The sequence below is a fragment of the Gopherus flavomarginatus genome, chromosome 5 (genome assembly GCF_025201925.1).
Source record: "Gopherus flavomarginatus isolate rGopFla2 chromosome 5, rGopFla2.mat.asm, whole genome shotgun sequence".
Taxonomy (NCBI): Eukaryota; Metazoa; Chordata; order Testudines; family Testudinidae; genus Gopherus; species Gopherus flavomarginatus.
Window position 1 is genome coordinate 1,564,603 of NC_066621.1, and position 67,147 is coordinate 1,631,749.

Consider the following 67,147-nt stretch of genomic DNA (forward strand, 5'->3'; position numbering starts at 1 on the left):
GTGGGGGGGGCAGGACGCCTGGGTTCTCTCCCCGGCTCGGAGAGAAGTGGGGTCTAGTGGGTTAGAGCGGTGGGGCAGGACGCCTGGGTTCTCCCCGCGGGCTCGGGGGCGGGCGGATGGCTGCCGCTCCCAGCCGCCTGGCCGGCATCCCAGGCAGGGCTCGGATTTCAAGGACTGCGGGAGATGTGAGGCGGCGTGGGCCCTCCCCGTGGGGGTGGAGGGGGGGAGCTGGGACGTCCCGGGGGGGCGGGGAGGCTCCGTGTCCCAGGAGCGGGGCTGGAGACGGGTAATGGAGCAGGCAGAGCCCAGCGGGGAGCTGTGCGCCCCTTGTCCGGGGCATCGGACCCTGCCAGCCCCCTAGCCCGGCACTCGCCACCCTCCCCCCGGCGGGGCAGGGCAGGTGGGGCAGGGGACTCCGGATCAGAGCCGGCTTCGGGGCAGATCGCAGCGCGGGAACCAGAACCGGATCGTGGGACCCAGGACGGGATCCGACCCCCCGGGGGCTGAACCGGAGCAGACCCACCCCAGGATCCACTGGGTCCCGGCACACCAGGAGCGGGATCCCAGGAGGGGATCCACTGGGATCCACTCATGAAAGGATCCAGCTGGGACCGAAGCCCACGTTCCCTTCAGAACCCACCCGGGGCTTGATCCGTCCAGTCACTGGATCCACTGGGACCGAAGCCTGGCCAGGACTTGGGATCCACTGGGATCCTGGATCTCCCAGGACAACGGGACCCTGGGGGAAGTAGATCCCACCCCTGTCGCAGCTACAGGATCTACCCTGGGAATCTGCTTCCTCCTCCTCCTCCCTGCACTGACCTGGGAGAGGCTCCCCAGGGGTCACCGGATCAGCTGGGATCCCAGGAGCACTGGATCCGCCCTGGCGGCCCCTTTGGATAAGGGGGCAAATCCCTGCACTGGCTCCCCCTTCTGGCGGGGCCGCCTGGAGTCGAGATGTTCTGGATTCGTGGATTCCTTCTTATGTTCCTGCAGAGCTCGGCTGGGCTCCAGGGAGAAGGTGAGTCCTTGCCTCTGACCCCAGGACTCCTGGGTTCTCTCCCAGGCTCTGTGAGGGGAGTGGGGGCTGGTGGTTAGAGGGGGGGAGGCTGGGAGGCAGGACTCTTGGGTTCTCTCCCCGGCTCTGGGAGGGGAGTGGGATCGGGTGAGTGAGAGCAGGGGGAGCTGGGAGGCAGGACTCCTGGGTTCTGTCCCTGGAGATCTCTGTGCTTCAATGTCCCATGCAGAGGCTGACCTGGGGGCGTATATGAAGGGCAGGGGGGTAGCATTACACCCTGGAGGGGGGCATTGGGAGGTGGGGTCCATAACCCCCAAAGTCCCCACTCCCCAGAGTTCCCCTCCTGTGTGGGTGCCCCAGGAGGAGGAGGGCAGGGCCAGGCAGAGGGCTGTCAGCTGTGGAAGGAGGATCACCGGCCTGCCCACCTCCCACCAGCCAGAGAGCTGCCAATTTTCCCTCCTCCCCCCACGGTGGCCAGGCCCCCCAGAGGGGACAGGCCTTGGCCCCCTGAGCCAGCCAGTCCCTGCCTTGGGACCCGACGGGACCAGACAATACAGGCTCTGGAGAGGGTTTAGCCGAGGGCCAAGAAACAGGCTAAGCAGGGCTGGGTGGGGTTCCAGCTTGGCAGACAGATGGGGTAATACACAGTGCGGTGGGGCTGGGAAGGGGGTGCCGTGCTGCAGGGAGCAGGGGAACGGTGCTCCCCCCAGCTCTCTGTGTGAGTGGCAGCTCCGGCCTGCCCAGTATCCCCAGGGAGTGGGGGGCTGCCAGCTCCTGGCAGGGTAGGGGGAGTCCCCACAAATCTATTTGTCAGGCAGCCCCAGGCAATGGAAACTCAGCTCTCATCCACCCGGGGAGAGGGCAGCCAGGATCCAGGAGATGCCAATGACTAGAAACTGTGCCCAGTTTGGGGAATCTCTGCTTGGCACAGACCAGAGCTGGCTGCTCTAAACCATTAGCTGGGGAGAGAACCCAGGAATCCTGCCTCCCAGACCGCCCTCCACTATAACCACTAGACTCCACTCCCTGCCCAGAGAGGAGAGAAGCCAGGAGTCCTGGCTCCCAGCCCCCTGCTCTAACCACTAGACCCCATTCCCATCCCAGAGCCAGGGAAGGAACCCAGGAGTCCTGGCTCCCCCTTCCTCTTTTTCCTTCCCACCCAGGGTGAACCCCATTTCTTACCACTACCCTGCTCCCTGCTGGCAGTTAAGGCAGCAGACAGCTGCATGGACCAGCTGCCAGGCGCCAGGAAACCTATCGCCTCCTGTGGCAGGCTTCACGCCTGCCCCACAAAGCCCCTTGTGAGGGATCAGAGCCCCCCACGGCACCGCTTCCCCAACCACCTGTCCATCATAACACCGGCTATTTTCATGCATGACAACAGGTGGGGCCGGTCCCCAGAGTCCCACGTCTGCTGTGGAGGCACTGAAACAGGGAGGTGTGTGGGGGGGGTCTGGTTACAGAGTGGCGGGGGGGGGGGATGATCCTGCCCCGCAGGGGAGGAGGAATGGGCTAGATGGGGCATCTCCATCTTTGCTGGGGAATAGATTGTTGATAGAACACAGGAGTCCTGGCTCCCAGACCTCCACCTCCCTCTGCTCACACTCACTAGACCCTACTCCTCTCCCAGAGCTGAGGACAGAATTCCCAGCTCTGGGAGGGCGGGGGGTGGGGTCTAGTGGGTAGAGTGAGTGGAGAGGCTGGGAGTCAGGACTCCTGGGTTCTCTCCCCAGCTCTGGGGGGGGAGTGGTGTCAAGTGGTTAGAGCAGGGGGGCTGGGAGCCAGAACTTCTGGGTTCTCTCCCTGGCTCTGGGAGGGGAGTGGGGTCTAGTGGTTAGAGCAATGGGGTCTAGTGGTTAGAGCAAGGGGGCTGGAAGCCAGGACTCCTGGGTTCTCTCCGGGCTCTGGGAAGGGAGTGGGGTCTTCTTTACCCTGTGCTCTTAGGGCTGTCCTGGCCCCCACATCCTGTTTCCTGTGCTGTTGACGTGGTGTGTGGCAGGGCTGCCCGCCCCCACGCCCTCCCATACCAGCATCTCTCGGAAGGGAGGCACTCCAGCTGTTCCAGCAGCAGCTGTCGCAGCCCTTCCAGATGTGGCAGGCCATGAACTGGGCCCGGATCTCTCCCTCTCCTGCCACAGTTCTGCTGTCAGGAATCTGGAACAGGCAGACACCTGCCCTGCTCTGGCCACTAGACCCCACTCCCCTCCTAGAGCCAGAGATGGAACCCAGGAGTCCTGGTTCCCCCGACACTCTAACCCACTAGACCCAACTCACTTGGCAGAGCTGGGCAGAGAACCCAGGAGTCCTGACTCCCAGCCCCCCCCTGCTCTGACCCACCAGCCCCCACTTCCCTCCCAGAGCTGGGCAGAGAACCCAGGAGTCCTGACTCCCAGCCCCCCCTGCTCTGACCCACCAGCCCCCACTTCCCTCCCAGAGCTGGGCAGAGAACCCAGGAGTCCTGACTCCCAGCCCCCCCTGCTCTGACCCACCAGCCCCCACTCCCCTCCCAGAGCTGGGCAGAGAACCCAGGAGTCCTGGCTCCCAGCCCCCCTGCTCTAACCATTACCTTGTAATCACCTGCTGTTCATATGCTGATCTACCTGTTTGCTATCAGGACAGGATCATCCAGACTGTCTGTTCTCCCAGCAGAGATGGAGCCACCCCATCGGGGCCTATCTCACCCGGGGCTGGAGCCTCCCTGACAAACCACTCTGTAATCCGGTCCCGTCACACCTAACTCCTCCACCGCCCCGCAGCTAGAGGCGTCTTCTGATTCATCTCAGGGCAAGCTGGAGCTCTGAGCCCTGGCTCTCTGCTGGGCAGCGTTGTTACACCCAGTCGTTAATTATAACTTCCCCAGGAAGGCCCCCCGCAACTGCTTGCGCCTTTGAAGGGCTCCGGCGCTGATGCCAGGCCCTGGGCTGGGTTTTCCAGAAGCACCGTCCGGAGACGGGAGCATGTCTCCAGCTTGCCCGTCCCTCCACTCCCCAGACCTTTGAAGTGTCCTCTGAATCTATGGGATGAATCTCTTCACCGATGGTCCGTCCTTCCCTCCAACTTCTAACATCTTTCATCCCTCCAGCATCTCAGCATCTTCATCCCCTGCTCCATTCTTCCATCTTCCCCATCATCCATTCTCCATCTCATCTGATCTCCCAGATAACCCAGGCAGGAGACATTCGCCCAGTGACCCCGTATTGAACCGAATAACGTGTGTGTTGACTAAAATATCTTCCACCAGGAAGACCTCCAGTCTTGACGTGAAGCCACCAAGCAATGGAGAACCCACCATTTCCCTGGAGAGTTTGTCTCAATGGATAATCACCTGCACAGTTAAAAATCGGGTGGTTCATTTCTAGTCTGGCTTAATTTGTCTGGCTTCAACGTCCAGCCATTGGTTCTTTCTCTGCCCTCCTCCACTTGATCTGAAGAGCTTTTTAATAGTCTGGATTTTCTCCCAGTTATGGTGCTTTGTCCATCATGCTCAAGTCACCTCTTGATCTCGTCAAGATGCTCAACAGACCAAGCTTGTTAAGTCTCTCGCTGTCAGGCATTTTCTCCAGCTGTTGGATCATTTTCCTGGCTTGTCCCTGCTCCCTTTCCAGTCTTCCAACCTTCTCTATAAAATGTGCACCCCGGAAGAGGGTGCAATGTTCTGGTACCGGCCTCACCACTGCTGTAAAGTCACCTCCCTGCTTCCACTCACTACTGCCCAAGGTCGCATGGCACCTGCTTGCCATCGGTGTCTTCTCAGATGCTTCATCTTTCCCTGTGCCCTTCAACTTCTCTGGTGCTCTCAGCCAATGGGATCTTCTCCCGCGGCCCACCCTCCTTTGCTGGATCCCATTTGGGTGTAGGACAGTCTTGCAATTTTTGGTGGCTCCTCAAAGCTTGTTCCGAGAATGGCCATCCATTCATCCTGGGGTCGGGAAGGAGACACGGCTGGTTGACTCCATCCATTGCTCAGCCCCTGGCTTTCTCCTCCAGTTGGAGTTGTCTGGGGAAGGAGACAGTGCTTGGTCCTTCATTCCTCGAGGCTCCACGACCAAAATATTTCTCCAACATCTTCCCCACTACATCAACTCACCTACTCCAACATCCCAGTGTGGAGCAAAAAGCCAGAAGGCTTCCAGTTAAAGAACCCAGGAGTCCTGCAGTCCTCTGCTGGTGTAAACCAAAATAGCTTGGTTGGCTAACAAATGGCAGGACTCCTGGGTTCTCTCCCAAGCTCTGGGAGTGGAGTGGGGGCTGGTGGGCTAGAACAGGGGCTGGGAGCCAGGACTCCTGAGTTCTCTCCCAAGCTCTGGGAGTGGAGTGGGGGCTGGTGGGCTAGAACAGGGGCTGGGAGCCAGGACTCCTGGGTTCTCTCCCAAGCTCTGGGAGTGGAGTGGGGGCTGGTGGGCTAGAACAGGGGCTGGGAGCCAGGACTCCTGGTTCTCTCTGGGGTCTGGTGGGCTAGAGTGAGGGGGCTGGGAGTCAGGACTCCTGGGTTCGCTAACCCTTCTCTTTTTCCTCCCCCAGCGCCCTCCGAGTGCTTCACGGTGAACGGCGCTGATTACCGAGGGACCCAGAACCACACGTCCCCCGACGGCCGGGGCCAGCCCTGCCTCTACTGGAACCAGACCCAGAAGCATGCTTACAACACGGCCAAGTACCCCAATGGGGAGTGGGGCCTGGGCAGTCACAACGCCTGCCGGAACCCGGACGGGGACGTCCAGCCCTGGTGCTACGTCCTTGAGACCGAGGAGGGGATCTACTGGAAATACTGCGACATCCCCAGCTGCCACAGTGAGGGCCGGGGGTTGCCAGGCCCTGCTGTGGCGGGGAGGGAATGGCAGGGGTGCCAGGCGGCGGGGGGAGGGAGGGCTCGTTACACCCTAACCCCGTCTCTCCTCCCCTCAGTGCCTGGGTACATCGGCTGCTTCCTGGACTCAGGCAACCCCCCGGCACTGAGCGGCAGCAGTGGCACCTCCAGCAAACTGACCATCCAAGTCTGCATCCGATACTGCCGGAAGCGAGGGTACAAGGTAACCCCCCCTTGACCCTCCCCGAGCCCGCCACTCCCCTGCCCTGGGGCTGGGTGGTAGCCAGCGCCCCCTAGGGGGCGGCGGCTGGGTAGGTGGATTTAACCCTTCGTTCTCTGCAGTTCGCTGGCGTGGAGGCCGGATGCGCCTGCTTCTGTGGCAGCGAGGGGGACCTGCGGTGGGCCCAGCCCGTGGGGGCCGTGGAGTGTGACCAGGTCTGCTTCGGCAAGGCCAGCGAGCTGTGCGGGGGGGACGGCCGCATCGGGGTCTATGACGGTGAGCGGGGTCTGGGGAGGAGGGAGAAGGGGGGGAATCTAGGGAAGACAGGAATGTGGCTTCGCTGCAGGGAGCGGGTCAGGGCTCAGCAGGGGGCGCTCTCCCTTGGCGGCTAGGGCTGGCCCCAATGCGGCGCTAGGGGGCGCTGTGCTGCAGGGAGCGGGGCTCAGCAGGGGGCGGTCTCCCATGGCAACCTGGGCTGGTCCCAATGCCCCAATGCAGTGCTAGGGGGCGCTGTGCTGCAGGGAGCAGGGCTCAGCAGGGGGCGCTCTCCCCTGGCAGCCAGGGAGAACCGCAATGCCCTAATCCGGTGCTAGGGGGCGCTGTGCTGCAGATCACCATCTTCCCAGATCATTAACCTTTTCTGCACCTCAGCCCAGTTGGCCTTCCCTCCGTGGCTCACGCCTGCTCTCCCCCCTCCAGTGTCTGTGGGGGCCTGCCAGGGGAACTTCAGTGCACCCTCCGGGGTCATCTACTCCCCGGATTTCCCGGACGACTACGGCCCCGACAGCAATTGTTCCTGGGTCCTGCGCCCCCTGGGCTCCAGTGCCGTGGAGCTCCACTTCCAGATCTTCGAGATCCGGGACCCCAACGACCGGCTGGAGCTGCGGGATGGGCACAGTCGCCGCCTCCTGGCGCAGTTTGACGGGCATCACCGCCCCGGCCCCACCCTCCTCCTCCCCACCGATGTCCTTGTCCTCAGCTTCCGCTCCGACCAGCTCCTGCATGCCCAGGGGTTCGCCATGGCCTACCGGGGTGAGCTATGCAGCTGAATCTGGGGGGCGGGGGCTGTTCCTACCGGGACCCCTCTCCCGGCGCTGAGATACGGCCCCTCTGGGGTGGGGCGGCTGGGTAACGCCCACAGAGGGTTCGTAAGATGTACCCACCTCAGGCTCAGGGTGAGGGGGCGGTCTGCCTTTGAACTCGGATCCTCAGCCCAGGTGCTGCTAATGACGCCCTAGGGGCTGGAGCCGGGGTCTGTAATTAGGTGCTTGAACACCTGCATGGGAAGGGGGGCTGGGGGGGGATGTCACTCCTTGGCAGCAGGTATGCGGTGGGAGCTGGGAAAATTCCCTCCAGGGAATCCCCTCCTGTCTAATCCCCCCGCAGAGCGCCAGGGCGGGGGGCTTCCCGGGGGGCGCTCTCCCCTGGCCATCAGGGCTGGCCCCGGTGCCTCAGTGCGGCGCTAGGGGGCACAGTGTGGCAGGGTGTGGGGCAGGGGGGCTCCGTAGGATGTGATGTCCCCTCACAGGGACTGCTGGCCCCCGAGGTGGCGCTAGGGGCTCATGGCTGACTCTTTCTGTCCAGGGGTGAGGGGTCCCATGTTGGATACCTCGGAGGGGGACTCCCAGACGTTGCCCAGTGACCTGCTGCATCCAACCTTCACGGACCAATTCAACTCCAGCTGGACCCGCAGCACCGACGACGTAGCCATCGGGGCAGGAGGTGGGGAATGGGACACGGGGCCTCTTCCCTCCAGGGGGGTCTGGCTCTGATCCCGCCCCAGGGCTGGAGACTGGTTGGGTCTCGGGACAGGGAATGGGACATGGGGCCTCTCCCTTCCACTGACCCCAATTCCAGCCCTGCTGCACTTACATACTCTGCCAGGGGTCTCCCCCACCAGCTAGCATTCAACTGCCCGTACTCACAAATACTGTGCTTTGTCAGCCATTTTTGTAGGTCCTACATAATCTCTACATGTTCCTTCACTCCCAGGTTGGATGATGTACACAGCTTCAGGGGCCGTCCTCCTCATGCTCCTCATCATCTCATACCACCTGCGGAAGAGGTGAGATCCTGGGACGGGCATGGTGGGTTAGAGCAGGAGGGGCTGGGAGCCAGGACTCCTGGGTTCTATCCCTAGTGCTGGGAGGGGAGTGGGGTCTAGTGGTTAGAGCGGGGGGGGGCTGGGAGCCCGGACTCCTGGGTTCTCTCCCCAGCTCTGGGAGGAGAGTGGGGGCTGGTGCTTGATGCACTACTCTCTTGTGGCTGCCGCCAGCACTGCAGCACCCTGTCCCACCTGCTCCGGGTTTCTCTCCTCAGGACCTGCCTGTTTGTGCAGAAGAAGAGTGGGGGGACGCCCGGCTCCTTCTCCTCTGCCGCGGGCCCCCGGTGCCGATGCCAGTGCCTGGGGGGGGAGGCCTGGGCTGTGGCCTATCGGCACACAGGGGTGCTCATCTGCACAGGCCACAGCTCCCGGAACCCCCCTCCACTCCCCGGCTCTGACGATGAGGCTGCGTCCGACTGCACCTGCCTGTGTCACAGCTATGAGAACCTGGCGCCCACCAGCCAGTCCTCCCTCAAGTCGCTCCTGTCTCCCAGCTGAGCTGGGGGGGGTGGGCGGACCCCTGCAGGACTCCCTCCAGGGGCAGGGGGCAACCCCAGAATGACTGCTTTGGAGGAGAGCTGGGGGGACCCCAGAAATGTGCGTTCATGCCCCAGTGTCTGCTGCCCCCTGCAGACCCCAGAACTGGGGGTTCATGCCCCTCCCACTGTCTCTGAGCCCCACAGAGAGACCCCAGAAATGGGGCTCACATTCCCCAGCATCTCATGCTGCCCTGGAGCTTCACTGCCCTTTGAATGGACCCCGCCCCCCAAAATGGGGTGTCTGAAACAACCGCTGCAGCTTCGCCAAACCACCAGAGACGGCATCTGAGTTGGGCTGGGTGGCCCTGTCTAATGCTCTGCCCCGGGCCTCTCAGATGTACCCCAAAATTGGGTTTGTGCCTCCCCAGGGCCTAACGCTACGGCCACCCCTTGACGATGATGGTGGTTTGACCCACTGCAAGAAGCGACTCCAACCCAGCCCTAGGGCAGGAGACTGGCGGGCTCAGGGGGGCGCGGGATGGGACAAGGGGCCTTGCCCTCCAACAGCTGGAGAAGTGCAGCTCCATGCCACGGGGCACAGATGGACACATGTGGGGAGTAGGGGGGAGGGATCTGTGGATGGGGTGTAGCTTCCCTGCAGGGGGTGCTGTGTCCCATGTGGGGTGCACGAATACTCCCTGAGGGACCCGCAGCGACATGCCCTGAACCAGGAAGAAAGATGATATGAGAATGATCCAGATTAAATTATTTTACATATGGGAATGTCTCTTCATTAGCATCGCAGGGAGGGGGCTGGGAGCCAGGATGCCTGGGTTCTCTCCTGGCTCTAGGAGAAGAGTGGGGTCTAGGGTGACCAGATGTCCTGATTTTATAGGGACAGTCCTGATTTTTGGGTCTTTTTCTTATATAGACTTCTATTACCTCCCCACCCCCGTCCCAATTTTTCACATTTGCTGTCTGGTCACCCTAGTGGGGTTGGGTGGGTGAGGGCCTGGGAGCCAGGATGCCTGGGTTCTCTCCTGGCTCTAGGAGGGGAGTGGGGTTGGTTGGTTGGGCTACAGTGGGGGGGCTGGGAGCCAGAACTCCTGAGTCCCGACCCTGATGGCACATTGAGGGACGTTTAGATTGGGCACAATTCAGTGTGGGCTGAGTGGGGTCCAGGCCTTATGCTAATGAATTGCTTTGCATGAATATTTTATGCTGATGAGGTGACCAGAGGCAGTTGGTTGGATAATCTGCTCTTTCACTGGGAGGTGCATTTATTATGCTGTTGAATCAGCTGTTAGATAAAAACATAAGAACGGCCATAGTGGGTCAGCCCAAAGGTCCATCGAGCCCAGTATCCTGTCTGCCAACCACGGCCAGTGCCAGGTGCCCCAGAGGGAATGAACAGAACAGGGAATCATCCAGTGACCCATCCCTTGTCGCCCATTCCCAGCTTCTGGCAAACAGAGGCTATGGACACCAGCCCTGCCCAGCCTGGCTAATAGCCATTGATGGACCTGCCCTCCATGAATGTATCTATTTTTTTTAACCTTGTTATGGTCTTGGCCTTCACAACATCCCCTGGCAAGGAGTTCCCCAGGTTCACTGTGCGTTGTGTGAAGAAATATTCCCTTTGGTTTATTTTAAACCTGCTGCCTGTTAATTTCATCGGGTGGCCCCCTAGCTCTTCTGTTATGAGAAGTCGTAAACAACACTTCCTTATCAACTTTCTCCACACTAGTCATGATTTTATAGACCTCTATCATAACCCCCCTTAGTCGCCTCTTTTCCAAGCTGAAAACTCCCAGTCTTATTAATCTCCCCTCATACGGAAGCCGTTCCAGACCCCAATCATTTTTGTTGCCCTTTCCTGAATGTTTTCCAAGTCTAATGTATCTTTTTTGAGATGGGGCGGCCACATCTGCACACAGTACTCAAGATGTGGGCGTACCGTGGATTTATATAGAGGCAATATGACATTTTCTTTCTTATTCTCTATCCCTTTCTTAATGATTCCCAAAATGCTGTTGGCTTTTTTGACAGCCACTGCACGTTGAGTAGATGTTTCCAGAGAACTATCCACAGTGACTCTGAGATCTTTCTTGAGTGGGAACAGCTCATTTAGACCCATGATTTTAGATGCATAGTTGGGATCATGCTTGCGAATGTGCATTGCTTTGCGCTGATCAATGCTGAATTGCATCTGCCATTGTGTTGCCTGGTCACCCGGTTTAATGAGATCCCTTTGAATCTCTTTGCAGTCGGCCTGGGACTTAACTATCGGCAGCAGTTTTCTATCAGCTGCAAAATCCCCACTCCGCACTGTTGACCCCTTTTCCCAGCTCATTTATGAATATGTTGAATGGGGCTGGGCCCAGTACAGACCCCTGGGGAACCCACGACCTTCCACTCTTCAGCCTGAAAACGGATCATTTATTCCTACCCTCTGTTCCCTGCCTTTTAACCAGTTCCCAGCCCACGAGGGCACCTTCCCTCTGACCCCGGGATGGCTCCTGTGCTTAAGAGCCTCTGGGGGGGACCCTGTCAGGGGCTTTCCGAAGCTCTCAGGACAGGCTATCGGTATATTTGCATACGGTATGCTAATAAGGGCCGTGGCCTGGTGCTGAAACGCAAAGGCCACCAAGCACCCGGGCAGCAGGTTTTCTCTCATGGGCGGCAGGCGGCAGAGATCGCTGAGGAGGCTAATTAGGCGAGTCTATTTGCGGCAAGGTTCCGGGCTGTCTCTTGGGGCGTGGCCTATACGTATTATGCAAATAAGCGAACTCCTGAGCCACCCAATAGGCAGCAAATGATATGATGAAGGACGTTCGGTTGAAGCTGTAGGCGTGGGCTGTATAGATTATGCAAATAATCAAACTATTGGTTTTTGGGGCCGGCATCCACTGAGGGGGCGGGGCATGTATTATGCTAATATAGGGGAATTCCGTCGCGTCCCTGCGGAATTTAGTGGGCGTGACCCGCATATATTATGCAAATAATGGAATTCCGGCGATCCCGCCGCTACAACCTGGCTGGCAGTGTCAAGAGACACAGGGCGTCGCTGTTGTCCAATAGGCAGAGGCCGGCAGCCTTTATGCTAATGAGGAAGGACTCCATTTGGCCGGAAAGGCTGTTGGGCGGAGGATGTGGGCGCGGCCTGCATGTTACGCAAATAAGGGAACTCGGGGCCTTGACGGACTGCGCGCGCGGCCACATCCCTGCTACCCAGGAAGGCGGGGCCTGTTTTATGGAAATGAGGGGGCGTGCATAAAATATGGAAATAAAGAAACTCCCGGGAGTCCTTGCAGCCCGCGCGTGGTCACTTTCCCTGCCACTGAACGGGGGTGGCCGGGGGGGGAAATCAGTGCAACATATATACAAATAAGGGGCGGTAAACACCATGCAAATGAGCGCTAGGCACGCCTCATGCAAATCAAGGCACCCTTACGTCCCCCCTCCGGGGAAGGCGGGGAAGCCCAGATGCCGCGAGGGGGCGGGGCCGCGGCATGCTAATACGGGCGGTGGGCGGGGCGGAGTGAGCTCACAGCGGGCGGGGGCGGGGGCGGGGGCGGGGCGCGGCTGCCGCTGGCCAGCCGGGCGGGCGGAGGGAGGCGGCGGCTCCGGGATGCGGCGGAGCTGACCGCGGGGGGGGGCCCCGGGCCATGGCCTACCTGGGGGGGCCCCGGCTGCTGGACTGGGCCAGCTCCCCCCGCCACCTGCAGTTCAACCGCTTCGTGCTGACGGGCTACCGGCCGGCGAGCTCGGGCTCGGGCTGCCTGCGGAGCCTCTTCTACCTGCACAACGAGCTGGGCAACATCTACACGCACGGTGAGCCCGGCCCCGACCCCCCCGGACAGTGCCCGATCCCCCCCGGGGCCCCGATCCCCCCCGGACAGTGCCCGATCCCCCCCGGGGCACCGTGATCCCCCCGGACCCGGGCCCCCTGATCTCCCCCCGGGGCACCGTGATCCCTCCCATGGCCCCCTGATCCCCCCGGCACCCTGATCCCACCCCCTGATCCCCCCCGGGCAGTGCCCGCATGGCCCGCTCCCCCCTGCCCGACCCCCCCGACAGTGCTCCAATGCGCCTTGATCCCCCTGGCCCCCTGATCCCTCACGGCACTCTGATCCTGCCCCCTTATTCCCCACCTTGGGCCCAATCCCCCCCAGGCCGGATTCCCCCAGCAGTGCTCCAATGCGTCCTGATCCCCCTGGCACCGGGCCCCCGATCCCCCCCAGGCACCCGATCCCACCCCCCGACCCCGGGCAGTGCCCGCATGTCCTGATCCCCCTCGGCCTGACCCCCCTGGGCAGTGCCCCAATGTACCCCGATTCCCCTGGCCCTGGGCACCTCAATCCCCCCAGGCAGTGCCCGAATGCACCCTGATCCCCCCAGCCTTGGCCACCCTATTTCCCCCAGCTCCAATCCCCCTGGGCACCCTGATCCTCCTGGCCCAATCCCCTCCATGCGCTGGCCTCCTGCCCCTCGATCCCTAGTGCACTGACTCCATACTCACTCCCCAACCGGTTGAGCATGCCATGGTCCTATATACACCAGCCCCTGAGCCCCATGGACTCAACCCCAATCGCCCAGCTCCTACAACCCACAGCACCGAGACTCCTTACCTCAATTCCCTGCCAGTGCACTGAGACCCCCCTGGACCCCTGCCCCCAATTCCCTGCTGATGCACCGGGCCCCTGCACTGATCGGTTCCCTCTCCTGGGCTCCCTAGCCAGCAGCCAATCCCCGCATTGGGCTCCCATGCCCCCTGGGGATCTGAAGAGCATGGGGTTTCCTGCACCAGCAGGAGAAGAACCCGGGAGATTGGCTATGCTGGGGCTGGGAGCCAGGACTCCTGGGTTCTATGCCAGCTCTGGGATGGAAGTGGGCAGGGCCCTTGACTGCAACCCTGCCAAGTGAGTCCCAAGTTCACGAGCAGAGCTGCTTCCTGGGTCCCCACCCAGCCTGCACAGGAATGTGACACCTGGCTCCCCTGGGAGTCCAGCTGACGTCAGTTCCCCCTCCATCTGCTGAGCTGATCACAAAATCACCCCTAAGGTGCCATTGGGATCCAGGAGGCCTGGCTCCTATCCAGCCCCCCCCGAGCTCTGCCCCACCAGACCCCACTGCCCTCCCAGAGCCAGGAATGGAACCCAGGAGTTCTGGCTCCCAGCCCCTGGGGAATGGGATGTGGGTGTGGCATCCCTGGTACTAGGAGACGGGTTTGGGCAGTTAGATCCTGTCACCCCGCAACCCCACCTAATGGTTGGTGGCAGAAGAATGCGTTCGGGACGCCCCAGATCAGCTACGGTTAATAGCTTTCTACGACTCCTGGGTTCCATCTTTGCGAGGAGAGGGGAGTCTAGTGGGTTAGAGCAGGGGGCGCTGCGAGCCAGGACTCCTGGGTTCTCTCCCCAGCAGGGTCCCTCTGTTCTGTATCCCCTGGTGAGCTCACCCCTGGCCTTCAGGGACCTTGGTCTAGAGCCTATGGGGCTGGGTGGGACCGTTGGCTGGGGCAGGAGTGACAGTGAATCCTTGTCCAGCTGTGACCTTCTCTGCCTTCTCCAGTGTCCCCACGGCCCCCCCCCCCCCCTTCCTGGTGCCTGAGACATCTCCTGGGATTAGCTGGGATCAGCTCAGCTCAGCTCAGCTTGGGGGGCAGATTCACCTGAAGAGGCAGAGGCAGCCGGATGGTTTAGAGGTCAGATCAGGATGCCTGGATTCTATCCCCAGTTCTGGGAGGGGAGTGGGGGCTAGTGGGTTAGAGCTGGAAGGGCTGGGAGCCAGGACTCCTGGGTTCTTTCCCTGGCTCTGGGAGGGGAGTGGGGTCTAGTGGTTAGAGCGGGGGAGCTGGGACTGTGTGTCTGAACTGGCATAGATCATCCATTCTGCCCCCAGGAGGCTGAAGGATATAGGGGTCCCCATTCCTGAGTGAGCATCTGGGGCTGTGTCATTGGCTGGTTGAATCCCCTACTCTAGATCCCTGCCTTGTTCATAGCCCTCAAGCCCTCTCCTGCAGAGTCAGGGCGTGAACCCTGGTGTCCAGGCCAAACCCCAGCTCCCATCTGCGTTCCTCAATCAGATTAAATTGGATACACGCTTCTCCTTCACTTCCTGTCCCATACGCTGTGGTGGTGTGTGTGGTTTTTACTAGTTGCCCTGCCCCAGAAGTGGCTGCATCTTCGGTTTGGGGATCCCTTCACTGAAGGAGGTGGATGGCTCAAGGCCAGGAGCCAGTTCCTGCCATTGTTCTCCGCCTGGCAGTGTCAGGATCGATGTTTCCTGCCATGTGAGGGGCCGGGGAACTGCCCCCTTGACACAGAAGCTGGGAGGAGGGATGGATTCAGCCTGTTGGGGCAGGTGGGTCAGGGGAGTTGTGTTTTGGGAGAGAAGGGATATCAAGAGAGGGGGCTTGGAATGTGTTGGGCAGAGACCAGAGGATTTTGGGGGCACAGGGATATGGGTTGCTGGTAATGTGGGGAGACATGGGGGGATCAGAGGAAAGTGAGGGCTGGGGCTATATGGAAGGGGCTGATAATTTGGGGGAGTTGGAACTGTGGGAGGCTTGAGATTTGGGGGGCTGGGGCCCCTGTGTAGGGATGTTGGAGGGGGAAGTGGGATCCTGCCTGGCAGAGCCCTGTTGGGAGTGGAGGACAGAAGGAATTGCGGGGGGAGACATGCAGGAGGGAATTGTGTGAACTGAGCCGATCTCTTGTCCCTGATGATTTTGAGAGCAGGGAGCCCAGTGGGGACATGTTTCTGTGAGGGGAACTGGCCTCCCCTTCCCTAGTGCTGTGATGCGGCCTCCTCTGGGGTGTGCAGCGGGGGTGGTTACACCAGAACCCCTTGCCTGGCACTTAGACATGGCTGTTCATATGGGGACCCCGTGCTGACATGCAGCTCCTCTAGGGTGAGGCACCCTGCAGCACCGCACCCCCTGGCAGATCCTCCCTCAGCTTTTAGCTCCCTGCTAATGGTGATCTCGTTAAGGGCTCAGGGCTGACCGGGGGCCCTGATGTCAGGGGCCAGTGCCTCCCTCCCCCACTTAGCTCCCTACCTAAGTGGCTTAGACCTGGGTGCCCTATAGGTGCTCCTGCCAGGACAGAGCCCATGCTGCATCACCCATGGATGACAGAAGCTGTGTGGTTCTCTGCGATGCTCCTAGGCAGACACAAGGGCTCAAGAGTCTTCCCAGTCTCCGGGACTCCTGGCATCTCTCCCCGGCTCTGGGAGGGGAGTGGGGTCTAGGGGTTAGAGCAGAGGGGCCAGGACTCCTGGGTTCTGTCCCCAGCTCTGGGAGGGAAGTGGGGTCTAGGGATTAGAGCAGGAGGGCTGGGAGCAGGACTCCTGGGTTCTATGTGAAGTTGGCATTGGGAAGTGTTTCTGGAGAGTAAATCATGATTATTTAACGTCTCACTTGGCCTCACGTGCCGAGGTCATTACCTGAGCTCGGGCACCACTCATGAGAGAGCTGTGGGGATTCCTGGGTCCCTGCCCCAGAGCTGGCTGCCTCTAAGCACCAGGCAAGCCACGCCCCCCCAGCGGAATTGTGTGTGGCTGTTCTCCAGCTGCCCTGCCCCAGAGCTGGCTGCATCTCTGCTGGTTCATATTCCCTCTGCAGCCGCTGGCAAGCTGGTGCCATGGGCTCGGTGCTCCCAGCTGTCAGCAGAACAGCTCAGTGTCTGATTTCTTTGCTGATTCTGCTCCCGGTGCCCTTGGCGCTGGGGGGGGGGGGTCACCTCTAGACATCTGGGCCTGGCACTGGCGGGTCGGCTAGGCCTCTCCAGCAGGATGTGGGAGATCCCTGCCTTCAGATCCGGGACGCCCCAGGCCCTTCAGAGAGCCTTAAAGCAGGGGTGTGGGGTGGAAGGGCTGGAAAATCTCAAGCGGGCTGTGAACTAGGGTGGGAATGTATTAATCTATCTTTATCTGCAAAAGGCGTATCAATTGTAACTGTCCTGCCACGATCAGCAGGAGAGTGGGGGCTAGTGGGTTGAAGCCAGGGTGGGGAGTTGGGAGCCAGGACTCCTGGGATCTCTCCCCAGCTCGGGGAGGGGAGGGAAGGGAAGTGGAGGGGATGGGGGGCTAGTGGGTTAGAGCAGAGGGGGCTGGGAGCCAGGACTCCTGGGCTCTATCCCCGCTCTGGGAGGGGAGTGGCATGTGGTAGGTTAGAGCAGGGGGGGTCAGGAGGCAGGACTCCTGGGCTCTATCCCCGCTCTGGGAGGGGAGTGGCATGTGGTAGGTTAGAGCGGGGGGGGGGGGTCAGGAGGCAGGACTCCTGGGCTCTATCCCCGCTCTGGGAGGGGAGTGGCATGTGGTAGGTTAGAGCAGGGGGGGTCAGGAGGCAGGACTCCTGGGCTCTATCCCCGCTCTGGGAGGGGAGTGGCATGTGGTAGGTTAGAGCGGGGGGGGGGGTCAGGAGGCAGGACTCCTGGGCTCTATCCCCGCTCTGGGAGGGGAGTGGCATGTGATAGGTTAGAGCAGGCGGGGGGGGGGGGGGGTCAGGAGGCAGGACTCCTGGGCTCTATCCCCGCTCTGGGAGGGGAGCAGCATGTGGTAGGTTAGAGCAGGGGGGCCCACGAGCCAGGACTGAGAGGCACCGAGCAAAGAGCTGATAAAGTGATGCCAGGTGCAAATTTGCTCCTCCCTCTCTGACCTCCAAGGACTTTTTTGGGGAGTGTGTGTGTGTGTGGGAGTGGGGCGCTGCCTGCAGCTCTTCCCATCTCTGCCTGTTGTTGAGCTGGGGATAAACCCAGGAGTTCTGGCTCTCTGCCCCCTTCGCTCTAACCCACCAGACTCCACTCCCCTCCCCAAGCTGGGATAGAACCCAGGAGTCCTGGCTCCCAGCCCCGCCCTCCCTGACCCACTAGAGCCCACTGCCCTCCCAGAGAGAGAACCCAGGAGTCCTGGCTCCGAGCCCCCCCCCCCGCTCTAACCACTCCACTCCACTCCTCTCCTCGAGCTGGGATAGAACCCAGGGATACTATACCAATTGGGGTCATCCTTGGGGGACCCTAAGATGCAGCCTGGGGGAGGAGTGCAGTGTCTGTGCAGAGGGGGGTCTGGTTCTGGGGTGACTCCAGGGGAGGGAGCTAGTTTGTGGCACTCGGGGAGGGGGGGCGCCGCCTGGATTGGGTTGTCCGAGAGGAGTGGGGTGCCCCATGGCTGATCACTGCCGCTGAGCCTCCCCGTCTCGGTCTCAGGCATCCCCCTGTTGGGCTTCGTCTTCCTACTGCCCCTGTCCATCCCATGGGCGCGGATCTCGGTGGGCTGGCTGGCCGTGGTGCACTACCTGGCCTGCGTGGTGCCCCAGCTGGGCAGTGTCCTCTACCACCTGTTCATGAACCACGAGGGGGGGGCCGGCCGTCTACCACACCCTGCTGACCCTCGACATGTGCGGGGTCTGCATGGTCAACACGCTGGGTGAGTGGGGGGCTGGGGAACTGGTTGGGGGGTTATGGAGGGGCACAGCTGGGGGGGACTGGCTAGGGGCAGAGCTGGGGGCATGGCAGGACTTGTTGAGGTTATGGGGGGCAGAGATGGAGGGGACTGGTTGGGGGCAGAGCCAGGGGGTGTGGGGGGACTGGTTGGAGTTATGAGGGGCACAGCTGGGGGGGAATGGTTGGGGGCAGAGCTGGGGGCATGGCAGGACTGGTTGGGGTTATGGGGGGCACAGCTGGGGGGGACTGGTTGGGGGAAGAGCTGGGGGCGTGGCAGAACTAGTTGGGGTTATGGGGGGCAGAGATGGGGGGGAGTGGTTGGGAGCAGAGCCAGGGGGTGTGGGGGGGACTGACTGGGGGCAGAGCCAGGGGCCATGCTGGGGCTAGGGTAGATCCAGGGGAAGGGTAGATGATCCCAAGGGGGACGGGAGGGTAGTGGCATTGTGGGGCACTGCAGGGACCAGGTGGGCTGGATGAGGCCGAGAAAGGGCTGGTTGCCCCCCACCTCTAACCCTTTGCTCCTCCCCCCCCCGCAGGTGCCCTTCCCATCATCTACTGCACCCTTGCCTGCTCCCCGCTTCCCCGCAGCGCTGCCCTGCTGGCCTACACGGCGCTGTCCAGCTACGCCATCATCTGCGCGGTGACGGCCCACTCCAACGTGCGGCGCCTGCGCTCCTTCGCCTGGCAGGCCCTCTTCCGCTTCTTCTTCTTCTACCTGCGCTGGGCGGGCCTGGGCACGGGCCACCCCTCCTCGCTGCGCTCGTACCTCATCATGGACGGCCTGGCCCTGCTGGGGGGCGTCATCAACATCTCCCGTGTGCCTGAGCGCTGGCAACCCGGCCGCTTCGACTACTGGTTCAACAGCCACCAGATCATGCACGTGCTGGTGGTGGTCAGCATCCTCTACCTCCACTGGGGGGTGGTGGCCGACTTGCTGTGGGTCACCAGTTATGCCTGCCCCCAGGACTGACCAGGCCCGCCAGCCAGCGAGGAATGGTGTGGTTTTGTGGCTGCATCCCTCCAGTTCACCACACAATGGATTCCCGTTGGCCAAGGGATCTTCTGGATCCACTCCCGTTTGCTGAGGGGTCTTATGGGTGGCTGGTGATGGATTCTCATTGGCCAAGGTGTCCTCTTGATCCACTTCTGTTGACCAACAATGGATTCCCATTGACCAAGGCATCCTCTAGAGTCACTCCTGTTGGCCAACAATGGATTCCCATTGGCCAAGGCATCCTCTAAATCCACCCCTGTTGGCCAACAATGTATTCCCATTGGCCAAGGGGTCTTCTGGATGGCCAATGATGGATTTCTGGTGGTTTTGGGGACTTCTGGATCAACGCCCATTGGCTAAGGGTTTTTTTGGATCACCAGAGCAGGGCTCCCACTGGTTCAGAGTCGTTGTGGATCACCAGGGCTGGATTTCCATGGTCAAGAGCTCTTCTCTGTTGCCAACAATGCACTTCCATTGACTAGACTCCCTTTGGCTGATGAGGGTGCTTCTGGGTCACTAGCCACAGACTCCCATTAACAAAGCTTGAGCCAGATGCCCACTGTTGGTGGGTCATTCTGGACCACCAGAGATGGATTTCTATTGTTTGCGGTCCTTTGGATCCTTCTGGATCACCAGCAGTGCTTGCCCATAGGGACTGGGGCAGGATGGGGGGCTGCAAGGGGGCACTATTTTGAGGAGCTGGGGGGTGGAGCAGCCCCTGTCCCCCTTTAGACCTTTTATCCAGGTATCTTAGACTTTGAGACACCATGCAATACTTTCTACTTTTTAAAGGGCTGACGAGGTGCCTGGATGCTGAGGTCTGCACTGACTAGGGGCTGGGGGGGAGGCAGCCCCAGAGAAGCTGTCTGTGTTGTGGGGGGGGGAGGATAAGAGGGAGGTATCAGTGTCTTAGTTGACTCCCAACGCTAATGAGCTGGCCTCAGGGGAGGGGAGGGGGAGGCAGTGGAATCTAGGAGCTACAGCAGGACTCCTGGGTTATCTCCTCAGCTGTTGCCATCATCCTTGGGCCAAGCGGCTTCAGCCGCTTGTGCCTCACTTTCCTGTTGCTCCCTGCTCTGAGGGTGCGATGGGGGTGTTTCCTGTTACTGAGCCCTGGTCTGCACACTCTCCCCCTGCAGAGGGAGGAACAGGTATTCCCCGTTCTGCAGCAGTCATGGCTCCTGGTGCGGTAGCAACCAGCAGGGGACTGTGTCCCCATCAGCCTGTTTTTATATTACACGTCTCATCTGCTGCTAACCCCATGGTGCTCACCGGGAGTGCCAGGGCTCCCCTTCCACCCTCTGCTGGCATTGGGGTGTACCTACTGTTCCCCTTCCCCTTACGTAACTTAGGGCCACTAAACAAAGAGGCAGCTCTGGATCATTGTTTTCCAATCCCTGTTCACTGGGCCCTGGATAGCTAATCTGGATCCTGAGCAGGGAGTTGTGTTTGTGAATGGAGCTAAGCTGGATTCAGAAGCCACAGATGTGGAAGTAGCTAAACTGGTTCTCAATCTGTATTCCAGTTGGCCAAATGCATACATAGCTAAACTCATTCTCTGTCTGGATTCCTGTCCAGAGGCTGGGTGTGAATGTAGCTAAAATTGTTATTAATCTGGATTCCAATTGCCCAAGTGTGAATGAAGCTACACTGTTCTCAATTTGGATTCCAATTGGCCACGTGTAGTGCAGCTAAACTCATTCTCACTCCTGATTCCAGTATTGAGGCTGCATGTGTGAATATAGCTAAACGGTTTCTCAATCAGGATTCTAGGTGGGAGGCCATGTGTCAATATAGCCAAATTGAATTTTTAATCCAGTTTCTAATCTGGTTTTGCCAGGAAACGTATATGGGGCCAAGCTGGTTCTTAAGGTGGAGGTCAACGTCTATAAGCAGTTCTTAAATTCCATCTTGTTCTCCAATTGTTTTGTTCAGTGTAAATGTTGCCCTCTCAACCTCATTCCTGGTGGGCAGCCACACTGGTTTAGAAACCAGTTCAGTATTAGAAACTTGCTTTGAATTGCCATGTAGACAAACCTTTAAGGAAGCAGTACAAAGGGTAGTAGAGGTAGAATAGGACCATGGGTGGACAAAATGGGCAATTGAGACAGCTGTGCTGTGCCAAGAGAAGGAGTCATGAGGCATCAAAGGGTAACCAACCACATAGCATGATGTGGATTACAGCAGGGAGAGATGGGAGCTAGGACTCCTGGGTTCTGTCCTTGCTCTGGGAGGCGTGCAGGTTCTCATGGTTAGTGTTGGGGGCCTAGGAGCTAGGACTTGTAGGTTCTGTCCCCAGCTCGAGGAAGGGGATAGGGTCTAATGGTTTGGGGACAGGAAAGAGATCAGGCGTTCTGTGTCCCTGTTGTCCCACCCTGTAAATGAGGCCGAAAGGAAACCTAAGAAGTGGGTTGCAGGCTGTGAACTGTTCTCCCACATTGAAGGGATGGCTGTATTTCTCTGGCCTCCCTCAAAGGGATGCTGTTGGGTGGGTTCTGCTCCCCGCCCCCCTCATCAAAATCCAGTCTTGTCTCCGTTATCTCAGGGCACATGAACACAGCTAGTGTTCGGGGCTTCGTGCCGAAGCAACATATCTTTTTAAATTAAAAATGCAAAACTGAAAAGTAAGAGGCTAAAATCCACATTGTGCCAGGGTGGGGGGAGCAGGGGATGGAGGTTCTTGTGGGCCACTGCCTCCCACCAGGGTCCTATTGGACGGTAGCTCTAGGCTTCAATAAAGCAGAGATAGATCTCGTGTGTGTGGTTCTTAGTCCTCTGGCCATAGCTGGCTCCAGGACCTCCGTTTCCACTGGCAGAAGAGTCGCCTTGCTCCCTTGAAGGCTAGAAATCTGCTGCAGAGATGGTGGAACAGATGTGAGACCTCTTGAGGAACAAGCAAGGATGGTGCTGCTGTGTGCTTCCACCCTGGGATCTCCAGCACCAGTTGGGCATGGATCTTCAACCCTCCTCTGCCCCCCATGGGCATGAGTCTTCTCCACTAATGTCCCGTAGCGGAGGGTCTTCAATGTTCTTCCATCCCTGCTGGCTGTGGATTTTCTCCAATGATGTCCCACCCCTCCCCACCTGTCACCCCACTAGAATTAAGAACTGGATTGTTCTGTGCTCCTCACACCTTCCACTACCTCCCCCATCCTCAACCCCAGGTCTCTAAAAGAACATTCTTTTCTCTGTTGACCATCCACTCCTCCAACCATGAGGATTTGTCTGCATTCAGAGTCACTCCAGTTATGGAAACAAATTGAGAGGATGGCCCAGCAGCTTGAGTGTTAACCTAGCAGGTGAGAGGCCTGGGCCCAAGCCCCTACTCTACCACAAACTCCCTGAGCTCATACACTTAGTCTGTGCCTCAGTTTCCCCAGGTTTAAAATTAGTTAATAGCATTTTCCCTCCTTGCAGGGGTGTGTGAGGATAAGCACTGAGATTGTGAGGTGGTCCGCTACATGGGTGATGAGGCCCAGATAAGTATCTTGGCTAGACAGACACACCAGTGCAGACTATCTTAATTCAAACTGAAGCCTAGTGTCTAGCTTTGTCTTAAGCACATTCCTGGCCCCAAATTTAATGTGGATTAAGAGTGTCTACACTGATTTAACTATGAGTCTATGAGTCTAACTAGATGTGGTTTTAAAGTCAGACTGGTTAAAATTGGGCAGCTTTGAAGACAGAGAGCAACCTCCTATAATCTGTGTGGCACCAGCCCTGCGGAGCCTTAGTCATTGATCACACCCCATTAGGCCAGGTCCTGTACAAACGGAACCAAGAGCAGGTCTCTGACCCAATAATTTCATTTTGGGCCCCTTGGCTTCAGTCCCAGCTCTGGAAGAGGAATGGGATCCAGTGGGTTAGAGCAGGGGAGCTGGAAGCCAGGACTCCTGGGTTCTGTCCTAACTAATGAGTGTGCTCAGAACACCACTATTTCCCTTGCCTGTGCCTCAGTTTACTGTGGAGGGAGGGGCAGTAGGAGAGTCAGCCCACAAAGCACACCCAGACCTCTGCCTGAGAGAAACCTGAGAAAGGTACCTGACTGCCCCTCCCAATTCTGTGTGGTAGGACACCCCAACTGCTGATTGTCCCATGGGGCAGCTGACAGGCTGCTGAACAGGCCTTGTGCACCCCTGGTGGGTGTTACATAATCAAGGTCTGTAGAGTGCCAAGGAAATCCCAGCTCAGCCGCCCTGCTGAGGAGGAAGTGAGGTAGTGGTGCTAGTGGTCAAGCTGGAGGTAGAGTGGCACAGATCACCCCACACACCCAGGGGATCCCAGTTCCCTCCAGCCAGGGGCAGTGCTGCCCACACCCCTGAGACAGGAGCGACTCTGACAATCTATTCCCCCGTGAGCTGTCCCTCAGCCCTGTGATCATTTCAAAGCACTTTTTATTAAACACTTTTCATAGTTGCTGCTTTCCCTTAAAAACAAAAAGCAAAAAAGATCCACAAACCCCAGCGGGTCCTAGCCTGGGGCAGAGCCAGTGACCTCTGGTGGGAGGGGACTGCAGCATCTGTGTCCCTCCCACCATTTCATGAAGAGGTTAAAAAGCTTAAAAAAAAATAAGTACATTGAGATTCAACCCCCAGCTGCTCCTCCCAGCAGCCCCCTGCTGCCAGCAACAGAAGCAGCATCAGGGAAGGAGGGCTCTCTCCCCACCCCCAGCAGTGTGGAGAACAGAGTGGGGGCAGTGAGGGCCCACGGAGCCTCAGCGGGGAGCATGTGGGGTCATTACCCCAGTGAGGGACACTCACCCTCCCCACCCCAGGAACCATCAAGCTGAGGGCAGCTGATCTTTGGAGCCCGGTCACTTCTGCTCCACGGTGGCATCCTCAAACATGCTCAAGAGGTTCCTGGGCTCGAAGGAGCAATGCTGGCCTGCACCCTGGGGGGCGCTCTCCTCCCTCTGCTCGTCCTCCTCCTCCTCGAAGGCCAGGGTTCGGCGGAGGCTACCCCCATTGGGGGAGCCAGGGCTGCTGGGGGGGGAATCCAGGCTGATGCGGCTCAGGTTGGGGCTGCCCTGGACAGCTGAGGACCTAGGAGGGGGGAAAACCAGGGTGGGACCAGGGCAGTGGGAGATGGAGACACCCCCTAGGGGCCCATCTAGACCATCCCCACCCAGGGCAGTATTGTCCCTGATTGTCCTTCAGCCGAGATACTCCAGTTAGCTCTGGGAAGGGAGTAGGATCGAGCGGGTTAGAGCAGTGGGGGCTGGGAGCCCGGATTCTCTTCCCAGCTCTGAGAGGGGAGTGGGGTCTGGTGGGTTAGAACAGGGGGGTTGGAAGCCAGGACTCCTGATTTCTCAAGTATGTGGAAGCAAGGGAAGAGACCCACAGGATAGGCTGCAGCCCTGCCTGACACCCAGCGTCTCACCTCGCCCTCCTGCTGCCGGTCTCTGGTGGAGAGAGGTGGCGCGGGGTGGAAGTGCTGCCCACGGAGGGACGCAGGTTCAGCGGTGGGGAGCTCGGGGGCCTGCCAGGGAAGCAGAGGCGTGAGGGGAAGCCCTTGTGGGTGCAGGAGAGGCTGGCCCTGGGACCCAGCATTCCCATGCATCCCTCATAGGAAGCTCAGGGAGTCCATGCCTCCCAACCGCCAAGGGGACACCCCAGGAGTACCCCATCCCTTAGAGGGACCTCTATGCACCTCCTTGCTCAGGTAAGCTTGGGTTCTCTCCCACACCCTATTACACCCCAAAGGGAGGAGAACCACATACCCCTGCCCCCATGCAGCCCCTTTCCTCCACTTGCCCCCCATATGGACCACCCTATATTCCTAGCCCCCCAAGTGCCCCACCCCAGCTTCCTCCTGCATTCCTACCTGCCCAAGAAACTGTCCCCCCACATCACATATTTTGTTCCCCCTCCTTCATACACTCTCAGTCTCCCCCCCCCCCACATTCCTACCCCTCCGCAGTCCTAGATTCACCCCCATATCTTCCCTGCACCCCAGAAGTCCCTTCCTGCCCTGTATGTGAGAGCACACCTGGGCAGTGCTGCTCTCTGCTGGAGTGGATCAGGAGAAGCAGCGCTGCCCCCTACTGGAGGGGACAGGGCCCCATGGGTAGATGTGGGTGTGTTGTCCCCCCCGTACTCACTTGTCCTGCAATAGCAGCTCCCCGGGACATGTCCGGTTATGCCGCCCGCAGACTCCTGATACCTCAAACACATCCTCCCCGAGGCTCCCATCTTCCTCCTCCTCCTCTTCATCCCAGGAGAAGCTGCTATCCAGCAGGGTGGCAAGTAGCGGGGAGCAGGGCGGGGTAACGGGCACGCTGCGATGCCAGCTGGAAAGCCAGCGCGCCGGCAGGCACAGGGCAGCCCACAGCCAACGCACAAAACTCCCAACACCCTGAGTGGGGGAGAGAGAAGAGAAAGTTCAATCAACAGGACTGAAGGGCACCAGCAGAGCTGGGGGGAGGCCTGGGCTGGCAGGGGCTGCGGGTTGAGAGTGAGGGGCACTGGCAGAGCTGGGAGGGAGGGCAGCCCAGGGCTGGGCTAGCAGGGGCTGCGGGTCAGGAGCGAGGGGCACCGGCAGAGCTGGACAGGGGAGCCCAGGCTGGGCTAGCAGAGGCTGCAGGTCGGGAGTGAGGGGTACCGGCAGAGTTGGGGGCTGTGGGTAAGGACTGACGTGCTCCCTCACCCCCAGAACTCACCTGGCACAAGGAGGCAGCTCTCAGGAGTCCGTCCTGCACCAGCAGTGTCAGCTTGCGCCACTTCTCTGTCTTGCGCATGATGCTGGAGTTGAGCAGCGCCTCCACAGAGGGCCGGAGCCGGGGATTGGGGTCCAGCATGGCAGCCAACAGTGCCCGCAGCTCTGAGGAGAGACCTGGGCCACGGAGAGATGTCAGCAGCGCTCCCTACTGAGCCCCACCCATCTCCCTGCAGCACAGTGCCCCCTAGTGCCCTTCACTTCCAGTCCTGCCTTCTTTAACCACTGCACCAGTGGTTCTCAACCAGGGGTATGTGTTCCCCTCGGGGTATGCACGTCTCCCAGGGCCAGGGGGTACATCAACTCATCCAGACAGTCACTGTGTTTTACAGCAGGCTACAGAAAAAGCACTAGCAAAGTCTGTCCAAACTAAAATTGCATCCAATGACTTGTTTATTCTGCTCTATATACTACACACTGAAATGCAAATACAATACTGATATTCCAGTTAGGGCTGTCAATTAATCGCAGTTAACTCACAAGAGTAACTCAAAAAATTAATCACGCTTTTAATTGCACTGTTAAATAATTTAAATACCAATTGAAATGTATTAAATGTTGACATTTTTCTATATTTTCAAATGTTGATTTGAACACAGAATACAAAGTGTACTGGACTCACTTTATATTATTTTTATTACAAATATTTGCACTGTAAAAATGATTAACAAAGAAATCATATTTTTCAGTTCACCTCATACAAGTACTGTAGTGCAATTTCTTTATCGTGAAAGTGCAACTTACAAAAGTAGATTTTTTACAAGTCCACTCAGTCCTACTTCTTGTTCAGCCAATCACTCAGACAAACAAGTTTGTTCACATTTACGGGAGATAATACTGCTCACTTCTTATTTAAAACGTCACCTGAAAGTGAGAACAAGCATTCACATGGCACTGTTGTAGCCGGCATCGCAAGATATTTACGTGCAAAGTGCGCTAAAGATTCGTATGCCCTTCATGCTTCAGCCACGATTCCAGAGGACATGCGTCCATGCTGATGACGCTCGTTAAAAAAATAATAATTAATTAAATTTGTGACTGAGAATTGGGGGAGAATTATATGCCTCCTGCTTTGTTTTACCCGCATTTTGCCATATTTCATGTTAAAGCACTCACAGATGACGCAGCACATGATGTTCATTTTAAGACCACTTCAGATTTGACAAAATGCAAAGAAGGTACCAATGTGAGATTTCTAAAGATAGCTACAGCACTCAACCCAAGGTTTAACAATCTGAAGTGCCTTCCAAATCTGAGAGGGATGAGTTGTGGAACATGCTTTCAGAAATCTTAAAAGAGCAACACTCAAATGTGGAAACTACAGAACTGAACCCACAAAAAGAAAATCAATCTTCTTCTGGTGGCATCTGACTCAAATAATGAAAATTAACATGTGTCATTTGCACTGCTCTGGATTGTTATTGAGCAGAACCTGTCATCAGCATGGATGCAGTATGTATCTTGTGACATCGGCTATAACAGTGCCATGTGAATGCCTGTTCTCACTTTCAGGTGACATTGTAAATAAGAAGCAGGCAGCATTATCGCCTGCAAATATAAACAAACTTGTTTATCTGAGTGATTGGCTGAACAAGAAGTAGGACTGAATGGACTTGTAGGCTCTGAAGTTTTACATTGTTTTATTTTTGAATGGAGTTATTTTTTGTATTTTTGAGTGGAGTTATTTTTTGTACATATTTCTACATTTGTAAGTTCAGCTTTCATGATAAAGAGATTGCACTACATTATTTGTATTAGGTGAACTGAAAAATACTATTTCTTTTGTTTTTTACTGTGCAAATATGTGTAACAAAATAATATAAAGTGAGCACTGTACACTTTGTATTGTGCTGTAATTGAAATCAATATATTTGAAAATATTTAAATAAATGGTATTCTACTATTCTTTACCAGTGCAATTAACCACTATTAATTTTTTTTTTTAAATTGAGTGACAGCCCTAATTCCAGTTGTTTTATAATTATATGGTAAAATGAGAAAGTCAGCCATTTTTCAGTAATAGTGTGCTGTGACACTTTTGCATTTGTATGACTGATTTTGTAAGTAAGCCATTTTTAAGTGAGGTGAACCTTGGGGCTAGGCAAGACATATCGACTCCTGAAAGGGGGAGAGGAGTCTGGAAACGTTGAGAGCCACTGCACTAGACCAGAGATACTGACCTCACTGGTTCAGAAGCCAAATTAGGAATCAACATTATGCTGAAGAGCCACAGTTATGTGAATTCGTTGTTTCATTTACTATAGATTCATATTTAAAACAGTGTGAAGGAAATATTTAGTTTTTATATACACACACCCGCTACCTCGGAGTTCCGAGGGAATGAAGGTTGTTCGTAATTCTGAACAAAACGTTATGGTTGTTCTTTTAAAAGTTTAAAACTGAGCATTGACTTAATACAGTTTGAAACTTCACTATGCTGTAGAAATTTGCTACTTTCCCTTTTTAAAGTCGTTTCCACTTAACACAGCACTGTACTGTATTTACTCCCCCCCCCCCCCCAACTCTGCTGATGCCTGATTTGTACTTCCTGTTCCAAATGAGGTGTGTGGTTTACTGATCAGTTTGTAACGCTGGTTTTCATAACTGAGATTTTACTGTATTTCAGTCTCACAGCAAAATGACTGATCAAGTATTATTTTATCGACTACAATCGATTAATAAAATTGTAAAAAGCATCCTGATTGGTTAATAATTAAATCAGTGTTTTAATACCATGCGCTGCAAAGAGCCACAAGGAGACACATTAAAGAGCCACTTGTTGCTTGTCAGTATCACGGCACTAGCCAGACACTACTCTCTTGGGATGGAACCCAGGAGTCCTGGCTCCCAGCCACCTTCCCCGCTCTGACCACCAGACTGAATGCCAATTCCAGCAGGTTTCCCTGTGTGAAGTAGGGTACATGGCACACTGAGTAGCCATCAGCAGCTCCATCTGTGCCAGGAAAGGAGACCCCCACTTACCAGCAGTGAATTCGGGGGGCAAGTAGCCCTGCCGGAGCTGCTGCCAGCCCTCCCCTCCATTGGGCAGCTCCATATTGCAGGCGATTTCCAGGATAGTCATGCCAAGGCTGGAAGAGAGATGCGCACACTGGGTCAGCCAGGAGCTGGCCTCCCAGAATCCTCTGCTCCCTGCCACACACCAGGGTGCCTGGACTCAGAGCACATGGGGCAGCGATGGGGTGGCAGTCAGGAAAGTGGGTGTGCAGACTGAAAGCCAGGGGATGGGTCTAGTGGATAGAGGGATCGGGCTGTGAGTCAGGACTCCTGGGTTCTATCCCTGGCTCTAGCAGGCCCACCTGAAGACATCAGCAGCTTCACTGTACTCTCCCCGCAGCAGCTCGGGTGCCATGTAGCGCGGGTCGCCCTCCTGGGCGTCACTCAGGTCTCCACGGTCCAACTCCAGGACCAGGCCAAAGTCGCCCAGCTTGCAGACATGGTGCTTGGTAAGGAAGACGTTGGCCGGCTTGACGTCCATGTGCAGCAGCCCACAGGCGTGCAGGTGGCGCAGCGCCTGCAGCAGGTCCCAGAGGCAGGCCCGCACCTGGCCCTCGGGCAGCTTCCCGCGCCCCTCGCAGTGCTGCAGCAGGCTGGCCGGGCACAGCTCCGTCTGGATGTACAGCTGACCCCGCTCCTCCCAGGCCCGCACGAAGCTCACGCAGTTGGGGTGGTGCCCCACCCGCTCGTGCTTCCGCACCTCAGCCAGCTTGCGCTGCCGGTCGCCGGCGCCCCGGAATGGCTCCACCGAGCGCTTCACCGCGTACAGCCGCCCGTCCTCCTTGCTGCACACCTGTGGGGGACACATCAGATGTGGAGGATAAGGCCAGAACCCAGCTCCCCGCCCAGATTCCCTCCTTTCCCACAACTCTGCCCCACAGAATAACTCCATACCCATCCTCCTTGGTGCACACAGATCAGCCACCAGTGGGGACTGGCTCAGGTTGAGAATCATGCTCATCCCCCAGCTGGGATCCCCCTGATCTCCCCCCTTACCTTATACACCTCCCCGAAGGAGCCGCGCCCCAGCCGGCCCAGCAGCTGGAAGCACTGGCTGAAGAAGGGCTCTCTGCGGGCAGGGTCGTAGAAGCGGCTACGGGGGGCCAGCGCCCGGGCCTGGGAGCCGCGGAAGGAGACGCTACGCGGCCGGGGCTGGCTCCAGGGCTGTGGTTGGCGGCCGGTGAAGACCCGGCTGACGGTCAAGGTGCCCTTGTGGCGCGGTCGGGGCGGGAGGGTGTAGCTGAGCGGGCAGCCTGGCCTCTTCGCCGAGAAGCTGCGCTCGGCCTCCTGGAAGAAGGCTGGCACAGGCACCGGCAGGGGCGTGCGGCTCAGCTGGGACTCGGCCCCCGTGCAGTCCAGGGGCAGCGGCATGGCCGGCTCTGCCAGCGGGAGGCGCTGCAGAGAAAGAGAAGAACAGCACCCGGGGTCAGCAGCATGGCGGGCACTGCTGGGGAGGGCGCCCAGGGGCTGGCGATTCCTGGTCAGCACCCATTGGCACGGGGGTCTCCAGGCCAGGGCCCCTTGGCATGAGTGTGGGTCGGGCTCACCCCGGCACAGCTCCCGCCTTGGCTTGAAGGGGAGTTCACGCTGTGACCCCTCGTGGGGCAGAGGGATAAAGTGGGGGGTCCCTTGGCGGGGGGGCAGGTCTATGGGGGCCTCAGGGGGGCACTGGCATGGGGGGAGGGGCCTGGCAGGGGCGCTGTCAGGGTTGGGTGGTGTAGGGGGAGGGGGCTTGACGTAGGGAGGGGTCCAGGGGGGGCGGGGCCCGCCCCCGCTCAGCCCCCCCGGCCTCAGCGTGAGGGACCCCCCGGCCCCGCCTGGCGCGAGCGGGGCCCGTGGGCGGGGCCAGCGGAGGCCCCTGAGGCCTCACCTCCCCCCCGGTCCCCGCGGGGCGGGGGCGCCGCGCTCGCTCCCCTCCAGGTACCCGGATGTGGCGGGCTCCCCCGCAGCCCTTTCCCGCGCGCGCGCCCCGAGCCAGCCCAACCGCCGCCAAAATCGCCCCCGGCGCGGCGCGAGCCGCCAACCGCCTCCCGCCAACACCTCGGTAGCCAATCAAAGGCGAGAGGCCGGCATGGCCCCGCCTCCCCGCTCGTTCGCCACGCCCACTCAGGCTCGGCTTTGCTGGGGGGGGCGCGGCCAAGGGACGTTCCCGCCCACAGTGCACTGGGGCAACCAGAGTGTGGCCAACCCTTCCCCTGGCGCAGCCCGTCAGGGGCAGCCCCTCTGCCACCCCACCCCACCCCACAGGGAGGGGACAGAGCCCCTGGAAACCCCCAGCCCTCAAACAGCCCCCCCATGTACAGGGGCAGCCCCAATAACTACCCTTGGGTGGGGCAGGGACCCAGAACCTCCCCAGGGTGACCCTATCCAGTTCCCCCCACTGGGCAAGCCAGCAGCCTGAGGAGCGGGGAGACAGCCTGCATGGATGGCTTGCATGGGGGCGGCTGAAAACCAAGGCCCCACATTTTGTTCGGGGGGGGAGAAAACAACCCACCATCTCCCCTTTTCTGGGGTAGGTAGGACTAGCCACGGTTCCCTGGACAGCCCGCCTCCATTGTTCTCCAGAGACTCGGCTTTAATTTTTATTTGTAATTAAGACTCTAGCTGCTAGGATGGCAAAGGAACACTTCAAAACGCGACTGGAGGAGAACCAACGTTTGCCTGACTTTTCCGAGACCCTGCGCCGATTGCTGGGAGAGATGTGAACTGCCCCCAGTGTAACCGGGACGGCGTACAAAGACCTTGAGACTTCAGCTTTGTGCGGGATCTTTATTACAAACACTCCCACACCCCCCCTTCTGGCTACAAATGAATATTCGCTGCCTATCCAGTGAAGGGGAGGTAACAACTGAGTCACCCCCTCTGTGCATCCCATATTCCTGGACTGACCTACCCTTAAAATCCTTCTCACCTCACTGGCCAAGACCAAAGAGGCAGGGAGGTCTGGTAGGGTGACCAGATGTCCCGATTTTATAGGGACAGTCGATATTTGGGACATTTTCTTATATAGGTGCAAATTACCCCTCACCCCCATCCCGATTTTTCACACTTGCTATCTGGTCACCGTAGTCAGAGGTCACCAGAAATGTTGCAGCCTCGCCTTCCAAAAACAAGTTAAATTGACAGTCACCATTTGTTTTTCCTTTAAAAAGACAGATCTCTAGCCATTAAAAATAAAGAGGAAAAAAGAGAAAGAGATGATAATTTATATCAGGAGAAATTCTTGTTTCTCTTAGCACCAGAAGCGGCCAGCTCGTGCCATCCTGTGGCGTGGAGTTCCCCAGGTGAAGGTCCGGCATTCAGCACTTCCCGGGAGGGCAGCGACCTGGAATAAAGAGAGAGATGGGGTCAGAGCTTCAAGAGAGCGGCACATCATCAAGGGTGAGTGGAGGCTGGTGCATCTCAAAGGGATGCCCACACATAGAGTGATAGACAGCCATTCTCTCCCGGAGCTCCTGCCTCCCCCCTTCACTAGAGAACAGGGCATGGATTCCCCATGGGACATACCATCATATATCTTACCTGCTGCACCCCCCCTTCCCTGAAATAACCCCCCTGAAGTTCACACTGCTGTGACATTTGCAGCCACTTCCTGCCTCAAGCCCTTGGCCAAACTGCAGAGATTCAGCTCCTTTAGCCTATGCCCTCCCCCTAGAAAACCGCCTCCAAGATTCACACCTTTCCCCCATCTCCGAGATTCACACCCCACCAATACACATGCCTTCCCCAAGTCTTACCTCTGTATCCATTCCCCAGAAAGCCGTTCAGGCCATACTTGGCCTCCTTGCCTCCTAAAAGGGAATGAGAGCAGATGAGAACAGGTCACAGGCTGTCCTGGTCTCTGCTGCCCAAAGGAGATTCGCTCTCTGTGGACAGCACTAGAGGGCATAGGACACACACGCAAGAGCGGTTTCAGATATAATGTGGACTCTTCCCCCCCGCATACTGCTACCGTGTGCTGCTGGAGTTAGTCCATAGCCCCTGGGAGCTTGTCCTGCTGGGAGTGTCCCGTATCCCCCTGCAAGAGAGACAAGGGTTAGCCCGGGGCGCTGACGAGAGTGGGGCAGGAGTGATGGCTGTGGGGGGAGCTTCCGCTACTCCAGGCCCAGACTCTCCCAGCAGGGGACGCTGAGGGGAATGGGGCAGGAGCGCTGGCTGTGGGGGGAACTCGCACTACTCCAGTCCCAGGAGGGGATGCTGGGGTCGGGAGGGATCTTACCAGCAGCCAGTCCGTTAGCCTGCAGATCCCCACCGTTGGCATATCCCGGTCCGTTCCCATTGCCTGCAGTGGTGGAAGGAGGAAATTAGCACAGGGAAGGGGCTTTGAGCCCCAGGGGATGGACACCCATGTGTCCAGACGCAGGAGGGGAGAGGGCACCTCTCTGGGCAGCCCCTGAGCATTTCTTACCATCCAGGGCACTGGGCCTAGCCGGTTGTGCCCTGTACGTCAGCTGCCCTGTGCCACCTGGAGGAGGAAACACAGTAGTGGCGGGAGATCAGCAGGGGAGTGGGAGATCCCACCAAGGGCTGGGAAGGAAAGTGGTGCTGAGACCCCAGGAAGCTTTTCCTGGGATGCTGGGACCCCGGCGTCTGGGTGGCCCTCATCCACTGGGGGCAGGGACGGGAATGGATATCCCAGCAGGGCTGCTGCACGGTTTCCTGTCTGCACCCAGCCCGGGGCGCTGCAGGCCATAGGGGAAATGCCCGGGATCTCCTGGGGGGCGGGGGGGGCAAGGTTAGTTTAGGCAAGGCAGGCTTAGCGGGGGCATCCTGGCCCCCCACCCCACATCTCTGCGCAGGGTGCGGGGGCTAAGATATTGGGCGGCCTATCACAGACCCCTGTGTCCCAAATAACCCCCCTGGAGGGGTGGCTGCCCGCTACAATCTCCTCTATAACAACCCTCTGGACAAGTTCCACCCCCCATATGAGCCCAGTGCCCCTACCCACACCTACCGTATTTCCCAGCACCGTAGTCTCCCCCTAGACCCGTGGGCATGGCCTGTTGGGGCTGCCCATTGTATGGAAGCTGGCCCAGGCCTGCAACACAGACAGGGTGTCAGGATGGGGGGATAACTCCCCTTTGTGTCCCCCTTGAGCCAGCCAGTTCCCCACACTGGGGCCGGATTGGAGCAAAAGGCCCCGTGTCCCATTTCCTATCCCCCCGAGCCGAGCAGTCCCCTGCCCTGTGGTCAGAAGGACTCACCAAATTTAGCAGCTGAGAGATCTGTGCCAGGGCCAGCGAAACGCCCCAAGTATGCGGCCTGGGCACCTGGGGATGGGATAATACAAGGCAGTTAGTTTGGCCAGTGCCGACCTGCAGCTCCCTGCTAGCCCAGCCCTGCCCCCCCGCTCTGTCGGTGCCCCTCACTCCTGGCCCGCAGCCCCTGCTAGCCCAGCTCTGCCCCCCCAGCTCTGTCGGTGCCCCTCACTCCCGACCCGCAGCCCCTGCTAGCCCAGACCTGCCCCCCTAGCTCTGTCGGTGCCCCTCACTCTCGACCTGCAGCCCCTGCTAGCCCAGCCCTGCCCCCCCAGCTCTGCTGGTGCCCCTCACTCCTGACCTGCAGCCCCTGCTAGCCCAGCCCTGCCCCCCCAGCTCTGCTGGTGCCCCTCACTCCTGACCTGCAGCCCTTGCCAGCCCAGCCCTGCCCCCCCAGCTCTGCTGGTGCCCCTCACTCCTGACCCGCAGCCCCTGCCAGCCCAGCCCTGCCCCCCCAGCTCTGTCGGTGCCCCTCACTCCCGACCCGCCGCCCCTGCTAGCCCAGCCCTGCCCCAGCCAGCTCTGCCAGTGCCCCTCACTCTAATCCGTCTGTCACTGGACACACCGTTACCGTATCCTGTCTGGAGTCCGGCCCCAGGGTGACTGTTCCCTCCTGCACCATAGCCTAGAAGAGAGATGGGAGATCAGACAGGCTCAGCCTGGGTGTGTGGGGGAAGGGAATATAATTTGGGGTCCCCTTACCATTCTCGTAGCCAAGCTGTGCTCCATTGACTAGGTACCCACCGCCTGTTCCAGCATAGCCTGCAGAGCCAAGAGAATCCAGATCAGCCACCAATTGGGGTGACTGCTCCAGTCCCGGCCTTTCCCAGCAGGGGGTGCTGTGGGGAGTGGGGCAGGGCGTGGGCTGTGGGGGGCAGCTCCTTCCTATGCCAGCCGCGGCCTTAGCTTATGCCTCTTACCTTGTTGAGTTGTGGGGTAGCTGCCGGCTCTGGGTCCTGCCCCAAAACCTGTGGGGAGGAGAACCCAGAAGGAGATCGACCCAGACCCTGAAAATCTGGCCTCCACACTGTGGGCTCTGGCGTTTGGGGGTGGGATCATCGTGGGTGGAGAGGGATAAAGTAATGGTGGGGGATGGTTAGCAGGGGGTTGGGACCTGTGGGGGGGGCTTTCAACCTCTTCAGGGCGCCCTACAGCCCAGTGAGCCTCCCCCCCCCCAGGGAGCTGGAGGGGGCTCTCCTCAAGGTGTCATTGCTGTGAGAGGTGGGATCTCCAGTGAGACAGTGAAGAAACAGGTGGCGGGGGATGGGGTAGAGGACACAGGACGGGGCGCACATCAAGAGGGATGGAGACATCCCAGGGGACACTGATGGGGGGTGCATGGGAGGGATTCCCTGCTTTGGAGGCTTTGCCAGCCACCCCAAGGCCTGTTGGGGGGGAAAAGCAGAGGGGTCAGGGTGCGGGGGAGAACGAGGGATGTAGTGGAGGGCCAGGCACTGATCTCCCTGAGAAGGGGCAGTTGGAGGGGCAGAGTGGTATGGGAATATAAGGGGCAGTGGGGTCCGACTCACCTCCCAGGGGCAGCGCAACATGGAAGTACCCTGAAATAGACACACAGGGGGCCCTCAATCTTGACCCACAGCCCCCTGCTAGCCCAGCCCTACCTCACAGCTCTGTCAGTGTCCCTCAATCCTGACCCACAGCTGCCTGCTATCCCAGCCCTGCCCCCTCAGCTCTGCCGGTGCCCCTCACTCCCAACCCGCAGCCCCTGCCAGCCCAGCCCTGCCCCCCCCCCCAGCTCTGCCGGTGCCCCTCACTCCCGACCCGCAGCCCCTGCTAGCCCAGCCCTGCCGGTGCCCCTCACTCCCAACCTGCAGCCCCTGCCAGCCCAGCCCTGCCACCCCCAGCTCTGCCGGTGTCCCCCACTCCCGACCCACAGCCACTTTGTTTACACTCACCTAGCTTTTGTTTTGCACCCTGGGAATAACCACCTAATCCTGGAAAAAGGATAATGGGAATCTATGAGGACGCTGGGAGGGGAGTGGGGTCTAGTGGGTCAGAGCAGGAGGCTGGGAGCTAGGACTCCTGGGTTCTCTCCCCAGTTCTCAGAGGAGAGTGGGGTCTATGGGTTTAGCCGAGGGGTAGCACCATGGATACCCACGGCCTATTTTTGTGGCTGGCGGCTGGCAGCTGGGCTGCGGACACAGATGTTGTGCCCGCGCTGTGCACCCAGCCCTCGGGCTCCGAATCCCACCCCGCTCTCCCCATCCTGCGGCAGCGGCATGTGGCCCTGGCCCACAGAGCATTCTGGGAGTTGTAGTCCGCAGCTGGCTCGGCCTGAGGGGAGTGCACCGTGTGCTATTTTGAACAAGGCGCAGTGAGCAGAGTATGTCCTGGTGGGTCTGTGCATGGGTGTGGGGGTGTCCCAGCCACTCGGGAGGATGGCGCTGCACGCCAGGGCCCCAGAGGAGAGGCAGCCCCCAGCTCAGAGTGGGTCAGGAGGTGCACGGGGCAGGGCAGGTGGGGGGTCTGTGGGAGGATGAGGCTTGACACAGCCCTGTCGCTGCTGTGTGGTGCCTTGTGAAGCTGTTCGTGTCCGCACAGGGCTCAGCAGTCCTGGATGTCAGGACTCCTGTGTTATATACCTTGCCAAGCCTCAGCCCCATGCCTCAGTTTCCCCCTCCATACTCGAGGCTCACTATGGCCGTCCCCTTGCCAACAGCCAGATGGGGGAAGTCTGGGGGCGGACGAGGTTCCCCCCATCCGCGGTGCCCTGGGATGTCTCTAGGTGTGCAATCACACAAGGGAGCAGGCTCCCCCAGCTCTGCGGGGAAAGCCGGGACCCCTGTGTCCAGCCTGCACCAAATTGCCATGCTTTAGATTCTGATCAGCCAGTAGGAGAGAGCCGTGAGCTCTCCCACACACCAGAACCCCAGCCCTTTTTCTCCCAGGTTGGGGAGTCGGGGCAGTGAGAACTGCACAGGGGAGATGAGGGCGCTCTTACCTGCACCGTAACCGGCGGGGACCCCATAGCCTATGCAGAAAGGAGAGGGGGGTCACAGCCAGACATGTTTGTGGGAAAGTGCACAGTGCTGCCCATTGCTGGAGGGGATCGGGACTTTGTGTTTGTGTCAGGTGCCTTATATTGCTCCGAGCTAACAGGGATTCTCTTTTAATGCCACACTCCCCAGAGAGAACTCCACTATTTCTATGCTCAGTGGGTCAGGGATTCACCCTGCCAAGGTGGGCAGAGAAAGGAGCCTTCGCCCTCAGTGGGGCAGTTGATCTCCACTCACCTGCTTTGCCTGGCTTCACTCGTACACCTGGTGCCACTCCAAACCCGTTCTGAGCTCCTGCCGGGAACAGAGGAAAGGGATTAGCTGGGAGGAACAGCGGACGAGATGGGCTCCATCTCTGCCGGGGGAGCAGTCCCTCTCAGACGGAGCTAGCCAGGTCTCTGCCCTGGGTGGGACGGATCTGGAAGGATCTCGGAGTGTGAGGTCTCAAGGCTGGAGGACATGTCTTCTGGAATCCCACCACCCAACTGTCCCTGCTCCTGGCCAGCACAATTTGGGAAAGAGCTGAGACTAGACGTCATGAGCACCATGGGCAGCCCCCAAACCACCCAGCAACTTCTGCCCCTAGCCTCCCTCCCACCCGCCCTACGCCCAGGGCTCACCCGGTCCCAGCTGCAGTCCTTGGGGTCCATAGCCGGTGTATGGTCCTGGAAGGAAGGAGCAGACACTAGGGTTGAAGGATGCAGCAAACGCACCATCACAGTTTGCTACAGGGGAGTGGGGTCTAGTGGGTTAGAGCAGGGGGGCTGGGAGCCAGGACTCCTGGGTTCTCTCCCCGGCTGTGGAAGGGAAGTGGGGTCTGGGATAGGGGCTGGGAGTCACCCACCTGCCTTGGCTCCAGCTGGTCCCAGCCCAGCTTCAGGGTGAACTCCCCCTGCACCTGCAACCCATATAGCACATGGAGTGAGACAGCCCCCTGTGCCCTCCCCCGCCGCTCTCCTGCTAGGAGACCATCCCCCCTCCCCTGAGAATACTGGGTCCAGCTCAGCCAGCTAGCCAGGGACCCCCTGGGCAGCCCTGCCCCCTTTCCCTCAGCCCCCCTCTGCATCCTTCATCCAGCCTCATACCCACCCCTTCCCTCTCTCTCCATCCACGCCCAGTGCCTCCTCTCTTCCCCCTAACATCACACTCTGCTCGCTCAGGAACACCTCCCCCTGTGCCCAGCTGGGGGCGCCACTTACCCCAGATCAGCGATGGGAGGTAGAGACGCCGTAGGGCTCCGTTTGCCTGTGGTTTCACTCCTGGGAGGGGGTACAGAGGGGGGCACAAGGGAGCTGTCAGAGATGGGGTATCCCTAGAGAAGCGCTGGGGTATGGGCTGGTCAGGGGACACCAAGGGGTGATATGAGGGGACTGTGGGTTGAGGGTCCCTGCAAGAGTGGGGTGCGGAATTGGTGTCTCTGGCAGAGGTGGGCCCTGAGGATGGTGGCGCTTTGGGGCAGGGACCCATGGGAAGGGGAGCTGGGAGCAACTCCAGAGCAACAGGTAGAACCCAGGAGTCCTGGGCAAGGACAAGGGTAGCTGGTGGCACCTGAACTGGGACTTTGTGAACCAATCCAGGACTCCTGGGTTCTCTCCCGGCTCTGGGAGGGGAGGTGGGTCTGGTGGGTTAGAGCAGGGGGGTCTGGGAGCCAGAACTCCTGGTTTCTCTCCCAGGCTCTGGGAGGGGAGTGGGGTCTAGTGATTAGAGCAGGGGGGCTGGGAGCCAGGACTCCTGGGATCTCTCCTGGCTCTGGGAGGGGAGTGGGGTCTAGTGGGTGAGAGCAGAGGGGCTGGGAGCCAGGACTCCTGGGTTCTCTCCCGGCTCTGGGAGGGGACTCAATCTAATCTCATCCTTAATTCAACCCCGTCTCAATTTCTCTCCCCTCTGCCAGGGGTTAGCCCCCCCTGCACTGCAGAGCTGCCCCAAGTGTCCCCTTTCCCCCCCGGGACCTGCAGCACCCTACAGGGGCAGTGCCATTGTATGAGGCAGCCCTGTCCCAGCCCAGCCCCCCTGCCCTGCTCACCCCCCTGGAGGCTGCCCCTGGCCAGGCATAGCAGCAGCAGCAAAAACAGCCCAGCGTGCAGGGTCCGCAGCCCCATGGCGATGTGAGCTCCCCCTCAAGCCCTGGGCCCCCTATATACCCATGGCCCCACCCCTCAGGAAACGGCTCTGCCCCTGGCCCCGCCCCCAGTGACCCACTGCCGGGAGGGGGGAGCACTTGCAAGGAGGGGACAAGGGAATGTGTGTGGTACACCCGCACACCAATAGACACACTCCATTGCTCGCAGTGATACACACACAGAGATACACTCACAATGATACACACATACGCACACACTGATATCCACATATATACAGATGCACATATAGACGTACACACTGTTACACACACACCTTGAAACACACACTGATCTACAGATACACACTGATACCCACTTGTGTTGATCCACACACACATATACACTCCCATAGACACACATACTGATACACCCACACACACTGGTACAACCATTGATAGACACCCATCCACACACACAAACATGTATACCCCCGCACATATACACTGATACATGCAGACACAACCGGAGACACACACTGATCCACACAGACTCACACACCATCCACCCACACAAACACAGACACACACTGACACCCCAACACACACTGCTGCATACACCCCACATTGTGCACACACCATACACGGATACACTAACACACACACTCACATCCCACAGGCACGCAGACAGTTGCAAACAGTCACACAACGCAACTATGTGTGCCAACAGAGCAGAGGGCAACAGCTCAAGCAGGAGGTGGCACTAGGGATGTCGTCCCCCCCCACAAACTTTGTTAACTGCAGCTTGTCAAAACAAGGTGTATGATTATGTAATTGTGTCTCACTTCTGACTCTGCAGTGTGGGAGTGGGGCTGCGAGTTGGGAGTGAGGGGCACCGGCAGGGCTGGGCTAGCAGGGGCTGCGGGTCAGGAGTGAGGGGCACCGGCAGAGCTGGGGCAGGACTGGGCTAGCAGGGGCTGTGGGTCGGAAGTGAGGGGCACCGGCAGAGCTGGTGGGGGCAGGGCTGGGCTAGCAGGGGGCTGTGGGTCGGGAATGAGGGGCACCAGCAGAGCTGGGGGGAGCCCAGGGCTGGGCTGGGAGGGGCTGTGGGTCGGGAGTGAGGGGCACCAGCAGGGCTGGGGGGAGCCCAGGGCTGGGCTGGCAGGGGCTGCGGGTCGGGAGTGAGGGGCACCGGCAGAGCTAGGGGGGCAGAGCTGGGCTAGCAGGGGCTGCGGGTCGGGAGTGAGGGGCACCGGCAGAGCTGGTGGGGGCAGGGCTGGGCTAGCCTCAGCCTCTTGCTATACAGAATTGTTCAGGGCCTGTGGTGCTGTGGGCTTCCTCCCAGCAGTGCCCTGGCCGCCGGCGGCCGTGCTGGAAGCTAACGCCAGGGCGCGCCCCGCTGAGGAAGCCATAAAGCCGCAGGGTAATTCGCTCTGTCTCTTGTCACTGGCCAAGGTAAACGCTGGGCCCCCGGCCCGGCTGGTAAAACACCGCAGCCTGCGGTCGGCAAACAGCCCTCCAGCCGGCTCAGCAGTGAGCCCGACCTGGTTGTGTCTGAAGAGTCTGGAGGCGTGGGGGATCGTGTGTCAGGGGGACTGATCCCCAGATCCTGCCCTATGGGGGGACCTCTGTTAGGATGGGGGGAAATGGAAGGGGCAGGGAGAGAATTGGTGTGTACGTGAGCTGCACTGCCCCCTGCTGGAGGGACCATGTATAGCATGGCTCCCCCTAGCACGAGGCTGGGATATGGGGCAAGGACCCCTGGGGTCACATGCCCCCTAGCACTGGGCTGGGATATGAGGCAGGGACCCCTGGGGGCACGGCTCCCCCTAGCACCAGGCTGGGATATGGGGCAGGGACCCCTGGGGGCACGGCGCCCCCTAGCACCAGGCTGGGATATGGGGCAGGGACCCCTGGGGGCACGGCTCCCCCTAGCACCAGGCTGAGATATGGGGAAGGGACCCCTGGGGGCACGGCTCCCCCTAGCACCAGGCTGGGATATGGGGCAGGGACTCCTGGGGGCACGACGCCCCCTAGCACCAGGCTGGGATATGGGGCAGGGACTCCTGGGGGCACGACGCCCCCTAGCACCAGGCTGAGATATGGGGCAGGGACCCCTGGGGGAACGGCGCCCCCTAGCACCAGGCTGAGATATGGGGAAAGGACCCCTGGGGGCACGGCTCCCCCTAGCACCAGGCTGAGATATGGGGAAAGGACCCCTGGGGGCACGGTGCCCCCTAGCACCAGGCTGGGATATGGGGCAGGGACTCCTGGGGGCACGACGCCCCCTAGCACCAGGCTGAGATATGGGGAAGGGACCCCTTGGGGCACGGCGCCCCCTAGCACCAGGCTGGGATATGGGGCAGGGACTCCTGGGGGCACGATGCCCCTTAGCACCAGGCTGGGATATGGAGCAGGGACCCCTGGGGGCAAGGTGCCTGCTGTGTAGATCTTTGGGGCTCTCAACCCGGCCCGGCACATTTCAGGTGCAAGATCCATTCCCTACCTCTGCAGGTTTGGGGCGGAGGGCGCTACGGGGGTCAGACGTGGAGATGCTGTCAGGGAATGTCACATGGGGAGGGGGACAGCGGGACTGAGAAAGCAAAGCCTCCCTACCTGGGCAAGGGGGCGAATGCCCCACTCCCCCCACCCGGCCCGGCAGCGCTGTCCTGCCACCGGGGGACGTGTCTGCCCCTTTTGTCCCCAGCACACAAAAGCTGGAAACTGACTCTGGAGAGCTGCCCTGACCCCGGGAGCTGGGGATGAGGGGAACAGGCTGAGACTGAGGGACCCAGGAGTCCTGGCTCTCAGCCCCCACATCTCTAACCCACTAGACCCCGCTCCCCTCCCAGAGCTGGGGAGAGAACCCAGGAGTCCTGGCTCCCAGCCCCCCTCCTCTAACCCACTAGACCCCACTCCCGTCCCAGAGCTGGGGAGAGAACCCAGGAGTCCTGGCTCCGCACCCTGCCCCAACCTTCTTATCACACTGTTCTCTCTTTCTTTCCTTCTCCTGACACATTCCTCCCATCTGCCCCCTGACCCCGCCTTCCTATTCCCCAACTGACCCCCTGCCCCAGACATCACAGCCCCCTGCCAAATTCTCCCCACCCAGCCACTATTTGCCTTTCCCATCAGCCTCTCCGGCTGTCTGTGAGGGGGGAGCCCACGGGGGGGTGACCCCAGGTGACCCCCTGCCCCATGATTCACAGGCCCTCCTTGGAAACACTGCTCTGCAGTATTTTACACGGCGAGGATACGGGGCGTGGCAGCTGGAGAGAACCCAGGAGTCCTGGCTCCCAGCCCTCCCGCTCTAACCCACCGGACCCCACTCCCCTCCCCTCCCCTCCCCTGAACCCAGGAGTCCTGACCTAGCCCCTTCCTATGTCCTGCTGTCTGGAAGGACGGATTGGGACCTTGGATTCCCGGATTGGGCCCATCCAGGAGTCAGGAACCTTGGGGGTTGGGGGGGACCAATATGCTGAAGGGAGAGGAAGTGTCCCTTGGCCGGCAGCTCCGCCACCGCGCCCTGTCTGGCAATGGAGCCCTGACCGCCGGCTGGCTGGCTGGCTGTCCTGCTAAGGGCTGGGGCCCCCCAGCTCTGCCGGAGCCCCCACTCCTGCCCCGCAGCCCCTACTAGCCCAGCCCTGCCTCCCCTCCCACGGCTCTGCTGGAGCCCCCACTCCTGACCCGCAGCCCCTACTAGCCCAGCCCTGCCAGAGCCCCCACTCCTGCCCCGCAGCCCCTACTAGCCCAGTCCTGCCCCCCCCCACGGCTCTGCCGGAGCCCCCACTCCTGCCCCACAGCCCCTGCCAGCCCAGCCCTGCCCCCCCACGGCTCTGCCAGAGCCCCCACTCCTGACCCGCAGCCCCTGCCAGCCGAGCCCTGCCCCCCAATGGCTCTGCCGGAGCCCCCACTCCTGCCCCGCAGCCCCTGCCAGCCCAGCCCTGCCCCCCCCCAGCTCTACCGGTGCCCCTCACACCCAGCCCAGCCCCCCCGCCAGCTCTGCCGGTGCCCCTCACTCCCGACCCGCAGCCCCTGCTAGCCCAGCCCAGCCGCCCCGCGGGCTCTGCTGGTGCCCCTCACTCCCGACCCGCAGCCCCCTGCTAGCCGAGCCCTCCACCACCCCCAGCTCTGCCAGTGCCCCTCACTCCCGACCCGCAGCCCCCCAACAGATTAAGGTCTCCCGGCTGATCTCGGCCCCTCCCCAGCTCTGAACCCCGCCGTTGATATTGCCTTTGGGTGGTTCTTGGCTTGGTGCAGTAAATTTCCCCATCTCCTGGCTCCGTGACCGGCCCTGCAGGGACAAAGCTGCGCTGGGCCGTTTGTTTGAGGGTGGGGGGTGCAAGTTGGAGGAGGAATCTGGGGGCTGGAAGCGTGACGGAAACGTCTCTGAGCCCCTTTCTTCTCCTGCCAGGGGCTTGGGTGTCTGTGGGGTGGGAAGAAAGAGAGAAGGAAGAGCTCACCCAGGCGCGAGCTAGACTGCAGGAAGGGTTTGGGTGTTGTTGGAGCTGTGGGGGGTGCTGTGCTGCTGCTAGGGTGCGGGTCCTGCCTCATGGTGCTGCTGGGGGGCTGGCAATCTCAGCTGGCTCATCCCCTCCTGGCAGTCCTGGGTCTAATCCCAGCATCAGCTGAACCTAATCCTTGGGCAGATACATGGAGTGGGGTGGATAGAAACATTGAAGGGTGCAAATGGTGGGGGGGAGAGGGAGACAGCGACAGCCACTTCCTCCAACCGCTAGACCCTACTCCTCTCCCAGAGCCGGGGAGAGAACCCAGGAGTCCTGGCTCCCAGGCCCCACTCCTCTAACCCACTAGACCCCACTCCTCTCCCAGAGCCGGGGAGAGAACCCAGGAGTCCTGGCTCCCGGCCCCCACTCCTCTAACCCACTAGACCCCACTCCCCTCCCAGAGCCGGGGAGAGAACCCAGGAGTCCTGGCTCCCAGCCCATCCTAAGCAAAACAGGAGCTAGAGTTTTACACACACTCTCTCTCTCTCCGGCCAGGCACCACAACTGCCCCTTTGGGATCCAGGACCCAGAGCCAGATTTCGCCCGCAGGGGGAAGGAGAGAGGGCCGGCTCTGCTGGCCTGGCCTGGCTGATCCCGACAGGGCTGGCTCCAGGGTGTTTGCCGCCCCGAGCGGCGGGAAAAAAAGAAGCAGCTCCAGCACCCGCTTTCCTCTCTGGCGGCAATTCAGCAGCGGGTCCTTCTCTCTGAGGGACCAAGGGGCCCGCCACCGAGGAGCCCAACGTGCCGCCATTTCCCCTGGACCTCCCTAAGCGCCTGCTTGCTGGGCTGGTGCCTGGAGCCGGGCCTGGATCCCCACCCAGTGCTTTATCCCTACCTGGGGGAGGGGAGAGAAGGCCAGCGCGTCCATTTAGGTGGCCTAGGCAATCGCCTGGGGCGCCAGGATTACTGGGGGACGGCATTTGGCCGGGGGGGGGGCAGCAGGCGGCTCTGGTGGAGCTGCCGCAGTGGTGCCTGCGGATGGTCGGCAGCTCACACGGCTCCGGTGGAGCTCCCGCAGGCACCACTGTGGCAGCTCCAGCGGAGCCGCGGGACCAGCGTGTGGGGCAGCGAAATTGCCGTGCGCCTAGGGCGCTCAAACCCCTAGCGCCGGTCCTGAGGGGAGAGGACGGGGGTTGAGAAGGGAAGATCCAGCATTGTGGGGGGCCCATGTGCCCTGCTATCCTGCCCCCCACCCCGTTCACACCAACGGTCCCAGTATCCGGCCTCCCCTTAGTACTTGGACATCAGGATACAGGAGAATTGGGATCCTTCGTTTCCGTTCCCCTGCATCTGGGCTGCTCTCGCAGCAGGTCGTGCACGGAACCCCCCTCCCTTTGCTCTGTGTCACCACGTGTCTGCCCCACACAAGCGGTGGAAGGGTTCACGTGGGCCGGGGTAGCTACAGAGGAGTCCCAGTGGGGGGGCGGGGGTGAAAGGGGGTGCAGGACGCTATCTGCGCACTCCTTCTGCTGCGGGAGAGCAGAGGAGTTTGAACCCTGGCCGGGGTGGGAGAGGGTCGCTGGAGCTTCCTGGGTGACGGCTGCTATCCTGGGGGGGGTGAATTCAGACAGTCCCGTAAAGTGGGACCACCTGAGCTGATGTCAGCAGGGGGCACTAGATGGGAGACAGCTGCTGTGCTGGGCCCAGCCATGGGGGTGCCAGTGGTGTTACCCTTCTACAGTTATTCAATGTAGGGGGGCAGGGCTGCGGTTCAGAAGTGAGGGGCACCGGCAGAGCTGCGGGGGGCATGGCTAGCAGGGGACTGAGGATCGGGAGTGAGGGGCACTGGCAGAGCTGGGGGGGGCAGGGCTGGGCTAGCAGGGGCTGCAGGTCGGGAGTGAGGGGCACTGGTAGAACTGGGGGGGCAGGGCTAGCAGGGCTGCGGGTCGGGAGTGAGGGGCTGTCATGGTATAATTCCCCACTCTGAACCTTAGCGTCCAAAAGATGGGTACCAGCATGAATTCCTCTAAGCTCAATTACCAGTTTAGTACTTGTAGCGCTGCCACCAACCGGAATTCCAGTGCCTGGTACACTCTGGTCCCCCCAAAACCTTGCCCAGGGACCCCCAAGACCCAGTCCCTCTGGATCTTAACACAAGGAAAGTAAACCCTTTCCCTCACCGTTGCCTCTCCCAGACTTCCCCTCCCTGGGTTACCCTGGAAGACCACTGTGATCCAAACTCCTTGAATCTTAAAACAGAGAGGAAAATTCACCTTCCCCCTCCTTCTCTCTCCCCCTCCCAGACTCTCCCTGAGAGAGAAAGTAATCCTAACACAGAGAGAAATTAGCCTCTCTCTCCCCCTTCCCTCCTTTCTCCCCACCAATTCCCTGGTGGATCTAGACCCCGTCCCCTGGGGTCTCACCAGAATAAAAAAACAATCAGGTTCTTAAACAAGAAAAGCTTTTAATTAAGAGAGAAAAAACAGTAAAAATTATCTTTGTAAATTGAAGATGGAATATGTTACAGGGTCTTTCAGCTATAGACACTGGGAATACGCTCCCAGCCTAAGGATACAAGTACAAATTAAAATCCTCCCAGCCAAATACACATTTGCAAATAAAGAAAACAACCATAAGCCTAACTCGCCTTATCTACCTAGTACTCACTATTCTGGACATATAAGAGCCTGTATCGGGGAGATTGGAGAGAAACCTGGTTGCACGTCTGGTCACTCTGAGCCCCCACAGTGAACAACCAAACACTAACAGCAAACACACAAACTTCCCTCCCTCAAGATTTGAAAGTCTCCTGTCCCCTGATTGCTCCTCTGGTCCGGTGACAGCCAGGCTCACTGATCTTGTTAACCCTTTACAGGCCAAAGAGATATGAACCACTTTTGTTCTATTAACTCTTAACTATCTGTTTATGACAGGGGCACTGGCAGGGCTGCGCGGGGGGCAGGGCTAGCAGGGGGCTGCGGGTCGGGAGTGAGGGGCACCGGCAGAGCTGGGGGGGGCAGGGGCTGCAGGTCGGGAGTGAGAGGCACCAGCAGGGTAGGGGGGGGCAGGGCTGGGCTAGCAGGGGCTGCAGGTCAGGAGTGAGGGGCACTGGCAGAGCTGGAGGGGGCAGGGCTGGCAGTGGCTGTGGGTCGGGAGTGAGGGGCACCGGCAGAGCTGGGGGGGCAGGGCTGGGCTAGCAGGGGCTGCAGGTCGGGAGTGAGGGGCATCGGCAGAGCTGGGGGGGCAGGGCTGGCAGTGGCTGTGGGTCGGGAGTGAGGGGCACCGGCAGAGCTGGGGGGGCAGGGCTGGGCTAGCAGGGGCTGCAGGTCGGGAGTGAGGGGCACCGGCAGAGCTGGGGGGGCAGGGCTGGCAGTGGCTGTGGGTCGGGAGTGAGGGGCACCGGCAGAGCTGGGGGGGCAGAGCTGGCAGTGGCTGTGGGTCGGGAGTGAGGAGCACCGGCAGAGCTGGGGGGGCAGGGCTGGCAGTGGCTGTGGGTCGGGAGTGAGGGGCACCGGCAGAGCTGGGGGGGCAGGGCTGGCAGTGGCTGTGGGTTGGGAGTGAGGGGCACCGGCAGAGCTGGGGGGGCAGGGCTGGGCTAGCAGGGGCTGCAGGTCGGGAGTGAGGGGCACCGGCAGAGCTGGGGGGGCAGGGCTGGCAGTGGCTGTGGGTCGGGAGTGAGGGGCACCGGCAGAGCTGGGGGGGCAGGGCTGGCAGTGGCTGTGGGTCGGGAGTGAGGAGCACCGGCAGAGCTGGGGGGGCAGGGCTGGCAGTGGCTGTGGGTCGGGAGTGAGGGGCACCGGCAGAGCTGGGGGGGCAGGGCTGGCAGTGGCTGTGGGGCGGGAGTGAGGGGCACCGGCAGAGCTGGGGGGGCAGGGCTGGCAGTGGCTGTGGGGCAGGAGTGAGGGGCACCGGCAGAGCTGGGGGGGCAGGGCTGGCAGTGGCTGTGGGTCGGGAGTGAGGGGCACCGGCAGAGCTGGGGGGTAGGCTGGGCTAGTAGGGGGCTGCGGGTAGAATCGTTTCATCCCCTGTCACACATACAGGGGTCCTTCCTCACTCGCTGCCCCCCTGCCTGGCTCTTGAGCCTTGCAGGGACCCCGGCATTGATGCTGCCGCAGGCCAGGGGGGTCCCGCCCAGTTCTGTGTCCCGGTGATCTGTGCTGTGAGGGGGAGGGAGCTGGACGATGGACATGCGTGTTGGGGGGGGGCAGCCTGCTCCCTGCTGTGTGTCATGGCCCCTGCACTGCTAAAAGCCCAGGAGACTCCACCCGCATACAGAGCCTGTCCCCCACCTCTCTTTTGGCCCAGCCAGTCTGCGCACCGCCTGGGAATGGCCAGGAGAGGGCGCCAGACACCAAACGAACAACATGCAGCTCCCCGGAGTCTGCCGGTGCCCCTCACTCCCGACCCGCAGCCCCTGCTAGCCCAGCCCTGCCCCCCCAGCTCTGCCGGTGCCCCCCACTCCCGACCCGCAGCCCCTGCCAGCCCAGCCCTGCCCCCCCAGCTCTGCCGGTGCCCCTCACTCCCGACCCACAGCCCCCTGCCTGCTAGCCCAGCCCTGCCCCCCCAGCTCTGCCGGTGCCCCTCACTCCCGACCCGCAGCCCCTGCCAGCCCGGCCCTGCCCCCCCAGCTCTGCCGGTGCCCCTCACTCCCGACCCACAGCCACTGCCAGCCCAGCCCTGCCCCCCCCAGCTCTGCCGGTGCCCCTCACTCCCGACCCGCAGCCCCTGCTAGCCCAGCCCTGCCCCCCCAGCTCTGCCGGTGCCCCTCACTCCCGACCCGCAGCCCCTGCCAGCCCAGCCCTGCCCCCCCAGCTCTGCCGGTGCCCCTCACTCCCAACTCGCAGCCCCTGCCAGCCCAGCCCTGCCCCCCACCCAGCCCTGCCGGTGCCCCTCACTCCCGACCCACAGCCACTGCTAGCCCAGCCCTGCCCCCCCAGCTCTGCCGGTGCCCCTCACTCCCGACCCGCAGCCCCTGCCAGCCCAGCCCTGCCCCCCCAGCTCTGCCAGTGCCCCTCACTCCCGACCCGCAGCCCCTGCCAGCCCAGCCCTGCCCCCCCAGCTCTGCCGGTGCCCCTCACTCCCGACCCGCAGCCCCTGCCAGCCCAGCCCTGCCCCCCCAGCTCTGCCGGTGCCCCTCACTCCCGACCCGCAGCCCCTGCCAGCCCAGCCCTGCCCCCCACCCAGCTCTGCCGGTGCCCCTCACTCCCGACCCGCAGCCCCTGCCAGCCCAGCCCTGCCCCCCCAGCTCTGCCGGTGCCCCTCACTCCCGACCCGCAGCCCCTGCCAGCCCAGCCCTGCCCCCCCAGCTCTGCCGGTGCCCCTCACTCCCGACCCGCAGCCCCTGCCAGCCCAGCCCTGCCCCCCCAGCTCTGCCGGTGCCCCTCACTCCCGACCCGCAGCCCCTGCCAGCCCAGCCCTGCCCCCCACCCAGCTCTGCCGGTGCCCCTCACTCCCGACCCGCAGCCCCTGCCAGCCCAGCCCTGCCCCCCCAGCTCTGCCGGTGCCCCTCACTCCCGACCCGCAGCCACTGCCAGCCCGGCCCTGCCCCCCCAGCTCTGCCGGTGCCCCTCACTCCCGACCCACAGCCACTGCCAGCCCAGCCCTGCCCCCCCCAGCTCTGCCGGTGCCCCTCACTCCCAACCCGCAGCCCCTGCCAGCCCAGCCCTGCCCCCCCAGCTCTGCCGGTGCCCCTCACTCCCAACTCGCAGCCCCTGCCAGCCCAGCCCTGCCCCCCACCCAGCCCTGCCGGTGCCCCTCACTCCCGACCCACAGCCACTGCTAGCCCAGCCCTGCCCCCCCAGCTCTGCCGGTGCCCCTCACTCCCGACCCGCAGCCCCTGCCAGCCCAGCCCTGCCCCCCCAGCTCTGCCGGTGCCCCTCACTCCCGACCCGCAGCCCCTGCCAGCCCAGCCCTGCCCCCCCAGCTCTGCCGGTGCCCCTCACTCCCGACCCGCAGCCCCTGCCAGCCCAGCCCTGCCCCCCCAGCTCTGCCGGTGCCCCTCACTCCCGACCCGCAGCCCCTGCCAGCCCAGCCCTGCCCCCCACCCAGCTCTGCCGGTGCCCCTCACTCCCGACCCGCAGCCCCTGCCAGCCCAGCCCTGCCCCCCCAGCTCTGCCGGTGCCCCTCACTCCCGACCCGCAGCCCCTGCCAGCCCAGCCCTGCCCCCCCAGCTCTGCCGGTGCCCCTCACTCCCGACCCGCAGCCCCTGCCAGCCCAGCCCTGCCCCCCACCCAGCTCTGCCGGTGCCCCTCACTCCCGACCCGCAGCCCCTGCCAGCCCAGCCCTGCCCCCCCAGCTCTGCCGGTGCCCCTCACTCCCGACCCGCAGCCACTGCCAGCCCAGCCCTGCCCCCCCAGCTCTGCCGGTGCCCCTCACTCCCGACCCGCAGCCCCTGCTAGCCCAGCCCTGCCCCCCCAGCTCTGCCGGTGCCCCTCACTCCCGACCCGCAGCCCCTGCCAGCCCAGCCCTGCCCCCCCAGCTCTGCCGGTGCCCCTCACTCCCGACCCGCAGCCCCTGCCAGCCCAGCCCTGCCCCCCCAGCTCTGCCGGTGCCCCTCACTCCCGACCCGCAGCCCCTGCTAGCCCAGCCCTGCCCCCCAGCTCTGCCGGTGCCCCTCACTCCCGACCCGCAGCCTCTGCCAGCCCAGCCCTGCCCCCCCAGCTCTGCCGGTGCCCCTCACTCCCGACCCGCAGCCTCTGCCAGCCCAGCCCAGCCCCCCCCCAGCTCTGCCGGTGCCCCTCACTCCCGACCCGCAGCCCCTGCCAGCCCAGCCCTGCCCCCCCAGCTCTGCCGGTGCCCCTCACTCCCGACCCGCAGCCCCTGCCAGCCCAGCCCTGCCCCCCCAGCTCTGCCGGTGCCCCTCACTCCCGACCCGCAGCCTCTGCCAGCCCAGCCCTGCCCCCCCAGCTCTGCCGGTGCCCCTCACTCCCGACCCGCAGCCTCTGCCAGCCCAGCCCTGCCCCCCCAGCTCTGCCGGTGCCCCTCACTCCCGACCCGCAGCCCCTGCCAGCCCAGCCCTGCCCCCCCAGCTCTGCCGGTGCCCCTCACTCCCGACCCGCAGCCCCTGCCAGCCCAGCCCTGCCCCCCCAGCTCTGCCGGTGCCCCTCACTCCCGACCCGCAGCCCCTGCCAGCCCAGCCCTGCCCCCCCAGCTCTGCCGGTGCCCCTCACTCCCGACCCGCAGCCTCTGCCAGCCCAGCCCTGCCCCCCCAGCTCTGCCGGTGCCCCTCACTCCCGACCCGCAGCCCCTGCTAGCCCAGCCCTGCCCCCCAGCTCTGCCGGTGCCCCTCACTCCCGACCCGCAGCCTCTGCCAGCCCAGCCCTGCCCCCCCAGCTCTGCCGGTGCCCCTCACTCCCGACCCGCAGCCTCTGCCAGCCCAGCCCAGCCCCCCCCCCAGCTCTGCCGGTGCCCCTCACTCCCGACCCGCAGCCCCTGCCAGCCCAGCCCTGCCCCCCCAGCTCTGCCGGTGCCCCTCACTCCCGACCCGCAGCCCCTGCCAGCCCAGCCCTGCCCCCCCAGCTCTGCCGGTGCCCCTCACTCCCGACCCGCAGCCTCTGCCAGCCCAGCCCTGCCCCCCCAGCTCTGCCGGTGCCCCTCACTCCCGACCCGCAGCCTCTGCCAGCCCAGCCCTGCCCCCCCAGCTCTGCCGGTGCCCCTCACTCCCGACCCGCAGCCCCTGCCAGCCCAGCCCTGCCCCCCCAGCTCTGCCGGTGCCCCTCACTCCCGACCCGCAGCCCCTGCCAGCCCAGCCCTGCCCCCCCAGCTCTGCCGGTGCCCCTCACTCCCGACCCGCAGCCCCTGCCAGCCCAGCCCTGCCCCCCCAGCTCTGCCGGTGCCCCTCACTCCCGACCCGCAGCCTCTGCCAGCCCAGCCCTGCCCCCCCAGCTCTGCCGGTGCCCCTCACTCCCGACCCGCAGCCTCTGCCAGCCCAGCCCTGCCCCCCCAGCTCTGCCGGTGCCCCTCACTCCCGACCCGCAGCCCCTGCCAGCCCAGCCCTGCCCCCCCAGCTCTGCCGGTGCCCCTCACTCCCGACCCGCAGCCCCTGCCAGCCCAGCCCTGCCCCCCCAGCTCTGCCGGTGCCCCTCACTCCCGACCCGCAGCCCCTGCCAGCCCAGCCCTGCCCCCCCAGCTCTGCCGGTGCCCCTCACTCCCGACCCGCAGCCCCTGCCAGCCCAGCCCTGCCCCCCCAGCTCTGCCGGTGCCCCTCACTCCCGACCTGCAGCCCCTGCCAGCCCAGCCCTGCCCCCCCAGCTCTGCCGGTGCCCCTCACTCCCGACCCGCAGCCCCTGCCAGCCCAGCCCGGCCCCCCCAGCTCTGCCGGTGCCCCTCACTCCCGACCCGCAGCCCCTGCTAGCCCAGCCCTGCCCCCCAGCTCTGCCGGTGCCCCTCACTCCCGACCCGCAGCCTCTGCCAGCCCAGCCCTGCCCCCCCAGCTCTGCCGGTGCCCCTCACTCCCGACCCGCAGCCTCTGCCAGCCCAGCCCAGCCCCCCCCCAGCTCTGCCGGTGCCCCTCACTCCCGACCCGCAGCCCCTGCCAGCCCAGCCCTGCCCCCCCAGCTCTGCCGGTGCCCCTCACTCCCGACCCGCAGCCCCTGCCAGCCCAGCCCTGCCCCCCCAGCTCTGCCGGTGCCCCTCACTCCCGACCCGCAGCCCCTGCCAGCCCAGCCCTGCCCCCCCAGCTCTGCCGGTGCCCCTCACTCCCGACCCGCAGCCCCTGCCAGCCCAGCCCTGCCCCCCCAGCTCTGCCGGTGCCCCTCACTCCCGACCCGCAGCCACTGCTAGCCCAGCCCTGCCCCCCCAGCTCTGCCGGTGCCCCTCACTCCCGACCCACAGCCCCCTGCCAGCCCAGCCCTGCCCCCCCAGCTCTGCCGGTGCCCCTCACTCCCGACCCGCAGCCTCTGCCAGCCCAGCCCTGCCCCCCCAGCTCTGCCGGTGCCCCTCACTCCCGACCCACAGCCACTGCTAGCCCAGCCCTGCCCCCCCAGCTCTGCCGGTGCCCCTCACTCCCGACCCACAGCCACTGCTAGCCCAGCCCTGCCCCCCCAGCTCTGCCGGTGCCCCTCACTCCTGACCTGCAGCCCCTGCCAGCCCAGACCTGCCCCCCCAGCTCTGCCGGTGCCCCTCACTCCCGACCCACAGCCACTGCTAGCCCAGCCCTGCCCCCCCAGCTCTGCCGGTGCCCCTCACTCCTGACCTGCAGCCCCTGCCAGCCCAGCCCTGCCCCCCCAGCTCTGCCGGTGCCCCTCACTCCCGACCTGCAGCCCCTGCCAGCCCAGCCCTGCCCCCCCAGCTCTGCCGGTGCCCCTCACTCCCGACCCGCAGCCCCCTGCTAGCCCAGCTCTGCCCCCACCCCCTCTCTCTGGTGCCCCTCACTCCCGACCCACAGCCCGCTGCCAGCCCAGCCCCCCCAGCTCTGCCGGTGCCCCTCACTCCCGACCCACAGCCCCTGCCCCCCCAGCTCTGCCCCCCCAGCTCTGCCGGTGCCCCTCACTCCCGACCCAGATCCCCTGCCAGCCCAGCCCTGCCCCCACCCCTGCTCTCTGGTGCCCCTCACTCCCAACCCAGAGCCCCTGCTATCCCAGTCCTGACTCCCAACCCGCAGACTCTGTCCTTCTCAGAGGTTTAGGCCTATTAACAGGCGATTCCTGCATAACATCTGCACCATGCCAGCGACCCACAGTGACGGGGGATGGTGGTTGGAGCTCAGAGCTGTGGTGGTGGGGAGCCCAGGTCTGGGCTGGGGGTCAGGATTGAAGGGCACTGGCACAGCTGGGGGGTCCCAGAACACCGATAGCAGAGGGCTGTGGGTCGGGAGTGAGGGGCACTGGCAGAGCTGGGGGGTCCCAGAGCACCGATAGCAGTGGGCTGTGGGGCGAGAGTGAGGGGCTCTGGCAGAGCTGGGGGGTCCCAGAGCACCGATAGCAGTGGGCTGTGGGGTGGGAGTGAGGGGCTCTGGCAGAGCTGGGGGGTCCCAGAGCACCGATAGCAGTGGGCTGTGGGGTGGGAGTGAGGGGCACTGGCAGAGCTGGGGGGTCCCAGAGCACCGAAAGCAGTGGGCTGTGGGTCAGGAGTGAGGGGCTCTGGCAGAGCTGGGGGGTCCCAGAGCACCGATAGCAGTGGGTTGTGGGGTGGGAGTGAGGGGCTCTGGCAGAGCTGGGGGGTCCCAGAGCACCGATAGCAGTGGGCTGTGGGGTGGGAGTGAGGGGCACTGGCAGAGCTGGGGGGTCCCAGAGCACCGAAAGCAGTGGGCTGTGGGTCAGGAGTGAGGGGCACTGGCAGAGCTGGGGGGTCCCAGAGCACCGAAAGCAGTGGGCTGTGGGTCAGGAGTGAGGGGCTCTGGCAGAGCTGGGGGGTCCCAGAGCACCGATAGCAGTGGGCTGTGGGGTGGGAGTGAGGGGCTCTGGCAGAGCTGGGGGGTCCCAGAGCACCGATAGCAGTGGGCTGTGGGTCGGGAGTGAGGGGCTCTGGCAGAGCTGGGGGGTCCCAGAGCACCGATAGCAGTGGGTTGTGGGGTGGGAGTGAGGGGCTCTGGCAGAGCTGGGGGGTCCCAGAGCACCGAAAGCAGTGGGCTGTGGGGCGGGAGTGAGGGGCACTGGCAGAGCTGGGGGGTGAGACTTGGGCTGGGCTAGCTGAGGGCCCCATTAGATGCAGTTCCCCATATTGGCCACATGGTGGCAGTGCTGCATACGTGCAGGTGTGCTGGGGGAGGCGGTGGGATACCTGATACCAGGTGAGCGCCCAGAGCACCAGATTCGGCTCAGTGACTGCTCTGTTCCCAGGTGCCCCCCCACCCCGGTCTCCCAGCCAACTGTTCCCCTGGCAACGGGCTCCTATCTCCCAGCTGAATCGGCCTGGGCCATGGTCACACATAGCAACGACCTAGAAAAGCAGCCACCAGTGGTGGTTTCCCTTTCCCCCCCATGCCTGAGTTTGGCAGTTTCAAGTTACCCCCCTGAGCCAGCCAGTCCCTGCCCTGGGGCTGAATTGGAGCCAGCGCCCCACAGCGGGAAACAGCCCCGTGTCCCATTCCCTGCCCGCCTGAGCCAGCTAGTCCCCGCCCTGAGGCTGGATTGGAGCCAGCACCCCCGAGGGGAGAGGCCCCATGTCCCATTCTTCGCCCCAAGCCAGCCAGCCCGTGTCCCCCCGGCCCCCTGGATGGAATCACAGGCTGTTTGCTCGGTGGTTAATTTCTTATCAGCAGATCTGAGCCGTGTGTGCCCAGCTCTCCCCTTATCAGCCCAGGGACTGGACCCGTTGCTAAAGGGACACAGGAATCCCGTTAGCCGGCCTTCCCTCTGACCCCAGGGCCCCAGCGTGGAGCTAGGGGGTGCTGTGCTGTAGGTACTGTCACCGGTCCCCAGCTGCCCTGCCCCAGAGCCAGCCCATCTCCGCCACCCCCCTCTCCCCCCCGCAGCAGCCTTTGGAAGGGGAAGTCTGGGGCAGCCAGGCGTGTGTTTATTGTAATCTCTGTTTTCCCATGGCCTGGAGGAACAAGTCGCCAGTGATTTGCCCCCTCCGGAGCCCACCTCCCCCCCGCAGCGTGGGGGTGGGCAGTGTCCAGGCACAAGCTAACAAAATAATTGTTCATTCACCAGCACCACTGGTGCTCTGGTCTCCATAGAGAGCCCAGTGCCCTCCCACGCCTCCCCCGTCCTGCCCACTCACCTGTGGAGGCCTCATATACCCCCCCCCCCGCCTCCCCAACTCACAGGATCAGTTCAGGGAGAGGTGGTGACGACAGGGAGAGTGAGCCCTGCTGTTAAACAAGAGCCCTGCCCTCTCCGGGCTGGAAGTGCTTCGGAGAGAGACACTGACACCGCTGAACCTGCCTCCCCAGCCATTCTCGTCAGGATCCCTCTCCTGGACGTGTCTCCCCGGACGCTTCCATCCGAATCTGTCCCCTGGATGCTTCTCCCTGGCTGGTTCCTTTAAGCTCCGTCTCTCACATGCGAGATCCGTTTCCCTTGTGGTTCCATCGGGGTCCGCCTCTCAGACACGTCTCTCTGGTTCTACCAGGATCCCTCTCCCAGACACGTCTTCCTGGCTGGTTCCTTTAGGGTCCGTCTCTCAGACGCGTCCCTGGCTGGTCCCATCAGGATCCGTCTCCCAGAGCCAGGTCCTTCAGAGGAAACTATCTGGATCTCATATTCACACACCTCCCATAGGGATCTGTTTTCTGGACTCGTGGCCCCAGCTGATCCCACAAAGAACTGTCTTCTGGCCTTGTCTCTCCACTACGACCTTCCTTGCCTTGGTGTCTCCAGCCGATCCCCACACAGAATTATTTCTGGGCTTCTCTCTCTGCTCCGACGCCCTCACGTCCCCACCGAGATCCCTGCTTCGCTCCCATTGGTGTCCTCCTCCTCCAGCAATGGCTTCTGCAGGGCTAGAGCTCTTGGCCATGGGGCTATGCATCTTTGGCTGGCTGGGCTCCATCATCTCCTGTGCCCTGCCCATGTGGAAGGTGACGGCCTTCATCGGCAACAACATCGTGGTGGCGCAGATCATCTGGGAGGGGCTGTGGATGAACTGCATCGTGCAGAGCACGGGCCAGATGCAGTGTAAGGTCTATGACTCTATGCTGGCGCTGCCCCAGGACCTGCAGGCCGCCCGTGCCCTCATGGTCATCTCGGTGCTGCTGGCCGTGCTGGCCTTGCTGGTGAGTGTGGTGGGCGCCAAGTGCACCAACTGCGTGGAGGACGAAGGCACCAAGGCGCGGATCATGATTGTCTCTGGTGCCGTCTTCGTGGTCGCCGGCATCCTCTGCCTCATCCCCGTGTGCTGGTCAGCCAACACCATCATCCGGGACTTCTACAACCCGCTGGTGTCCGAAGCCCTGAAGCGGGAGCTGGGGGCGGCGCTATATGTGGGGTGGGCAGCCGCCGCCCTGCTGGTTCTGGGAGGGTCTCTGCTTTGCTGCTCCTGCCCACCCCGCTCCGAGAGGTACCCACCCCGGGTTGGGTACATGGCAGCTGCCAGGTCTGGAGTGGGCAGCGGGGTGGACAAGAGAGACTATGTGTGAGGGGAGTGGAGGAGGGGATAGATGGATGGATGAGCATGTGGGTGAACAGATGAATGAGTGAAGAGTGAGGGAATGAACGAGGGAGTGAATGGAGGAAGGTGTGAAGAGGTGAACGAGGAAGTGAATGGATGAATGAGGGAATCAGCTAATGGCTGAGGGAATGAACAAACTAGTGAAGGAGAGTGAGAATGCGTGAATGTGGGAGGAGATGAATGAATGAGGGAATGAAGAAACAAATGGACAAGTGGATGGAGGAACAAAGGGGCTAACAGACCACGAGTGGAGGAAACACAAGTGAACAGAAGCATGGCTGAAGGAAGGAAAGAACGAGTGAGTGATGGAACGAAGAAGGGTGCAAGCAAATGAACAAGCAGGCAAATGAGTGAAGGGAGAAGCAACGAAGAGAGTGAATGGACACGGGGGAACAAGCGAGTGAATGAGACAACGGACAAATGAAAAAGTGAGGGAAGGAAGGAACGAAATGAAATAAATGAAAGAGGGAGGGGGCAGAGCAAAGCCGGGGGGGGCCACCGAGGAAAGGAGCGAAAGGCCGGCAGCGAAGGGCTGATGGAGAAAGGAGAGGTGGAGACACCCTGCTAGGGAAGGAAGGGAGAAGCGGCCGATCCCCAGCGAATGAACAGCTCGGGGGGCTGAGGGGGCTTGGCCAGGGAGCCCTGACCCCGCGGAGTCCGGCTGGACCTCACCCTGGCTTTGTTTGCTCGACAGTTAATAATTGTCCCAGCACCCTGGACTGAGACCTGCTGAGCCACTCGCTGAACATGGGGACTGCCTGAAACCCCCAGCCTAAGGGGCCCCTCTAGCCAAATCCAGGGGCTCAAGATTTTGGGGGTCTCACCCCCCACTGGGATAGATCCAGGGCTTATGGGGTCATCACTGAGTGAGATTTGCGGGGTTCACAGGGAATGGGGCTGGTGATCCCTGGCTGTGGTTCTTTTGGGAGGACACTGAACCCTTGTTTCCTGACCCGTCCAGGGAGGGGGCTGGGCCCACATTCCTAGGGGCATTATGGAGATAAAAGAACCAGACTAGCACCTGCCACCCTCGCCTCCTGCTTCTCATTTTGGGGCCTGGCTGGGGAGAGGAAAGGTGGGGTGGGACGGGGCGCAGCTGATGGGAGGAAATAGAATTGGGCACTTGGTTTATGAGGGGGTAAATCAGGGCAAGCAGAGTGGGGGTGTTGCTTGTGGGAGGAGACGACTGCTACCAATCAGCCCCCACCCCAGAGAGAGGGAAGAACTGAGGTGTGTGTGGGGGGGCAGGGTATGGCTTCAGGGGGTGGGGGATGCTGTACATGTCCCTCCTCTCCCAAATCTTTGTCCATGAGACTGAGGGAGGTCCCAGCCCATCTCCCCACCCCAGAGCGACAGGGGAATGGAAAACACCCACCTATGTTCCCAGAATTCCCCTCACCGTCACCCAACCCCACCTGGCTGGCTCAGGGGGGCAGGGGATGGGAAACAGGGCCTTTCTCTGGGGCAGGGGACTGGCTGGCTGGCTCCAGGACACGGGGCCTTTCCCCTCCAGGGAGCGCTGGCCCTGACTCACCCTGGGGCAGGGGACAGGACCTTTCCCTTCTAGGGGGCACTGGCTCCTACCTGCCATAGGGCAGGGGACTGGCTGGCTCTGGGGATGGGACCTTTCCCCTTTAGGGGGCGCTGGCTCTGACCAGCTGTGGGGCAGGAGACTGGCTGTCTTTGGGGACAGGACATGGAGCCTTTCCCCTCCAGGGGGCACTGGCTCCAATCAGCCATGGGGCAGGGGACTGGCTGGCTCCAGGGATGGGACTGTTCCCCTACAGGGGGCACTGGCTCCAACCAGCCGTGGGGCAGGGGACTGGCTGGCTCCAGGGATGAGACTGTTCCCCTCCAGGGGGCGCTGGCTCTGACCAGCTGTGGGCCAGGGGACTGGCTGGCTCCCGGGACAGGACACGGGATCTTTCCCCTCCAGGGGGTGCTGGCTCCGACCAGCCGTGGGGCAGGGGACTGGCTGGCTCCAGGGATGGGATCTTTCCCCTCCAGGGGGTGCTGGCTCTGACCAGCCATGGGGCAGGGGACTGGCTGGCTCCAGGGATGGGACCTTTCCCCGCTAGGGGGCGCTGGCTCTGACCAGCTGTGGGGCAGGGGACTGGCTGGCTCCAGGGACGGGACCTTTCCCTGCTAGGGGGCACTGGCTCTGACCAGCTGTGGGGCAGGGGACTGGCTGGCTCCAGGGATGAGACTGTTCCCCTCCAGGGGGCGCTGGCTCTGACCAGCCGTGGGCCAGGGGACTGGCTGGCTCCCGGGACAGGACACGGGATCTTTCCCCTCCAGGGGGTGCTGGCTCCGACCAGCCGTGGGGCAGGGGACTGGCTGGCTCCAGGGACGGGACCTTTCCCTGCTAGGGGGCACTGGCTCTGACCAGCTGTGGGGCAGGGGACTGGCTGGCTCCAGGGACGGGACCTTTCCCCGCTAGGGGGCGCTGGCTCCGACCAGCCGTGGGGCAGGGGACTGGCTGGCTCCCGGGACAGGACACAGGATCTTTCCCCTCCAGGGGGTGCTGGCCCCGACCTGCCCGTTTCAGCTCCGCTGTTTCCCTGGATCCCGGCCTGCACGGCGTCTCTCCCACGAGCTGGACGGGCACCAGCACATTCCTGTGCCAGTGAAGCCTTCCCTGGAGCTGGGGGCGGCTGGCACCAGGAGAGAAATCTCACAGCATCCTCCCCCTGCTGGGGTATTCAGCAGGGAGGGAGGGGTCAGCACAGCCCAAAAGCCAGGCACACAGACACCTCCCCCACACCTCTAGGCCTGACTAATACACCAAGCCCCTTGTTCCCCCACCTGTGCTCCCGGGAGGGGGCTCTAACCACTAGACCCCACTCCCCTCTGAGCTGCTGCCCTCCACCCAACTGGCTGTTCCCCATTGAAAGCTCTGCCCCCCGGGGAGGGATTCCTCACCACCAGGCAGCCTTGCAGTGGAGCAGGGAAAATCCCTACCAAATCACACCCCCTCCCAGTCAGAAATAAACCCACTTCTCTGCTGCTGAGATGCAGCCACCTCTGGGGCAGGGCAGGCACGTAACACTGTGGCAAGAGCACCCCCTACTGAGCTCCCCACCACCATGCAGCACAGGGTCCCACCCTACAGCAAGGGAGAGCGGCTCCCATCGCTCTCCACCCAGCCTGGTCACCCTTGGCCCATTCAGACCCCACCAATGCCGCCCTCTAACAGCATGGAATTGGTTTGACTCTGCCCAGGAACCTGCTGAACTGCCTGCCACATGATCCTGCAGTTAAACCCAAGCAGGGGACTGGAGAGCCACAACTCCCAGGTTTTGTTTCTGGACCCCACTCCCCTCCCAGAACCAGAGGGTTGGAGCCGGGGGGTCTGGGAGCCAGGACTCCTGGGTTCTCTCCCCAGCTCTGGGAGGTGAGTGGGGGCTGGTGGGTGAGAGCAGAGGGGAGGGAAGGAGCCGTTCCTTCCCAGGGCTGCTCTCCCAGTTACCAGCCAGTCACTTCAGCCCAGTCCAGCAGCAGCAACAGCCCCTAGAAGGCAGGATGTGGAGCAGATGGAGAGATGAATTTTACAGCACAAGGGCTGAGGATGAGGGGGTGAAGGGAGCAGACAAAGCAGCCTTTGCTTGTCTTACCCCTGCAGTGGGCTGGAGACAGATCCCCACTCCAGGGAGCACAGAAGGCCATTGCTACATACAAAAAACTCAGATATTTTATTCATCGTATATAAAAACCAAGCAGATGCTATGAAAAATATCTAAGGACTACGTAGGACACATGCAAAGGTTAAAACTAGGCGACCCAACTCCCACTCCTCTAGAGAGAGGCTAGGCTTGGGGGGCTCTACTTGACCTCCCCCCCAGATAACCCTCTAATTTTCAGCGATCAGCGCTTCAACGGGGCAGAACCTCGAGTTGGGTGGCATCGGGGCCGTAGCCTAGGGAGGGGATAACGGGACTGGAGAGGAGCCAGGCTGGGGTGTGTGAGCTGACACATCTGAGGGGAGAAGAGTCGGAAGGTGGCAGGACATGAATGGACCATGGGGGCTGAGGACCATTGCAGCGTGGTGGGGTCCAGAAGCCAAGATGAAGCCACCACCAATGGCAGATACCATGGGTCTGCAGCCCGGCTTCTGTGTTCTCTCCAGGCTGCAGATGCATTCCCAGCACGGACCAGCTAGCTTTGCACCCAGGGGTCTCATGTGGAGATGGGGCCCTGCCCGCCGAGAGGCCCCAGGCTGCCTGCCCCTCAGACGTAGTTCTTGCTGGGGTAGTCACTGCGGGGCTGTGAGACGGCGGCGGTGTAACGGGCGCTGTAGTTGGTGTTTCTCTTGGGACAGGTGCAGCAGAGGAGGCCGCCCCCCAGAACCAGCAGGGCTGCAGCAGCCCAGCCGATGTAGAGGGAAGCCCCCAGCTCCCGCTTCTGGGCTTCAGACATCAGCGGGTTGTAGAAGTCCCGGATGATGGTGTTGGCTGACCAGCACACGGGGATGAGGCAGAGGATGCCGGCGACCACGAAGACGGCACCGGAGACAATCATGATCCGCGCCTTGGTGCCTTCGTCCTCCACGCAGTTGGTGCACTTGGCGCCCACCACGCTCACCAGTAAGGCCAGCACGGCCAGCAGCACCGAGATGACCATGAGGGCGCGGGCGGCCTGCAGGTCCTGGGGCAGCGCCAGCATAGAGTCATAGACCTTACACTGCATCTGGCCCGTGCTCTGCACGATGCAGTTCATCCATAGCCCCTCCCAGATGATCTGCGCCACCACAATGTTGTTGCCGATGAAGGCCGTCACCTTCCACATGGGCAGGGCGCAGGAGATGATGGAGCCCAGCCAGCCCACCACCGAGAGAGCCATGCCCAAGATCTGGAGACCTGCTGAGGCCATGATTGGGTGGGAAGGCGCCTGCAGAGAAAGAGATGGGAGAAGGTAAGAAGAACTGAACACCCAGCAACCCCCAGATAAGAGGAGGGGTCCCACCAGGGCTGTTGTCCTGTTCTGACACCCCACTTCCATTGCACAGGAGACCAATGGGAATCAAGTGACCCTGGGTCTTCGGGAAGGGCCCTGGTGTGTTGTGGACACTGAAGGACCTTCAGATGGACCAGCCAGGAAGGGCAGCAGCTGTTGCGACCCCCACCCCCAGCCCCCAAGTGCTGAAGGTGCCTCACCTTACCCTGCCCAAGGTGAGGGTGTATCACCCCAACGGTACCCTCACCCCACCCCCCCATGTCCCCCTCCTGCAATGGCTGCACTGTGGTGACCCCAAAATGGGGACTTGGGTGGGTGGTAAGAGGGTAGGGGAATGTCTCTGACCCACTGCTGCCACTAATCCAGTTCTCCTTCCCCTCCTTTCCTCGGTGAGTCAGCACCTGGCCTGAATCCCCACCTCCATCAACGGGTGGCAATTTCCCTCTGAAACTTGGCTCCTACAGCCCAACTGGCACCGGCTCTGCTGGGGGACCGGCAGCGGGGACCATCCTGCCCCAGGGGGATGGGACATCTCGGGTCTCCCACGGCCCTAATCCCACCCCGGCTCCCCCCTCCCAGCCAGCGCCAGGCTGAGCCGCATCAGCCCAGGTTCCCCCACCCCCAGCGGGGGCCCGGAGAGCCAAGGGGGCGAGCGCCCCCAGTGCCCGGGGCCAGCTGCGTCTGGCAGGTGTGGAGCGTGCGAGGGGGACCCCAAGGCGGAGATGCAGCCGTGGGGGGCACCAGAGGCGGGGAGATGGGGTAGCCCCAGCTCGGCCCCACCGAGTTCGCTTCGACAGAAACGCGCCCAGCCCCGCGCATGCCTCTGGCGCAGCGCCCCCACCCGGGCCTGGGTTAGCTCCGCTGCGGGGGCCGAGCCCCACCCTGGGCGAGTCCCTGGGTACCGGGGGGCACGAGGGACAGGCCCGGCCTGGAGGCAAGTCCCCCGCCGCCGCCCATGGTGCAGAGCTGGGGAGCGGCTCCCGCAAGGGGGCGGCGTGAGGGGTCCCGGGACCCCCTCAGCAGGGCTTCCGCTGCTGAGCACCCGGACGCCTGGGTTCCATCCCGGCTCCAGGAGGGAACTGGACGGGAGTCGGGTGGGGCTGGGAGCCAGGACTCCTGGGTTCTCTCCCCAGCTCTGGAACTGGAGGGGGGGGGGGCTGGGAGCCAGGACTCCTGGGTTCTCCCACATTTGTTCCCGGCTGGTTACCCCCACACAGCCCCTCGCCAGCCTCCTTTCCAGCCCGCCCCACGGCCAAGCAGCAGCCCAGGGACTGAGGAAAATCCCAGAGCCAGGTGGTGGGGAACAAATAGCTCCTGGCCGCCCCCCAGTGACCACTCCTCCCCCCGCCTGGGGCTCGGCCGGCCCCCAGGACAAAGACCCTCCCCTATTCTCACCTCAGCCCCATTGTCCGCAGGTTTCTGTGAAACTCCCCCCCCGCCGGGCGGGCAGTTTCAGATGAAACGGGGGAGGGGAGCAGCGCCATCTCAGCCTACCCCGGCCCCCTTCCCCGAGAGCGGCCCCTTTGTCCCACAGCCGCACACGTGGGGCTGGCTGGGGGGCGGCGGCAGGGGGGCATAGCCAGCCCAGCGGGTCTCTGTGCTCACAGCCACAAACAGCAGCTCAGGCTCAAGCCCCGGTGGGGGCAGGGGGGGGAAGAATTTGGTCCTATTTTAGGTAGGGGAAACTGAGGCACGGGAGACTGGGGCGCACAAAGGTCGGAGTAAAACCCAGGAGTCCTGATGCCAACTTCCCTCACGGTCCCACAAACACACACTGCTCTACCCGAGCCTGAAATAGTCCTGGCTCCCACCACCCACATCCCACTAGCCCCCACTGCCGTCCCAGAGCCAAGGAGAGGACCCAGGAGTCCTGGCTCCCAGCCCCCCTGCTCTACCCCACCAGCCCCCCCTCCCAGAGCTGGGGAGAGAACCCAGGAGTCCTGGCTCCCAGCCCCCTGCTCTGACCCACCAGCCCCCACTCCCCTCCCAGAGCCAGGGAGAGAACCCAGGAGTCCTGGCTCCCAGCCCCCCTGCTCTACCCCACCAGCCCGCACTCCCCTCCCAGAGCCGGGAGAGGACCCAGGAGTCCTGGCTCCCACCCCCCCAGTCACTCACCTGTCTCTCCGCAGTAACTCTCTCACCAACTCCGTGTCGCAATCCCGCAAATTGCAGTAATACGCAGCTGGCAGGCTCCTCCCTGGGGGGTTAAATACCGACCCCCCCCCCGCCGCCGCCCACTCCCCTCCCCGTGACATCACCCCCAGGTGAAACTCCGTCCACTTAGCGCTGGCCGGAGAATTCCCCCCACCCCCGTAAACAAAGAGCCAGCCCCTCTCCCTGCAACCGGCTCAAACTAACCACAGCCCTGGGCAACAGCCTGGGGGAGGGGAGCCCGGACTCCTGGGTTCTCTCCTTGGCTCTGGGAGGGGAGTGGGGGCTGGTGGTCAGAGCCGGGGGGGCTGGGAGCCAGGACTCCTGGGTTCTCTCCCTGGCTCTGGGAAGGGAGTGCGGGCTGGTGGTCAGAGCCGGGGGGGCAGGGAGCTCGGACTCCTGGGTTCTCTCCCTGGCTCTGGGAAGGGAGTGGGGGTTAGTATCACAGCCGGGGGGCTGGGAGCCAGGACTCCTGGACTGTAATTTCTCTCACTTCCCTTTTTCCCCCCAGGTTGAGTCATGGTCTGGCCAGTTTCACTTCAGTTTCTGGTGAATTTTATCATGCCTGTTCCATGCACCATCCTCTGCTATAAGCCGGAGCTCAGGGGTATCACAGCAGGGGCTCCTCCAGGAGCTAAGGGAGCAAGGGGTGGTGGTTCATCCCAGGAGGGGGGTAAAACCCAGGCATCCCAGCCCCCCCAACCCACTAGAGCCCCCCCTTCCCTCGCTGAGGAGAGAACCCAGGAGTCCTGACCCCCAGCCCCCCAGCTCTGACTCACTAGCCCCCACTCCCCTCCCAGAGCTGGGAGAGAACCCAGGAGTCCTGGCTCCTGGCCCCTCCTTCTCAATGTACCAGCCAGGGTGTGTTCTATGGGAGACCCCAGACAACAGCACCCCCGCTGGAAGGAGAATTGATATCGGGGCAGTGGGGTGTAGGGTACAGGGGTGGGGTGTCACAGCAGCCTGAGCTCCCCTAGTCCCACGGTGATCCTATAATAACAGGCCTGGAGTGACCCCAGGAGAACAGGGGCTGTGGTGGATGCTTCATCACTGTCAAGTTTGATCTCAAGATGGGCTGTTTTTCTGAACGCCCTGCTCTGGTTTAGGGTGACCAGATAGCAAGTCTCAAAAATCGGAACGGGAGTGGGGGTAATAGGAGCCTAGTCCCCCAAATTGGGACTGTCCCTATAAAATCAGGACATCTGGTCACCCTACTCTGGTTCAGGCAGGGATTAACTCAGGGCAACCGTGCATCATGCAGGTGCCATCAGCTGATCTGGGGTGGGGTCCCCCCTAAACTGCAAATCGGTGGCTCTAGGTTCTTTGGGTTCCGAATGCCTTTGCCTTTCTGTGCACCCTGAGTTCCTGTATGTTTATTTTTAAAAAAAATCCCCAAACATTTAAAGAGAATGGGAATTGGGAAAAAATCACCTCCGGGTTTCTGTTCAAACCTCCCTTTTGGTTCCAAAGGACCTGTGATTTTATCTGGAAAAACCCCAACCCATCAGGAATCAGAACAAAACAATTCCAGTTTGAGTTCCAAATGACTTTGTGGTTCACAATTTCCCATCATTGTATCTACAAAAAATCAAAACCGTTTTCAAAATATCAGTCCATCAAAACTATTATTTTTTGTTTGCAACCATTTTTTCATGTGGAACTTTCCTTTAACTTTACCGAAAGCGATTCAAAAACATGTGCGAAATCCCAATGCAAAGGAAGCATTTTGATTTTTTGTTTTTTGTTGGCTTGCAACCACTTTTCATGTAAAAATTTCCTGTCATTTTATTTTAAAACCCTTCAGAAACATTTTTAAAAAGCTGGACATCAAAATGTTCCCTTTTGATGGGTTTTATTTTAGTTTTTGATTCAACGTGACTTTTCAGATCAATATTTCCTTTTATTTTATTTTGGAAAAAAAATCCCAAACCGTCTGGAAAAACTCAGAATCAACAGAAAACGTTTCATTTAACCCCAAATGAATCCTTTTTGATTTGCTGAACATTTTCATTTACGGCACCATGTGAAACAGTTTTGTTCCCAATATTTTAAAATTGCCAGTGAAACAAAATATCCCTGATTCTCCCTGGCTCTTGGTAGCTCAGTGATCTCTCAGGCCCAGTTCCTCTGAGGTGTTTAGCTGATCTAGACCTCAGTGTGTCCAATCATTGCAAGAGCTCTGATTTATTCTGTGCCCAGCCTGGACTCTTTGGCTGGGAAGCTCAGCCCTTAAAGGCACAATCTTCACCACAGCAACATGAGAAGATATGGAGTATAGTTGGGGCCAGTGGCTTCTTTGGGTGAATGGAAGGAGAGGGTGGTTGGGTGGGTAAGATTCCAGGTTTTCACCCAGAATGTTTTCCTCCCAGCTGTTTGCCAGGCATCTGAGTCCAATGGGGGTTGCCAGAAATGGGAGGGGAAGCTGAAATAATCCAACAGCAACTGGGTTTCACATTCAAAGAGAGTCATGGGCAAAGGACAGCTGCTCCTGGCTGCAGAAGGAAATCTGTGCAGCTGAAGGGCCTCCTGGACTACAGCTCCCACAGTGCTACAGGCTCCAGCCCAGGGCATGCTGGGAAATGTAGTTCCTACACTATCCCCCTTTACCTGCACCCCAGGACTCTGTATTTCCAGTGAGCTCATGGGCCAGGTGACCTACAACTCCTGTCATGCTCCTGTAGGGCCGTGGTTTCCAAACTGCGGGTCGTGACCCAGTACTGGGTTGCGGAATGGAAGGCAGTGGGTGCAGCGGCTCTGGTCAGCACCGCCGACCGGGCCATTAAAAGTCCCGTGGGCCGTGCTGCCCGGCTAAGGCAGGCGAGTCCCTACGTGTTCTGACACCGCGCTGCACCCTGGAAGCGGCCAGAAGCAGGTCTGGCTCCTAGCTGGGGGTCCATGGGGCGCCGGGCGCTGCAGCTGCCTCAGGCACCAGCTCCGCACTCCCATTGGCCGGTTCCCGGCCAATGGGAGCTGAGGGAGGCGGTGCCTGTGGGCGAGAGCCGCGTGGAGCCACTTGCGTGCCTCCGCCTAGGAGCTGGACCTGCTGCTGGCCACTTCCGGGGGCAGCACGGTCCGCGGTGCCAGGACAGGCATGAAGCCTGCCTCTGCACCCCTACTGCGACGCTGACAGGGAGCTGTCTGAGGTAAGCCCGCACCTCAATCCCCTGCCCCAGCCCTGACCTCCCCCCAAACCTGGAGCCCCCTGCTGCACCCCAAACCCCTCATCCCCAGCCCAACTACAGTGCCTGCACCCCCAGCCCAGAACCCTGGCCCTCTCCCACACCCTGAACCCCTCACCCCTGCACCCCAACCCTCTACTCCAGCCCTGAGCCCTCCCACCCCAGACCCCTCATTGCCAGCTCCGTTGGGACACGGGCATCAACAATTTTCTTCAACTGGGTTGCCAGAAAAAAAATT

At 61.4% G+C, this 67,147-nt stretch overlaps 6 protein-coding genes across 6 annotated transcripts; 3 read left to right on the plus strand and 3 right to left on the minus strand.

Moving 5' to 3' along the window:
- The first annotated feature begins 271 nt into the window (after positions 1-271).
- On the plus strand, positions 272-9,354 carry KREMEN2 (kringle containing transmembrane protein 2). Its single transcript, XM_050956871.1, has 8 exons — positions 272-1,021; positions 5,540-5,806; positions 5,921-6,045; positions 6,165-6,318; positions 6,742-7,074; positions 7,627-7,764; positions 8,035-8,107; positions 8,362-9,354. The coding sequence occupies exons 1-8, from the start codon at positions 958-960 to the stop codon at positions 8,642-8,644; spliced, it is 1,437 nt and encodes a 478-aa protein (XP_050812828.1). The 5' UTR covers positions 272-957; the 3' UTR covers positions 8,645-9,354.
- A 2,903-nt stretch (positions 9,355-12,257) lies between these two features.
- On the plus strand, positions 12,258-21,815 carry PAQR4 (progestin and adipoQ receptor family member 4). Its single transcript, XM_050956949.1, is given in 5 exon segments — positions 12,258-12,459; positions 14,786-14,920; positions 17,835-17,992; positions 17,994-18,054; positions 18,608-21,815. Coding segments are annotated over 5 exon segments (954 nt in total). The 5' UTR covers positions 12,258-12,293; the 3' UTR covers positions 19,042-21,815.
- Positions 21,816-23,442: 1,627 nt separating this feature from the next.
- PKMYT1 (protein kinase, membrane associated tyrosine/threonine 1) lies at positions 23,443-30,778 on the minus strand. The gene is made up of 8 exons (XM_050956824.1): positions 30,665-30,778; positions 29,791-30,189; positions 29,097-29,587; positions 28,762-28,868; positions 25,724-25,896; positions 25,166-25,419; positions 24,445-24,543; positions 23,443-24,107 (listed from the first exon to the last, which is right to left on the minus strand). The coding sequence occupies exons 2-8, from the start codon at positions 30,163-30,165 to the stop codon at positions 23,879-23,881; spliced, it is 1,728 nt and encodes a 575-aa protein (XP_050812781.1). The 5' UTR covers positions 30,166-30,189; positions 30,665-30,778; the 3' UTR covers positions 23,443-23,878.
- Positions 30,779-31,584: 806 nt separating this feature from the next.
- Positions 31,585-39,168, minus strand: GREP1 (glycine rich extracellular protein 1). The gene is made up of 18 exons (XM_050953152.1): positions 39,093-39,168; positions 38,269-38,328; positions 37,914-37,967; positions 37,690-37,734; positions 37,307-37,363; positions 37,015-37,044; positions 35,969-36,007; positions 35,582-35,611; positions 34,973-35,020; positions 34,755-34,814; positions 34,624-34,677; positions 33,999-34,064; positions 33,749-33,832; positions 33,203-33,259; positions 33,014-33,076; positions 32,747-32,812; positions 32,532-32,585; positions 31,585-32,119 (listed from the first exon to the last, which is right to left on the minus strand). The coding sequence occupies exons 1-18, from the start codon at positions 39,166-39,168 to the stop codon at positions 32,094-32,096; spliced, it is 969 nt and encodes a 322-aa protein (XP_050809109.1). The 3' UTR covers positions 31,585-32,093.
- A 16,143-nt stretch (positions 39,169-55,311) lies between these two features.
- On the plus strand, positions 55,312-57,630 carry LOC127052871 (claudin-9-like). Its single transcript, XM_050957005.1, has one exon. It carries the CDS (start codon positions 55,944-55,946, stop codon positions 56,592-56,594), a length of 651 nt encoding a protein of 216 aa, XP_050812962.1. The 5' UTR covers positions 55,312-55,943; the 3' UTR covers positions 56,595-57,630.
- A 2,669-nt stretch (positions 57,631-60,299) lies between these two features.
- Positions 60,300-63,771, minus strand: LOC127052874 (claudin-4-like). Its single transcript, XM_050957010.1, has 2 exons — positions 63,695-63,771; positions 60,300-61,513 (listed from the first exon to the last, which is right to left on the minus strand). Exon 2 carries the CDS (start codon positions 61,493-61,495, stop codon positions 60,854-60,856), a length of 642 nt encoding a protein of 213 aa, XP_050812967.1. The 5' UTR covers positions 61,496-61,513; positions 63,695-63,771; the 3' UTR covers positions 60,300-60,853.
- Positions 63,772-67,147: the final 3,376 nt, after the last annotated feature.

Coding starts and splice junctions, on each gene's coding strand:
- PKMYT1 (XM_050956824.1), bottom strand. CDS start 30,165: ATGCCGCTGCCCCTGGACTGCACGGGGGCCGAGTCCCAGCTGAGCCGC. Junction 28,869..29,096: donor GAAGCTGCTGATGTCTTCAG/GTGGGCCTGCTA, acceptor TCTCTCTTCCAG/CCTTGGCATGACTATCCTGG. Junction 24,544..25,165: donor GAGCTGCTATTGCAGGACAA/GTGAGTACGGGG, acceptor CTTCCCTGGCAG/GCCCCCGAGCTCCCCACCGC.
- LOC127052874 (XM_050957010.1), bottom strand. CDS start 61,495: ATGGCCTCAGCAGGTCTCCAGATCTTGGGCATGGCTCTCTCGGTGGTG.
- KREMEN2 (XM_050956871.1), top strand. CDS start 958: ATGTTCTGGATTCGTGGATTCCTTCTTATGTTCCTGCAGAGCTCGGCT. Junction 7,765..8,034: donor CGTAGCCATCGGGGCAGGAG/GTGGGGAATGGG, acceptor CTTCACTCCCAG/GTTGGATGATGTACACAGCT. Junction 8,108..8,361: donor TCATACCACCTGCGGAAGAG/GTGAGATCCTGG, acceptor TTCTCTCCTCAG/GACCTGCCTGTTTGTGCAGA.
- LOC127052871 (XM_050957005.1), top strand. CDS start 55,944: ATGGCTTCTGCAGGGCTAGAGCTCTTGGCCATGGGGCTATGCATCTTT.
- GREP1 (XM_050953152.1), bottom strand. CDS start 39,168: ATGGGGCTGCGGACCCTGCACGCTGGGCTGTTTTTGCTGCTGCTGCTA. Junction 37,364..37,689: donor AGGACTGCAGCTGGGACCGG/GTGAGCCCTGGG, acceptor TGTTCCCGGCAG/GAGCTCAGAACGGGTTTGGA. Junction 33,077..33,202: donor TAGGCCCAGTGCCCTGGATG/GTAAGAAATGCT, acceptor CCACCACTGCAG/GCAATGGGAACGGACCGGGA.